This window comes from Mus musculus, chromosome 18 (genome assembly GCF_000001635.26).
Source record: "Mus musculus strain C57BL/6J chromosome 18, GRCm38.p6 C57BL/6J".
Taxonomy (NCBI): Eukaryota; Metazoa; Chordata; class Mammalia; order Rodentia; family Muridae; genus Mus; species Mus musculus.
The window spans coordinates 20,996,811-21,048,936 of NC_000084.6; the positions used below are offsets into that span (position 1 = coordinate 20,996,811).

The window sequence follows — 52,126 nt, forward strand, 5'->3', positions numbered from 1 at the left end:
GTCTTTCTCCTACCTATCCAGAGGCAGTCCTTTGTCCCTCAGGGGACAAAATATCCTGTCCTTTCTCCCTTGTTCTCTTCCCCTTCTCCCTAGTCCTCTGTTTCCTGTCTTTGTCTTTTATCCCCTGCCCTCTGTGGCAAATCTCCTTTGTGCTGAGAACTTGGTCTCGGGTCCTAAACTGATATTTTTCCTGCATGAGGGGTCACTTAGGAATGCAAGAAACCCAGTATTTTCTGGAGGGCTGGAAGTTTTAAGGTCTCTAGTTTTCCTTCCCTCATTTAGAGTTGATCAGTTTAAAGAAAGACCCGATGGCTGATTGGCCCACAAGTGTTATGTAAACATGCCCTGTCCTAGCTATGAACTTGTTGAGCCAGTCCTTCAGCATGGGCTGGCTGGTTGGAGACAGAGGCCTACAAAGCCTTTGTTCTAAGGGTTTTTGTCTAAGCCCAAAAGGGTGAGGAAGAAGCCAGGCTGCTTTGGAAGTTGGTCATCTTTATTACCTAGTCATGGCCCATCTCTCTAACCGTCTGCCTCCCTGGGAGTCTCAGGGCCTTACCCATGCCTGCAAAGTACTCTACCACCAGGCCACCTTCCCAGCGCCAGGAAGTAACAGAGGAAGAGAGGTGTCTTATCTCTGCAGCACGATGCTTGAGCTGGGAGTGTGTGTGTGTGTGTGCGTGTGCGTGTGTGCGTGTGTACTTCTACCATGATGCCCTCCTTTTACAAAGGAATCTTGGGGATTTTCTCCAGGGGCATATATATATATATATATATATATATATATATATATATATATATATATATATAGAGAGAGAGAGAGAGAGAGAGAGAGAGAGAGAGAGAGAGAGAGTCATGTCTATACCTGAGCAAGTTCAATTTAAGAAGACAGTAAGGTATTAGTAGCCTAAGGTCCTGGAACAAGCAAAAGGTGGGGCCTGAACCTCTCTCTCATTCTTGTAGTCTTCCAGTTGTTTCCTCTAAGGCATTTTAACCAACAAGATAGACTTTTGAGGTTCTGTAATGAGACAAAGCCAGGTTCCATCAAGAAAGAAAACTGTTGTCTTATTTGTTTAATTTCTGAGTCAAGGTCTCACAAGGAGCCCATTTTGTAACTGAGGCTGGCATTGAACATCCTTTCTCTACCTGCAGTGTTGAGATTACAGGTTGGTTCCACCATGCCTAGCTGTTACAACCAATTTGTTGTTGGATTTATACATGCTACCAACTATATGCTTTCAGCTACACCAAATGATTTGGACTATAGGTAGGAGTAGTATACATTTATCTGTAATAGACATGTGGAAAGTTAGGGTTGCAGACAAAATTAAAGTCATACAATCAGCTTTACTGTTCGGTATTCTTAGGAATGATTTTTAAAACCAGCCAGCCCATGCTGATAGACTGGCTCAGTAAATTCATACCCTGGACAAGCAGCTGAGATGCTTTTTTAATATATCAAAGTGGACCTGGCTCCAGGTTCTCCCAGCATCCCTCAGTTCCTACTATATAAGGCATGCCTGGCATTTCCTCTTCTCCTTTCTATCCTGAACTTTATAGCTGAGGGGCTGGGCTGCCCTTTCCCCAAGAGGCTCTGACCTATTTAATCCAGACATGCTGGTTACCTGCCTTCTCTGCCTCTGTTTTGCTCTTTTTGTACCTTTGGCCTCCTGGTTGCTGTACTTGGTTCCCCTGTTTTTCCAAACCTTCTCCCTACATGGTTTCAAGGTCATGAATACTTGGGAATTGCCCAGATGTGTCTGCCCCTCCACCATATATGTAAGAGCAGTTATGTTCTTAACTTTTATTCTTTTTCATTCATGTGTGCATGTTTCTTGTGCTTTTTTCCCCACTGTATATTTTTTTCTTTTTTAAAATAATGGTGGTAGGTCTTTAATCCCAAAACCCAGGAGACAGAGGCAGACAGATCTCTGAGATTGAGGCCAGTTTGTTCTAGAGAGCAAATTCTAGATAGACCCTAACTCAACAAAAACAAAAAACAATAACCTTGCTACTTTGTTTTTCCTACATGTATGTGTACTGTCAAGTGTGCCTGATGCTCTTGGAAGCGAAATTGAAATAGAAGCGATCTCCTGAAATTGGAGGTCCATATGGTGAGCCACCATGTGGGTGCTGGAATTGAACCTGAGTCCTCTGTAAAAGCAGCAAGTGCTCTTAGGCACTGAGCACTTCATCTCCAGACCCTTATTTACTTTTCTCTTCCTCCTTTTTTCCCCTGTTTGTTTTGTAAATAGAGAGGTTTATAGTTTGATAGGTGGGGAGATGGAGACTATCTGGGAGGGAGAAATGTGATCAGGATCTATTCTATGAATTTTAAATAGAACACAGTATCATATAGACAATATAGTTCCTATATAGTATACTACATAGGAATGAGTTAAAATACTACCAAAAACAGTGACATTGGGAATCTGTGAAGTTAGAGGGCTCCTCTCATGCTTCCCCTCCCAGGAAATCTAAAGCTAATATTCGCTTTCCTGCCCTGCTTCCCCTTCCATCCTACTCCCTGTTGAGGAGTAAAAACAGGAATACAGCTGCTTATACCCTGGTAGAGGGATCAAGTATTCTAGCAGCCCACCCCTGAGAGAGGTCTTGCCTGTAGTCCAGGTTGGCCTTGAACTCTCCATTCTCCTTCAGCCTCTCCCATGCTGACTTTGGGAGCACCTCCCTGCATGATCTTGCACATTGAGACTCCTCTCCTCAAGGTGTTCTCTAACTGTACAGGCTCTCATCATTTCAGTTTCTACCCTCACAGCCACTATTAAGGTGAAATTTAACACCACCACATACCATGCTTTGCTCCTCCAGCTTCTTTTTGAAGCATCATTTTGATAGCTATATGAGTGAAATTAGTTGATAATAAAACTCATGACATCTGCAAAATACCTAAGTACTACTAGAAAAATCATACATTTTAAAATCTCAATTAGCTTTTACTTGCAGTTTGTGAGATCTGCAACATCTCATTCCATAAACTGGAAGTGTTTGACCTTGTAAACAGAAGGGGTTGAGAGAGCAGAATTAGAACAAGGAGGATATAGTCTGCTGAGACATTTTCCTTGCTAAGGTTAAAGTGCAGGAAACTTCCCGATGTTGGCTAAAAATTGGGTTATATGAGAATTTGGCTATTTCTCACTTTTCCTCCTGATTTTCACCAAGAGCAGATAACTTAATTCCAAGTTTGATGGCATAGGACTTTGAAGGTGTCCATCTTAGTCTAGCCTGGTGTGCCAAGTATCAATGATTCTACTTAACAATGCCAAAGACCATGAATGTGATAAACTGAAGAAGAAACCGAACTAGTGGCTTTTTGTTTGGTTTGGTTTTTCAAGACAAGGTTTCACTGTGTATTCCTGGTTGTTCAGGAACTCTGTAGACCAGACTGGCCAGGAACTTGAGACCCTCCCAGCCTCTGGAGTGCTGGTATTAAAGATGTGTGCCACCAATGCTTGGCTAGAGTCTTCTTTTTAAATATATATATATATATTATTTGCAATTTTATTTTCCTTTTGTCAATATTTTGCCTGCATGGATGCCTGTGCATCACGTATGTTCAGTGCCCAAGGAGGCCAGAAGAGGAAGTCAGATCCTCTAGAACTGGATTTGCAAATGGCTGTAAGCTGCCACGTGGTGCTACTGAATCTGGGTCCCCTTGAAGAGCTGCTAGTGCTCATAACCACCGGGCCAACTCCTGGACTAGTTACAGTCCCCTAACTAGTGTCTTAAATACCACCCGTTTATAATTAGACTGTGTTTAAGGGTTTTAACAAATTGGAACTTTCCCCCAAAGTTAACGGAAGATACCCTAATATACTCTGGATTTTCCCTACCCGCTTTCCCACAAACTTTCATTCCTATTTCATATGGCTTTACTAGGAATTAAATGGGCCTTTATCAGGCCTATTCAAGAATGCACACTTATTGTTTCCGCAGTGAGTGCAAAAATATCAAATTCGTGGCTTAGAGGGAATGCACAAGGTACATGCTTCTACCTCATTCTTCAGTTCTAGCATTCTTTCTTTAAACAAAAAAGTATTATAGTAGAAGACTGCATCTGTCACTTTGTTTAAAATGAAAATTCAAACTCCACAGCAGCAGCGTAGGCTGACCTTTGAATATGAGATCCTCCTGCCTTGGTCTCCTTGAGTACATACATTACAGAGTCTAATGAGATCGTGGGGCAGGCCAGCCTGGTCTAATTCCAGAGCTGGTTTCAGGACAGCCAAGACTAAAGAAAAACTGTCTCAACCCCCCCCTCCCCCAACTCCAACACCAAAAAAACAAGCCAAAACACACACACACAAAAGGTGAAAAAAGAAGAAAAGAAAAAAATTGTATGGAAGAAAAATCTCTGCGGAAAGGGGGACAAGAAACGCAATCCATATGGCGGGACAGCTCTGGAGACCACCGCCCATTGCTTTCGTCACAATCCGCCGCCGCACCTGCCCGGGTTGCCAAAGGGGCCGTGCTGGCCATCACCGCCCCCGCCCTGCCGTGGGCAGTGGCCCGAGGGCGGGCTGCGAGCCGCGCAATGTCGCAGACTGCGGCTCCGGGGGTGGGGGCTTCACGGTGCTGCACGAGCCTCACTCGGGCTTAGTCCCATGAGGCCTGCGCACCCCGGCACTGAAACCACGAGACGGCGCAGGACCACCGCTCTTCCGGCCCGTGACGGAGACCGAGCGTGAGGCGCGCCGGGGCTCAGGGCATCTGAGGTGACGCCGGCGGGCCGAGTGGAGGAGACAGGGGGGCGGGCCGGGGAGGGCGTGGGAAGCCCGAGAGCGCCAGTGAGAGCCGCGGAGGAGGACAGGCTCGCCGGCGGGCGCCGGAGCGGACAGCGGTGGAGCCGGGCCGCCGGGGGCGGGGCCAGCGGCTCCATGGCGGCTCTGGGGGGCGGGGCTTCGGCGCGCGCCGTTGATAGAAGCTGCGGCGTAACCAATGACTGCGTCTTCTACCTCACCTCCCGCTAAGCTCCGCCTTCACGCTGGTGTCCCCCGCGGAGAATGGGCGGGACCTGCTCGTGCTGCTGCCTTGTCTCAGGGTTCCGCCCCGCCCCCGAGTCCCGCCCCCGTCCTGACGCAGGCCGCTTCCTGAGCGAGCCGCTTCCTGACTCGATTCCCTCCCCCCTCAGGGCCCTCTCCGGGCGTCGGGCTCAGGGCCGCCACCACCACCACTACTACCACCACCACCTCGGCTCCTGCCGGCGCCGTCGCCTCTCCCGCCCACCCCTCGCCATGTCCGAGGAACTTTCGGCGGCCACGTCCTACACGGAAGATGATTTCTACTGCCCTGTCTGTCAGGAGGTGCTCAAGACGCCGGTGCGGACCGCGGCCTGTCAGCACGTGTGAGTGGACGCCCCTTCCCTCGTGCGGCGCCCCGGCCCGGCCCGGCCCCTCCGAACCCGTGCCCCGCACCCCCTGGTCTCGTCCTGGTCGCCAGCTTCCTGCACCCGGGGGCGGTGCTCGGGCCCTGCGTCCCTCGGCGTCCTCGCCAGGCCCGAGAGGAATCACAGAGAACGTGGAGCCTTTTTTGTTTCCTAGCAATCCTTGTGGAGACCCGGGCGTTGGGTGCTCGGCCTGGGCCCTGCAGAGGTGTGCGGGCCCGCCGGGCTACCTGCCGGGGGTGCCGCGCTTTTCTTGGCTTTCCTTGGCTTTGTAGCCCCTAGCCCTGTCGGTGTCAGCAGCAGCGTCCCCGCCCCCCTTGCACGCCCGCTCAGCCCCATCCTTGAGCTAATTTAACAATTCAGTGATAAAACGGCCCAAGATGAGCTAGCTTCCTTCTCCCACCCCGAACCGGCAGGATTTCCGGGGCTCGAGATAGCTCCCTTTGTGCTCTCCTTATGTTTATTATTGCTGGGTGATGACAAGAATGGAGGCAAGATACCGTTCTGTTAGAGGAGGTGTTTCCTCCAGGGATGAGGTGGATGGAGCACAAAGGCGCTGGCTGGGCTGGGCAAGGTGACTTGAGGTAGGTCTTAGTTGGCATAGAAAGAATTTCAGTCATTTTCAGGACAACCAGTGTCAGTGGGAGTTGGAGCCAGCCCTTGAGAACGTACACTAAGCATCTGACAAGCCCGAGTGATGAGCAGAGCCCTCGAGGAACTTTTTCTTTAATGTGTGTGACAAGGTCTCATGTAGCTCTGACTGGCTTCAACTCACAGTAATCCACCTGCCTCTGGGATTGAACGAATAGGGGATAGGCTCCCCAGAGGGACTCTTTATAGCAAAGATAACCAGTTCCTAGGCTCCATCCCGAAGTTAGAAATGAATTTTTGGCAGGTGGGGCCTGAAAAAGTTCTGTGTTTTCAAATAGCTGAAAAGAATTCAAATTTCTAGATAAGGTCTTCCTTCCACTATTTTAGTTTTGTTATAGTTGTTTTTGTTTTTTCAAGACAGTGTTTCTTTGTGTGGCCTTCGGTATCCTAGAACTAGGGCCTGGACCAGGCTGGCCTGGAAGTAAAGGCCTGTTCTGCTGCCTCGAGAGCCACAGGCCATAGACACACTTTTTTTTTTTTTAAAGTCATGATATTCTTAATTTTTCAAGGCAGGTAGGAGCCAGGTGAGGTGGTACTTGGGAGCCTCAGACAGATTTTGCTTTTGAGGCTAGCCTGGTTACCTAGTAACTTCAGTCCACTGGAACTACCGGACTATACACCAAGCAAGATCTTGTTTCAAAACACAATCAACCAACAGTACCAATATTCTGACAATCTCCCTTCCAGAAACATTTAAAAAATAAAAAGAAGTGATAGATAGAATTTTGGGCCTTAATCAAAAAGTGTAATTTTTTTTGACGTTGATAATCTTAATTTAAAAAAAAAAACTTGTACAATATATTCTGATGATGGTTCCCCTCCCACCTGCCCCCCCTTTAAACATATCATTTTCATTGATTCTCTAGGAATTTCACATCATGCACCCCAAATCACACTCACTGCCCAGACCTTCCATATCCGCCCCCAACTTTTGTGGACCTACCCCACCCCCATGAAAAGTAAAAAAATACAGAAAAGAAAGTCCAATTTATGTTATTCATATACTCACTGGAACATGGTCTAACTCTTAAATGCCCACCTCTTAAATAGAATTGAGTGAGTCTTTCTCCTCCCACACTGCCACCAGACGCCTTCAGTTGTAGAGAGCTAGTTTTCAGTGTCCATATCACACTTTTTTTTTTTTTTTTTTTTTTTTGGTTTTTCGAGACAGGGTTTCTCTGTGTAGCCCTGGCTGTCCTGGAACTCACTCTGTAGACCATGCTGGCCTTGAACTCAGAAATCCACCTGCCTCTGCCTTCCAAGTGCTGGGATTAAAGACAAGAGCCACCACTGCCCAGCATATCACACTTTTAAACAGTTTTCTTTGACTACCTTTCTGTCTAGATTGCCACCTGCCACTTCTTTATCTCAGTATTTAGCAAACAATCAAAAAAACTTCGAGGGGCTGGAGAGATGGCTCAATGGTTAAGAGCACTGACTGTTCTTCTGAAGGTCCTGAGTTCTGTAATGTAACCATCTGTAATGAGATCTGATGCCCTTTTCTGGTGCATCTGAAGATAGCTACAGTGTACTTAGATATAATAATAAATAAATCTTAAAAAAGAAAAAAAAAAAAAACTTTGAGCAAACCAGAATAAAAAATAAACACAAGAAACAAACAAAACCACAAAAAAAAAAAAACCAAAACAGAAAATGTAATAAGTAAGGAAATGAATATAAAACAAGTTGCTTTGTAGTTCTTGTTGAACAGTGAATTTGAAAAAAAGAATGAGGAAAAGTTTTATATAGATGGGAAGGTAGGTAATGTTGGAGTGTAGTCTAGATTGACTAGATGAATGGGGTGTAGAAATTGATTTGTTTTTATAACTAGAATTTAGAGTACTTTATTAGTTTATTACATCGTTTTTTTTTTCTCACAGAATTGTAAACAAGTTTATATTTTTCTGTAAAATCAGGTTATGAGTTTGAGGTGGAGCTTACAATTGAGCTTAGTGCCTTAATGTATGGACGTACTCCAGTCTACCAAATTTTACCCCCTTTATTAAAAACGGATCCTTCCCACTTCCCCTCAGGTAATATATCCTAATACAGTTCTCTCTTTCTTTACTACTCAGTTCCTTCCACCTCCCAACTCATCCAGATCCATTTCCTTTCTGTCTCACTAGACGGTAGAGTACTCAAGAGTCAGAGACAAGTGGATATCTGAGTTCAAGGGCAGCCTAATCTACAGAGTGAGTTCCAAGTAGCCAGGACTATACAGGGAAAGCATGTCTTGAGAAACAAAACAAAACAAAGAAAGCAGGCTTCTAAGGGATAATAAAGATAAGCAATATGTAATAAAACAAAATTAACATCAGAATTGGACAAAGCAGACATATAGAAGGAAAAGAATACCAGTGTATGCTAGGCAGTGGTGGCCTACACCTCTAATCCCAGCACTCAGGAAGGAGGCAGAGGCAGGTGGATCTCTGAGTCTGAGGCCATCCTGGTCTACAGAGTAAGTTCCAGGTCAGCCAAGGCTACACAGAGAAACCCTGTCTTAAAAAAAAAAAAAAGAAAAGAAGAAGAGGAAAAGAGTATCAATTACTCTCTGATTCATAGAGAGGATTAAGGATTTGGGTCACTGGGGATCTTGTAGACACTAAAAATACGTTCTCGTGGCCATTTCAATGACAGGAAGGAGCAAAATCATCATCATAGTTACTTTACCAAAAATATAAATGTCCTTTTAATCTTCATTTATTTCTTCAAAAAGGAATTGTCTAAGGCTTTCTATTTGCCAAAAGGAGTACTCAGTGCACTTTCTTGGGTGACTGTTGATGTCTAGTGGAGAAAATCTATAAATGAATGCTAACTGATGTTTAAAAGATTTTGGTTAGAAAGTTTTACATTGGTACTTACCAGCAAGTGTCTAAAATCAGTTTAGGAATATGAATATAAATGCTGATTTCCTTGATGAAATTATTGGTCTGAATTTGGGCATGGTGGTATATATCTCCATAAGTGGTAAGGAGGTATGTAGAAGCCAAAAAATGTGTGTGGTGGAACGGGAGTTTACATATATTGGCAGGAACTTACTGGGCAACGCCATTGAATGTTTTCCTAGAAATTAGAGACCTATCTGTTTTGGCAGGGGAGCAGCATGGTGAGGTTTCTTTTAGAAAGTTTATATTAGTGTCAAATTTCAGGTTGTCAGTTGAGACTAGTAATGTTGACATGTCAAGGAAGAAAATGATTAGAATCTTAAACTAATAGTGATGATGCAGAGAAGAGATCACTGACATTTTAAGGGTTTTGTATAAGATATGATGACAAATATCCAGTAGTTAAGTGTATATACTGCATATAGATCTGGAATAAATGGTGGTAAAGTAGTTTTGTGTGTGTATTCATCAAGGTAAGTATGTAACTGAAAGCAAGAAGAGGTCTTAGACCCAAGCGCTGGCAAATACTTACATAACTAGAAGTAGAGAGAGCTGTACTCTGAGAAGGAGTAGACAGGGTAGGAAGAAAAACAGGCAAGAAAAAAACAAGCAAAGCAACAAAAAATACAAACCACAGCAGTGACCTTAAGAGAAGTCAGATATAATGCTTTTAAAAATAAGTAAAAACAAAGTGAGGGATGAGGTAAGTGCTAAAGTGCTTACGTAGCATGCACAGGGGTCTGGGTTCAATCCCGAGCACTGAAAAACAAAGTAGGCCTTGGGTGGTACAGGCCTGCATCTGGAAAGACAAAAAGGATAGTTGGAATTTTAAGGCTAGGCTATTGCAACTGAGATCTGCCTCAAACCACCAAAATGAACTGGGGATATATAGCCCAGCATTAACATGGTTATCTAGCTTATGTGAGTTCTGTTAAATCCTCTCCTCCAAGATTATTGAAGTTGGGTCAGGCATAGTGGCATGTCTATAAAAACAGCACTTGGAAGGTTAGGTAAGAGAACTGCCATGATTTGAAATGAGCATAGGCCACATAGCAATACTGTTTCTTAAAAGGTCACAAAGTATGTGTATATTTGAAGCAAGTATCCAAAAAACATTTTAGGAGAAAATAGAGTGGGTATTGATAAGGTTATTTCTCTCACTTTACTTTGTAATCTTAAAATTTTTAGTTTTTTTTTATTTTTGTTGTTTTGATTATATTTTGAAAAAAAGCAACAGGGAAAAAAGGGGTTTATTTGATTTACAATTACAGTCTCTTATTTTGGAGACATCAAGGCAGGAACTCAAAGCATTGCATCCACAGTCAAGAGCAGGGACATAATAAGTGAACAGAACCTTGCTTGCTCCTCAGCTAGCTGATTATATAAATTTGCTTGTCAGGTGTTTAGTTCAGGCCTGGAAACCAGGGAATGTTGCTGTCTGAAATGGTCTGGGTCTTCCTGCATCAGTAACTATCAAGACAATCCTAAAATATACCCACAGATCCAACCAACCCAATCTAGGCAATAACCTCAATTGACTTTTTCTACCCAGGTGATTCTGTGTTGTGTCATGTGATTTGTAAAATGTCAAGTAATATTTGTACACTGCTAGGATTAAGTTCTAATCCAAATGAAAATTTAGATTTAGTAACAATTCTGGGAAACATGACACTTATTTTGAGACCAGACCCAGTTTTATATAGCCAAGGCTGGCCTTAAACTCCTTATATGACTAAGGCTATGAATTCTGATTTTCCTTTCTCAAGTTCTGAGATGATAAGGATGTGTGCCAAAATACCAGGCTTTTCTTTTCTCCTTCCTTCCTTCCTTCCTTCCTTCCTTCCTTCCTTCCTTCCTTCCTTCCTTAATTTCTTTCTTTCTTTCTTTCTTTCTTTCTTTCTTTCTTTCTTTCTTTCTTTCTTTCGAAACAGGGTTTCTCTGTATAGCCCAGGCTGTTCTGGAACTCACTTTGTAGACCAGGCTGTCCTCAAACTCAAACCACCTGCCTCTGCCTCCCGAGTACTGGGATTAAAGGTGTGTGCCACCACGTCCGGCTTCTTTTCTATTTTTGAGATAAAGTTTGAGCTATATAGCTGTAGCTTATTGGGAACCCACTATGAGTTTTCAAAAATTTATTTGTTGATAGTCCAATACATATAATTTGTTCATTTTCATCTTCAATTACCCTCTCTCATTTCCCTTTCAGTACCTCCAAATCTATTACCAACAAATTCCCTTTCTATATGTACTGTTCTGATGAGGTTGTAGGTTCTTTTGATGTTGAAATAGTTCAGTAATTTTTTGGTGTGCACCTTTGTCTTTTTTTCTATCAAGGCTTTCTTTTTTTTTTTTTTTTTTGAAATAAGTTCTGCTTGGCAGACTTATCTAGTCTAGTAGAAGGGAGATAATAAATTTATATCTGAGGAGGCATGCTTGTGCTTTAGACTGAACAGTAAGATTGGAAATAAAATATATTTATCTATTTATTGGGTGTTGTTTGAATCAGGGAATGGGGAATTTTTTCTTTTTTTAAATATAGTTCTGGCTCTCTGAACGCACAGAGATCCTTCTGCCTCATCCTTCTTTCTGAGTGCTGGGATTAAAGGCGTGTACTGCCCTACCAAGCCTGTCTTTGTTTCATAGTTTTCAAACACAAATGTAGCTGGGTGTGGTGACACATACCTGTGGTTCCCAGTACTCAGGAAGTTAAAGTAGGATTGTTTTGCTTGAGCCTAAACTTGAGTCTCAGAGTAAGATCCTTTCTTTAAAAAAAAATTGTAAAATGGACATGTGTAGTTTCATTTTGTTACTGTCTAATCCAGTCTTATTGCCAGAGAAAACATACATAACTTTTAAAACTGAGGTGTACATCTTGACTAGGTATCCATAATCACTTGTTTGTGGTTCACTGTTTTTTGTTTTTTGTTTTTTGTTTTTTTTTTTCTTCCTGTAATTAACCTGTCACAAATGTTTGGCTTAGTTTCTGTAGAAAATGTTTCCTGACTGCAATGAGAGAAAGTGGAATACATTGTCCCCTATGTCGTGGAAGTGTGACTAGAAGAGAAAGAGCATGTCCGGAACGGGCCTTAGATCTTGAAAATATCATGAGGAGGTTTTCTGGTAGCTGCAGATGCTGTTCAAAAAAGGTAGGGTTATATTATGTAATTGTTTTAATTTTCCTGGTGAACATGGCTTTGAGAAGAAAGACATTTCCCGGGTGTTATGTTAAACACCTATAATCTCTGCTCAGAAGGGTTGCAAGTTCACAGCTTGCTTGGGCTACAAATTGAGAGCCTCAAAAACAAAATAAACAAGATATGTTATTTCAGTTGAGAATTATATAGAAAAGACCAGAAAGTTTCATATATCAAAAACCTTGTTGAATTTAGAGTTTTATCTTTAAGATAAAAATTTTATTTTTTTCAATAAGCTGACAGCCTTTTAAGATCTATATACAAAACTTTTTTTTTTTAAAAAAGTTCTACCTAAGTTTCAAATGTTAATAATTTAGTCAAATAGATTTATGTACTGAAATCCCTGGCTGCCCACTTAAGTATTTAAGAAATCATGAAATACTTCTCAGAAGACTGGTTTAAATTTTTTAAGCACATGGGATAATCAGGTGTTGATAACATTGTCTAATTTGGAATTTATTCTACTTGAAGAAAGCTAAATGGGTGAGGAGTGGTTAGACCTTGAATATATTTTTTTGTCTATTGAGCATTTACCCAAGTCAGATCTGCTTTCTATCTCTTTGAAGAAGGTGTTGAATTGAAAAGGAAGTGAAATGAAGCTGAAAACACAGAGAGAGAAACCAAAAAATGTTCCCAGTGTTACCATGGGAACATCAATATTTTTTTTTCCTACTTCTAATAGTTAAAGACATGCCCAGCACCATGAGGCAGCCAAATTTTTTTTATGTGAGTGAGACACACCAGAGGAGGGCATCAGACCCTATTACAGATCATTATAAGCCACCATGTGGTTGCTGGGAATTGAACTCAGGACCTGTGGAACCTCTTAACCACTGAGCCATCTCTCCAGCCTGAGGCAGCCTCTTAATACGTATTCTTTTGCATTTGATTTTCTGAGATAGGGTGTTTGGTAGCCCATATGGGCATTGACCTCATGTTGTAGCTGAGGATGACCTTGAACAACTATTTTGGTTTTTTTTTTAAAGATTTATTCATTTACTTATTTTATTTATGCGAGTACACTGTAGCTGTACAGATGGTTGTGAGCCTTCATTTGGTTATTGGGAATTGAATTTTTTAGGACCTCTGTACTTGCTCAGGCCCAAAGATTTATTTATTTATTTATTATATCTAAGTACACTGTAGCTGACTTCAGATGCACCAGAAGAGGGTCTCAGGTCTCATGGTTGTGAGCCACCATGTAGTTGCTGGGATTTGAACGCAGGACCTTTGGAAGAGCTTTCAGTGCTGTTACCCACTGAGCCATCTTGCCAGCCCGAACAACTGTTTTTTGATTCCACTTCCCAAATGCTGAGCCTATATACATGCACTCCTATTGCCTGACTTTTTCTCTTTAGTATTATCATTTCAAAACTTGTTAACTCCCCCACCCTCCAAAAGAGTTAATGGAATCTGTATTCTGTGGATCTGATGAAAAATAATATATTACCTGTAGTTACTTTGTTTTGTTTTGTTTTGTTTTGTTTTGTTTTGTTTTTGGAGACAAGGTCTCCCTATGTAGCCCTGGCTGATCTGATTGTGTAGACTAGATTGGCTTTGACCTCTAAGAGAGCCGCTTTCAAGTGTTGTGGGTAAAGGTGTGTGCCACCCTGCCTGATCTCATTTTTGAGCTTAAATATTTAGTTATCTATCTTTATCTTTTTTCCTATTATTAACAGTATCTCAAATTTTTTTGTATTCTGTTTTTAAAGATTATATTTTAACCAATAATTTACAGATTAAATTCTATCGCATGAGACATCATTACAAATCTTGTAAGAAGTATCAGGATGAATATGGTGTTTCTTCTGTCATTCCAAACTTTAAGATTTCTCAAGATTCAGTAAGGAGCAGGTAAGCAGCATTTATTCTAAAAGCAAAATTTTAATTACTGAAATGAGAATTGCTTGGGGAATTATGGTATGTATATGTTTAACAAATTATACTTAGTATCCTAACTAGAATTTGTCTTCAAAATTTATTAGGTAGATACAGTATTGTATCTTGGAGACCAACTTCATGATATACCTAAGCTTATCTTCCCCAGAGCTTTTCTTGGAACAACAACATCAACAAAAAAATTGGGAGGGAACAAAAATTATAACTAGGAGTTGAAGATTTAATTGATTTTTTTCTGATGAAAGAATTTGGAAATTAGGCAAAATAGTTTTTTTTTTAAGATTTATTTATTGATTATATGTAAGTACACTGTAGCTGTCTTCAGACACTCCAGAAAAGGGAGTCAGATCTCGTTACGGATGGTTGTGAGCCACCATGTGGTTGCTGGGATTTGAACTCTGGAACTTTGGACGAGCAGTCGGGTGCTCTTACCCACTGAGCCATCTCGCCAGCCCTAGGCAAAATAGTTTAAATAATGTATTTAAACATTGGATTTTTTTTATTGCTCTCTAAGGAATAGGCTTAGTATTTGAAGGTAATTCTGATAACATTTTAGTTCTTTTTTTTAGCTACAATTTTTTTAAAGCTTTTATGTCTTTTCTCAGATCTATTCTACTACTGCCACTGCTACCTTTTCTTCTTACTATTATTTTGAGACTGGGTATAACCTGGCACCTAGTGTATTGCTCTTTTTTTTTTAATTGTTACATCATTTAAAAATATTTATTACATTTATTTGTGTGTGTGTATTTGTGCACTGTTGCATATATTTAAAGGTCAGAGGATAACTTGGAGGAGTTAGTTTTCTTTTTCCATATGGGTCCTAGTGATTAAATTCAGGTTATCAGGCCTTTTTTTTAAAAAAAAAAATAAAATAAAACAGGGTCTTGGACTACATATTGTCCTGGCTGTGCAGGAACTCAGACCCTGGCCTTAGAGAACTGGCATCAGAGACTCAGAGAGATCAGCCTGTCTCTGCTGGGGTTATAGGCATGTACCATCAGTCCTGGTGAGCGTCCGGCTTAGTATCAGTGCTGATACCTGCTGAGCAAACGCCGGGCTCTTCTGTGAGTGAGCATCCTTTAAAATTCAATTTAGGTACCTAATATCATCAGATCAGTGAAATGTTAGCTAATATGGAGTAAAAGTACTTTAGTAATTTGTTCTTGTTATTCTCCACACCCAGGTACAATACTGAATAGTAACAGAAGCTTAGTAAACACTGTTCAAGTAAATTAAAGTGATAAGATGTATAGCCATTAATCTAGCTCAGGAAATAGATCAGCTTCCTCTGAACTGTGTCCTATATGAACTCCATATTCCTGTAACCACTGTTGTTTCACCTGGATAGTTAATCTCTTGTTTTTCTTTATATTTTGTCATCCCCACATGTACTACTAAATGTTTGCTTAATTTAGAAAATTAACAAGCTTGTGTACAATAGTCTGAACCAGCACAGTTTCTTCAATTTTATAGTAGTTTGTGGAAATCAGTGTGCTAAGATGAACAAATAAAATTTTAATTTCAGTACTTGATCCATGTTGCTAATATTCGTACTTTAACTGCCCGTTTACTGAAATCTCCAGTAAATTGTCTAGGAATGGTTTCACTGCGCAGCAGAACTCATCAGGTTCTCATTTTACTTGATTTACTGTCAGTAGATGAAATTGTCATTTCCATTTAGTGATTTTTTTTTCAAACAAATCCCCGTGGGTTCTTTTATCCCTATGCTTTTATGCTTGGTGTATTTCTGCTGTATTATAAGTATATACTTATTTAAGGTTTTTTTGCCCAATTTTTCTTAATATGGGATAGTGTTTTAGGTTTTTTTGCCCAATTTTTCTTAATATGGGATAGTGTTTTGTTAGCTTTATTCAACTCTGTATCTCAAGCTCTCAGCAAAGTTCCTAGAGTGTATTCCATATACAGTCACTGCTTATTGGGCATCTTTATATTGTTTTGACTTTTTGATATTCAGTTTCACTCTGTAGCCCTGGCTGATGTGGCCTTGATATGTAGACTATCCTGACCTCAAACTTTGTGATGCCTCTGTTGCTGGACTACTGGAATTGCAGATATACACTGTCATACCCTGTACTGCGTGTTAAATGACAACTCCCTATCCCATCCCTAGGAGGCAGACCTTGCTCATTTGGTTCCTTAGATTCATTTGGTCAGACAGTGTTTAGTCCTAATAACAATATTCCTTATCTTTTTTTTTTTCTTTTCTGATATTACTTCCCTCAGTCCCTCATATTTCTCTGAATTGTATAGAGTTTAGTTGGTAGCTCATGAATCTGCCTGATGGCACTGTAATCTGTATCTCTTTGTGTATCTGTCCATGGATTGCAGACGCCAGAAGGTGCCAGATCCCCTGGGTTGGGGTTGCAGGTAGTTATGAGCTCATTGCTGTGCTTGCTGCAGCCAAACTCAGGTCCTCTATTGTCTTCCAGCCTTGCTAGTATATTTTCTTTAGTGTTTAGGAAGAAGGATGTTATATGTAAGTACACTGTAGCTCTCCAGACATCCCAGAAGAGGGCATCAGATTTTATTATGGATGGTTGTCAGCCACCATGTAGTTGCTGGGATTTGAACTCCGGACCTTTGGAAGAGCAGTCTTAACTGCTGAGCCATCTCTCTAGCCTCCCAGACACCTTTCTTTCTTTCTTTCTTTTTTTTTTATTATGTATTTTCCTCAGTTACATTTCCAATGCTAGCCCAAAAGTACCCCATGCCCTCCCCCAACTCCCCTCCCCACCCATTCCCACTTTTTGGCCCTGGCATTCCCTTGTACTGGGGCATATAAAGTTTGTGTGTCCAATGGGCCTCTCTTTCCAGTGATGGCTGACTAAGCCATCTTTTGATACATATGCAGCTTGAGTCAAGAGCTCCGGGGTACTGGTTAGTTCATAATGTTGTTGCACTTGCAGGGTTGCAGATCCCTTTAGCTCCTTGGATACTTTCTCTAGCTCCTCCATTGGGGGCCCTGTGATCCATCCAATAGCTGACTGTGAGCATCCACTTCTGTGTTTGCTAGGCCCCGGCCTAGTCTCACAAGAGACAGCTATATCAGGGTCCTTTCAGCCAACGCTTGCTAGTGTATGCAATGGTGCCAGACACCTTTCTTATTTGACCCTTTTTTGTATGTGTGTGTGTGTTTGTGTGTTCGTGTTCTGGTGGTGATGGTGGCAGTGGTGGCAGCAGTGGGGGTGACAGGAGCAAAGGCCTGTGTTGGATTCCATATTCAGTAACTTTTTTACCTTAGTTTTGAGATACAGTCATTCACTGGACCGGAGATTACTGATACGATGAGGGGCCAGGGATCTGTTTGTCTATGTCTCCCCTGAGCAGTAGCTTTCATGAGTGCTTTACTTAAAAGTAAGTGAATGAATACAAGAAAATAAAAACTATAGGGCTATAATCCCAACTACTCCAGAGATTGAAGGAGAATCACAAATTCAAGACCTGCCTGAGCTTTCATGGCCAGACAAGTCAACTTTAGCAAGATGTTGACCCAAGTGCTGTGGGATAGGGCGGGGCTATAGTGTGATGCTCTAGATTCGATCTCCAGTACCTTAAAGATGAATGAATGAACAAATGAACATACACTGCTTGCTTGCACACTAGATTTGAGAATGCCTTGGCTCAGATTGAAGCAGTTATTTCATAGTTGTTTGACTTTGTCAAGAAACTGTGCCTTGGTTTTCTGACCGGTAAAAGTGGGGTTGATAGTGTAGGTAAGGTTAAGTTGAATGACTTGCATGGTGTTCACACCTTCACCTCCATCCTTTGTAAGTGGTACTTTGTTTTTCCTTAGCACCCAAACCATACCTTGCAAGCTCAGTTGGTAGACTTTTTTTTTCCCTCTCAAGACAAGATGTTTTTGTTTAGCCCTGGCTGACCTGAATTTGCTTTGTATACTAGGCTGGCCTTGAACTCAGAGTTCCACTTGCCTCTGCCTCCCTAATAAAGGTGTGCATCACTGCCATGACCAACATAAAAAACTTTCAGTTTTATTTTTTTACAGTTCAGTCGTTGTTCCCCCTCCCGGTCCTCCCTTCCACAGTTCCTCATCCCATTTCTCATCCCCACCCCCTACCCCCAGGCCTCTCCACTCCCAGCCAGCAAAATTTTGATGTATCTTTGTTTTATGTGGATTGGTGTTTGCCTGCATATGTGTCTGTGTAAGGGTGTCAGATCTCCCTGGAACTAGAATTATAGGTGTGAGCTGCTGTATGTGTGTGCTGGGAATTGAACCTACATCTTCTAGAAGAGCAGTCAGTACTCTTAACCTCATCAGCTGGTAGACCTTTTATTTATCAGAGAACCAGCTTCTGAGAGCTCTCCTCTATCCATCTGACTGTCCATTTTTCTTTCTTTCTTTTCTCTCCCATCTGTCTATCCGTCCACCCATCCATCCACCCATCCACCCATCCATCCATCCATCCATCCATCCATCCATCCATCCATCCATCCATCCATCCATCCCACCGTGTGAAATCTGAAGATCAAACTCAGGTTTCTGGCCTGTGTGGAAAGCTTCTAACCCCTTTGCTATTTTTCTGGCTTTTTCTTTTTTTAGACTTCTTAGCTACCCTGTGAAATATTTCCTTACTTAGAATTTCTTCCTATTGATAGAACTGTACTTTATGTTCCAATTAGAGCCTTTCAACCTTACTGTATTTATTTGGAATCTAGTTTTTTTTTTTTTTTTAAATATATATCCTATGCATTTTGGAATTACCATAGAAGGCTTAATGAATTTTCAGTATGGACATGGCCAAGTTTTAAAACCTTTGTTTTGTTTTTTTGAGACAGGGTTTCTCTGTGTAACAGAGCCCTGGCTGTCCTGGACTTGCTTTGTAGACCAGACTAGCCTCAAACTCAAAGGTGTGTGCCACCATTTCCATAAAAAAGGTTTTGTTTGTTTGTTTGGTTGGTTGGTTTTATTGTGTTTAGGGATCAGACTGGGACCCGTGGCTTTACCTAGCTACATCCTGAAAGCGTAGGGCTTTTTTCGAGACAGGATTTTGCTGTGTGAAAAAATTTTTTTAAAAAGATTTATTTATTTATTATATGAAAGTACACTGTAGCTGTCTTAATGAGGGAGTCAGATCTCATTACAGATGGTTGTGAGCCACCATGTGGTTGCTGGGATTTGAACTCAGGACCTCTGGAAGAGCAGTCAGTGCTCTTAACCACTGAGCCATCTCTCCAGCCCAAAAATTTTTTTTAAAGGTAGTTTTGAGCAAGCCTCGAACTGGTGATCTGGTTTCTGAATACTGAGATTATAGGAATCATGATGCCTGGCAAGAGAAATGTTTTTTGTTTTTGTTTTTATTGGTGTTGCTTCAGAGGTTGGGAAGGCATGTTTTTGCCCTCTGGAGGACCTGTATTGGTTCTTAGCACCCACACTAGGTGGGGCTCATAACCATCCATAACTCCAGCTTGGATCCGTGGGGAGGTGGGAGGATGTCTCTGGCCTCTGAGATCACCACCTGCACTCTGACACACATCGTATAATGATATTGGAAGAAAGGAAGGAAGGAAGGAAGGAAGGAGAGAGAAAGAGAGAGAGAGAGGAGATGGAGAGAGGGGAAGGGGGAGGGAGAGAGGGAGAGGGGGAGAGAGAGAGAGAGAGAGAGGCGAGGGAGAGGGGGGGAGGGGGAGGGAGAGAGGGGGGAAGAGAGAGAGAAAGAGAGAGAGAGAGAGGTGTTCTCCCATGGTAAAAGAAGGGTAGTGAACTGGAAAAGAAATCCCAAAGCCTGCAAGTACTTGTTTTTATAATATTGACAATATTTATCAAATTCTGTGGCATGTTAGTTGCAGTTTCTGTATGCAGTGCCCCTTCTAATATCCCATATGCCACTGACTTTCTGTCATAGGGTACAAGTAAATGTGCCAGGATAGTTTGTAGTAGAGAAGTGTGCTAATGAAGCCTAGTTTCTTTTCTTTTTAAGGAATAATGAACATTTAAAAAGTTCATATGTTTTGTGAAACCTCAACTTTGGAAGTCTTCTACCATATCCTAGCTACATGATAGAAGTTCTTACTTCAATCCCAGGGTTTAAGAACTTAACAAGGAGAGCTGGAGAGATGGCTTAGTAGTTAAGAGTACTGCCTCTGCTTTCCCAGGACCTAGGTTTGAATCTCAGTACCTACAAGAGGAATCACAACCATTTGTAACTTCAGAATCAGTGGATGCCACACCCTTTCTTGGCCTCTGCACTACATGCATGTACTGCATAGACTTATATGCAGGCAAAACACTCGCACACATTTTAAAAAAAAAATTACCAAGGGTCAAGTATGATAGTGTATGTCAGGAGCACTATTTCTAGACCCTATCCTAGTCCTCATTTCCCCTCATCACCCCCAAAATAACATCGCTGAGGAAAAAGATCTTATGTAATTAAAATTCTGTGTTTTCTAATTTACACTTTTGTACCTAAATATTGTAGAAATTTGTGTTTTTTGTGAGAGTTTTTGTTTTTGAGATAAGGTCTCACTACGAGGTAGTGGCTGGCCTGGAATTCTCTGTAGTTCAGGCTGTCCTCAAATCTATGACCTTTTTGCCTCAGCCTCCTGCCCTTTTATAATTTATTTAAAAAAAAAAAATGAATGAATAGAAATTCCAACAGTCTTACTTGATTTGGAAAGCAGTGCCATGAATATTTAGTATTTTATGACTACTTGAAGTTTAGACTTTTTTTAAAATAGGGCTGTATGTTTTTCCTGCATGTGTACCCAGATGTATGCCTGATATCTATAGAGACCAAAAGGTATCAGATCTTCAAACTGGAGGTAAATATGGTTGTGTGCTGGTAACTGAACCTGGGTCCTCTGCAAGAGCAACACATGTTCTTAATTAAGTGCTGAGCTATTTCCAGCCCTTGAAGTTCAGGCTGGTCATTTTTATTAAGCAGCTTACACTAATGACCCTGACGTGTTATTTATTATTTCCCCCTTGTGCTTCTTAAGTAATAGGAGTGAAACATCTGCATCTGATAACACAGAAACTTATCAAGAGGATACAAGGTAAAATTTTAAAAATTCTACTTCAAAAAGTAATACTGTTGAATAATATAGAAGATTTTTATTTGTGGTGGTTAAGAATTTAATTTAGGGGGCTGGTGAGATGGCTCAGCAGGTAAGAGCACCCGACTGCTCTTCCAAAGGTCCTGACTTCAAATCCCAGCAACCACATGGTGGCTCACAACCATCCGTAATGAGATCTGACTCCCTCTTCTGGTGTGTCTGAAGACAGCTACAAGTGTACTTACATATAATAAATAAATAAATCTTTAAAAAAAAAGAATTTAATTCAGGATTGAGCATGTATAATACATTGAGCATTCACTATGCTGTTTAGCTGTAACCTTGAATCCTTATAATAAATTTCTCTGAGACAGGTTTTTGCACACTCTTAGGCTGGCCTTAAACTCATGATACTCTGCCTAAGCCTTCAGAGTGCTTAGAGTTTCAGGCCTATAGGTTATAACAATAGATTAGTTATTAGATTTTTATTTAAACATTTAAAATTTTATTGTGTGATTTGTGCTTGTGTGTGTGTGTGTGTGTGTGTGTGTGTGTGTAATAAACACGTATAGAGATGTAGAGGCTAGCTTACGGGGATTGGCTCTCTTTCCACCATGTTGGTCCTGGTGATTGAACTCAGGTGACAAATGTCTTTAGCTGCTGAGCTCCCTCTCTATCTAGCCCAGGAACTATATTTTTAAAACAAACATTTATTCAGTTAAATCATTAACTATAGTGCTAGAAGTTAATGCTTCAGAAATAAACAGAGCTTAAATAGTTATTGCTTTTAAGAACATATAAGAACTTATCTATTTTCTTGGTCAGATATTTTCCTTGCATGAATCAGGCAAAGGTGTCAATATTGAACTGTTCCCTTGCTTGACATTTAGAGGTATTAGATCCAGTGGTGCTTAATTCTTAGGTTGTTTCAAAGTACAAAGTCTTAGGGTTGCTATTGTTACGATAAAACACCAAGACAAATGCAACTTAAAGAAGATAGAGTTTGGGCTGGAGAGATGGCTCAGTGATGAAGAGCACTGGCTGCTCTTTCAGAGGTTCCTGAGTTCAATTCCCAGCAATCACAGGGTGGCTCATATCCATCTGTAATGGGATCTGATGCCCTCTTCTGGTGTGTCTAAAGACAGCAACAGTGTTCTCACATACATAAATCTTAAAAAAGAAGAGGACAGAGTTTATTTGGGGCTTATATTTCTAGAGGATTAGAGCCTGAAGTGGTGTAATGAGTCCTGGCTATTGGCAGCTGGAGCAGCTCTCTTGATACATAAGGAGGAAGCAGAAAGAAAGCACACTGTCAATTTTTTGAAGCTCAGACTTTGCCCAGTGACACACTTTCAACAAGGCAACACTTAACACATCCTTTCCAAATAGTACTAACAAATAGGGACCAAGTATTTAAACATGTGAGCTTTTGGGAGCAGTTGTTATTTAAACCACTGCATTCTTTTTTTTTTTTTTTTTGTTGTTGTTGTTGTTGTTGTTGTTTTGAGACAGGGTTTCTCTGTGTAGCCTGTCCTGGAACTCACTCTGTAGACCAGGCTGGCCTTGAACTCAGAAATAGGACTGCCTCTGCCTCCCAAGTGCTGGGATTAAAGGCGTGCGCCACCACTGCCTGGCCAGACCACTGCATTCTTGCTATCAATATCTTTGTTTTGTGGGTTTTTTTTTTTTTTTTTTTTTTGGTGAATTTTGTTTTAAGTTGTTAATCTGAAGTAGATCAAAGTTAGAATTTGATGGAAATCCTTTTTAAACTACATTATTTTGTGTGCTTTGGGAAGGGGAGTAAAGCACGCTCCACTGTGCATTGTTCAGGTCAGATAACTACTTGTCCCTTTACTTATTTTATTTAGCCTTCTAAGTGGTCCATGGAGTCTGGAAACATTTTTAAGAATTATTATTTTTTTAAAGATCTATCTATCTGTCTGTCTAGATATCTATCTAGATGTCTATCTGTGTGTGCAGTTAATGCCTGCACACAGAAGAGGGCATCAGATCTCATTACAGATGGCTGTGAAACCACCATGTGGGTATGAGGAATTGAACTCAGAGTACCTCTGGAAGAGCAGCCAGTGCTCTTAATCATCATCTCTCTAGCCTCTTTACATAGGAACTTTCTAAAATGAAACTTGAATGGGCCCCAGTGACTTGACATCACATGAATGATTACAATTAAAATTGGATTTAACTTCTTAAACTTGGTCCTGTATTTTGTTTGTAATTGTTTGTTTGGAGATAGGTTTCATTAGGTAGGTAAGGCTGATCATGAACTCATGATCATGCTGATTCATATTGCAGGGGCTTTTGGGGAACCTTAATAAAGAGATCAAGACATCTATATAGTATATATAAGGCTGTTGACCTTTGCTGGGGTAGTTCTTCAGCTAGCCTATCTAAACTTAATCTGGCTTCTGCCACTGTGTCTCTGCCACGTAGCTTGCTCTCTTTGCTCTACCTTCCTGCTTGCTCCCGGTCTGTCTCTTAGTGAGGTCCTTCTGCCCCAGCACCAGCCACCAGTTCTTGCTCTCCAGTTGGCATTGGAGGTGATCTTTCCTTGGGCAGCTTATCTTTCTTTTTGATCAGGTGAAGAAGCAGCAAATATTTGCATTTCCTGCACCACCCACCTAGCAATTAACAATTGAGAACACAAAAATACACTGTCATAGCCTGTTGATGCAATGTCTGGGTTATCCCAACAGCTTCAGCCTCTGAATACTGAGGATTATACACATGGACTATCATACCCAGCTGTTTTCCTCCCTTGGTGCTAGGGGGGGGAAAACGGACTGAAATGATAAATACTAGTAGTGTATAAAGTGAGACTGTATGAGAAATTCTACTCTGAATCATGTGTTCAATAATTTCATAACCATGACTGTTTTAAAACACAGCAGCACAACAGTGAGTTTTAAACAACAATGGGTTAAAAAACAGGAACAATTCTTTTGTGTGTGATGGTTTTGAGTTTCAATATATCTCATTTGAATTGCTTTTTAGTTCTTCTGGGCATCCTACCTTTAAGTGTCCCTTATGTCAAGAGTCAAATTTCACCAGACAACGTTTATTGGATCACTGTAATAGTAACCACCTATTTCAGATAGTTCCTGTGGTGAGTACATATATTCAAAAGAATCTTTTGTTTAAAGCATGTGGTTCCATGTATTTCTCTTTATGTATACAAAGGGGAGGGTTCTTTATATAAATTTGTATTTAAATGATGAACATGGTAGATTTTCGCTAATAATTGATTGTAATACAAGAATAAGATTTAAAATTTGAACCAAAAAAAAAAAAAAAAAAAAAGCAAAAATGCCAGGCATGGTAACACATGCCTTTAATCCCAGCACTTGGGAGGCAGAGGCAGGTGAATTTCTGACTTCGAGACCAGCCTGGTCTACAGAGTGAGTTCCAGGACAGCTAGGGCTACACAGAGAAACCCTGTCTTGAAAAAGAAAAAAAAAATTAAAATTTGATTACCTCATGTAATCTAGATAATCATTGTGAGGTAATGTAGACTAGTCTAGGAAAGAATGAAAAGTGACAGTCATTGCTATGTTGCGGCAGAACCAATGCTGTTGGGTACTTTATTCTGCTGGATGCAGAGGACTGGATCCATTCATGCAAATCTGCTGCAATGTATGTGTGTATAAGTATAAACAAGCTGGGCTGGGCATGGTGGCACATGTATTTAATACCAGCACTGGGGAAACAGGTAGTTGACACCAGCCTGATCTCCAGATAGTTCCAGGCCAGCCAGAGGTACACATTGAGACTCGTCTCAAAAACCAGAGTATATTAAAACCAACAGTTTTAATTGTATCTTTGAAGAATCTTTTATATGAATGTATAAAGCAAGAAGTCAGAGTTTTTATTTTGATGCATACTTGTCTTATGTCATTTTTAGGGTAGGTTTATATAGTTCCAACATTGTGGTCCCTGAAGAAGTCATTTGAAGTATATTTTTTATAGATAAGTAAATTTTAACTCTAGACAATAAAAGAGGAGATATTAAGCTGGAAATTTTTTTTTTTAATTTCCTTTCCCTTGCACTTTTCCCAGAAGCATTCTGTTACTAAAATACATCTTCAGACCCGTCCCCTTTAAAGATTTATTATGTATACAGTATGCATAGATGCCTGTAGGCCAGAAGAGGGCACTAGAGATACATGGTTGTGAGCCACCATGTGGTTGCTGGGAATTGTACTCAGGACCTCTGGAAGAGCAGCCAGCATTCTTTTTTTTATTTTTTAATGGTTAATAATCTTATTTTATCTATTCACTTTACATCCCGCTCACTGCCACCCCCTCTCTCCGTGTCACCTGTTCCTAGTCCTTTCCCCATCCTCCCTTCCTCTCCTCTGAGAGGGTATCTCCCCATCCTGCCGTCAGTGCTCTGACCAACCTCTGACCAACTAATTCTTCAGGCCCCCATGTCCAGCCCTTTAAGGTTTTTTCTGATAAATATGTGTGATGAAGTCTCACTTAGTTGCCCAAGCAGACTGTGCAGTTGTATTATTCTTCCTGCCTCAGCCTCAGGAAGAAGTGGTTCTATATATTTCTCCACATGTATACAGAGAAAGGTTGTTGATTAAAATTTGGATTTAAGTTATTAATATAATATATTTTTACTAATGATTGATGACAAAATGAGACATTTAATTTTTATTACCTCATATAAGGGGAAATAATATTGTGAGGCAAAGGTAATGTAGGCCAGTCTACAATAGGGCTAGGAACTACAGGTTTGTGCAACAACAACCAGCTTCTTCAAAATAAGGAATAAAATGTATTAATAACATTATTAGCCTTTCCTCTTTTTGGCAAATATACTAGAAAAAAAATGCCCAGAATTTTGGATTTGAAAAACTATTGGATTTTCAATTACTGCAACCATTCATTAAAATGGAAGGAGTTAAATAAACAAATATGCTACCAGAAAAGTATGCGGGAAGTCTTCATATTTAAGATATCATGCTTAGGGGGCTGGAGAGGTGACTTGGCAGTTAAGAGCACTTCCTAAGGTCCTGAGTTCAAATCCAAGCAACCACATGGTGGCTCACAATCATCCATTTTTAAAGACAGCTACAGTGTACTCACATATAATAAATAAATAAATGTTAAAAAAAGACATCATGCTTAGTTTTATATTTACATAATTGGCAATTTTTTTCTGCATAACATTCTGTGTATTAGCCAGGCATGGTGGCTCACGCCTTTAATCCCAGCACTCGGGAGGCAGAGACAGGTGGATTTCTGAGTTCGAGGTCAGCCTGGTCTACAAAGTGAGTTCCAGGACAGCCAGGGCTATACAGAGAAACCCTGTCTCAGGGGGAAAAAAAAAAAAACCAAACCAGTGTGTGTATTGTCAGCTTTGGTTAGAATCCAGTTATTAAAGTTTCTTTTTATGTCATTTTAAGTCTGTCATCTAGTCACTTTTAAAAATGTACTTCATTAAAACTTTGAGGTTAATTTAAACTTTATAATTCGCTCCATTTTTATTTTACATATAAATGAAATCAAGCTAGTAATAATTCTGTAATGGTTACTAATTAGATCAAATAATATATGTCATACATATGGTATGTAGTTAATAAAAACTCATTACATTGATGTTAGTATAGGCTATATATGATGTTTTTTAGTCGTATAATAGAATGTCCATGGTTTCTGTTATTCGTGTCATTTTCTATGGTAATTTGCTTGGGAAATGATGTTGTCATGGGATTTGACTTGTAGAAATGATTTTAAAAGGCACATGGTGACATGTGTCTGAACTCCCAGGACTTGGGGATCCTGGGATACACACACACACACACACACACACACACACACACACACACACACAGAGTGAGATCCTGTTCCAATCTCTGTATACCATCCAGTGCTTTTTGATTTCAGTCATACCTTAGAGACATCTTAGATTTGAGTACAGATCGCAGTATTAAATTAATTATTGATGAAGGCCAGGTGTGGTGATGAATGCCTTTATTTCAGCACGTTGAGGGCAGAGGCAGAAGGATCTCAGTGAGTTTGAGCCAGCTTGGTCTAGATAGCAAGCTCCAGGATAGCTGGAACTACATGAAAGACCCTGTCTCAAAAGTCAAAAAATAAAGTAAAAAATTGATGTGAATTTAGCTATACATTTTGAGTTTTTTAGTGAATGTAAATGTTACAGTTAGTCTGTATATACTGTGTCTGTTAAGTATGCAGTAGTATTATGTCTAAAGTATATATATATATTATCTGAGTCAAATGCTTCATTGCTAAATAGTATTAATGGTTATTTGAGCTATTGGAACAGTGGTGTCAAATAGGCACACTGGGAAGATACAAATTTTCAATTTTTAAAGAAATGTAATATCTGCAAAATGCAACAAACTGAAGCACAATAAGGTATACCCATGTTTTTTACCCATGATGTTTTCAGTAACATGAGCTTGTACTTAATGCTCTCAATAATTATATAATGTTTCATTATTTTTGCTATTTTTTTATTTAAAACAATCTGTTTCTCATAGACATGTCCTATTTGTGTGTCTCTTCCTTGGGGAGATCCTAGCCAGATTACTAGAAATTTCGTTAGTCATCTAAATCAAAGACATCAGTTTGATTATGGAGAATTTGTGGTAAGTGAGTTCTTCAAGATTAAGAAAGTTAATTTAACTCTTTCAATCTGGATTTGAGTTTTCAAGCAAGTTGTGGAATCAGACTGCTTGGATAAAGAGCAAGTTGATGTATTTTAGTAGTAACATTGTTAAGCTTTGTGGAAGTTCTGAGAATTGAATTTATTGTTTATACTAGAGAGATAATTACTGGAAAAATAAACCCCTTAATGCAAAATGAAGGTTTAAGTAAAAATTATTTAGAGTTAAGAGAAATTATACCTCCTTGAAAGTAAAATTGGCATAACCTGTGTGGGAAGATATGTTTCAAATATAGAGTAAGCACATGAGGCACAATTACAAACCAAACCAAAGAAACTGATCATCACCAGGTTGTCCATTTAGGAAGGGCAGCTAGGGCCCTTGGACCAAATGGGCCAGTTTCTTCTTCTCATATTTATGAAAAATTTTCTGTTATTAGTTGTAAAATTGTACTTTATTTGGCTTATGTGTAGTTAAGGTCTTATTTAATAAACGGTTAATTCCAGTAAAGAGTAATAGATGCTTGTTTTCCTGTTTGGGTAAACACAGGCATGCATAATTTTTATTTTTATGGAATTTGCAGTTTTAGTCTACTATTTTGGAATAATTTAAATGTTCGTAAAATTTACATGTGCCACTTCAGTGATTTTAGGAGGTAATTGTATTTTACTATTACGTTTCCATTTTAGGAGCAATTATTGCGTCTGGAGAGCTATATTTAGAAGAGCATAGTAGTTTTTTTCAGCCATAATTTAATCTAGTTTTTTGTTTTACCTTGCTGTAGAAAACTGTATTTCAGTTGTCAAGTCAAAGTCCTGATATCTTTTAAAGCTAACCCATGTGACATAAAATTAACAGCAAATAATGTTTTTTAAAGATAAAGGTTTTGTTGTTGCTGTTGTTTTGCCTGGTGTGTTTGTTTTGCTGCGAAGGATTGGACTCAGGGACTCAGTACATTCTAAACAGCCATTCCACACTGAGGTACTAAGCCCCAAGTCCTAAAGAGTCACTTTATAGTTGAAAGCTGTGTTCCATGCTTAGCTCCATGCTGTGGTTAAGAAGCTGTTACTCAACTGTTAATTCATTAAATGCTTATTTTTCTTAAAATTACTTTCCCTTCAACATAGAAATGTTTTGTAGAAGTGATACATATTTACCATATTATTAGTTTTAATTAAGTATAATTTTGATTAGTATAAAGTATCCTCTGCTGAGCAGAACAGTTATTAGTTATTACTAAATAATTATAGCTGAACTTAAACTTTTTAAAGTTCATGTATTGAAACCTTATATTTCGTTACATTAATTTTTGAGATGGGGTCCCATTATGTCCATGCTGGTTTCAAATTACTAGGCTCAAGGTATCCTCCTGCCTCAGGTTCCTGAGTGGCTGAGAGTATGACACATACCATGGTGTTCAATCTTGCATTTTAAGGCATACTGTCCATAAACTCCTTGTATGCAAATGTATATGAAGATTTGTAATGCATTAGATAAAACTGAATAGTTGATAACTTTCTTGTTGACACATTACTTTTTTTTTTTTTTAAGAATCTTCAGCTAGATGAGGAAACCCAATATCAAACTGCTGTGGAAGAGTCTTTTCAAGTAAACATGTGACATGTATAGACATCTCTGCCTCCTTGCAACCTACAAGTGCCATCTTTAAGGAGAAGACATGAAGTCACCATTTTCAGTAATTTGCTGTGCATATTAATAAAAATAATAATTCAGTCTACTGTATTAGGTTTTTAATTGAAAATAAAGGTGGGCCACCCTAATACCATTCTCTAGACAGTTACTTTAACAGCATGGAAAGGGTTGTATTTCACTTGTGTGGTGAAAAGAGAATCTCTGTTGTCTTTTTCTTCCTTGTATTACATATTCTCAATGTTTCATTAAGTTGTTTTTGGTATTTGATATAGTTCCTTCTGTTTAGTACAGAGATAACAGCAAATTCTGAACGATGTGATTCTTAAAAAGCTAATAAACCTGAGCCATTTGTCAGAGCTGTAGAATGGAAACTTGAAGTGTGAAGTGGGATAATCCAAAGGGATTTTTTTTTAAAGTATAGATTCTAGCTGAGGAATTCAACAATAAGAAAGTTGTATTTATGTAATGTTTAGTATTTTTGAAGACTAGTGAGATTTCTTTAATAATTTTTACTTTGAAAGCATATTGTACAAATGTTTCTTCTTTTGCTATTAGAAGAACATCAAGAGAAGTTTCCTTTGGTGGTTAGTTTGTTATTTCAATCTAGGTTGAATAATTTGTAAGCCTAAATGTTATATACCACAGTTCTTTGTAGTCAGTATTTCTCACTGGGTGATGAAACTTTTCAGCCAGTGAATGATACATTCAATTAGTTTTTTAAAAATCCAAAGTTGCAGATGTATGTGGATATGTACATAGACTTTTGCATGTATATATACACATATATATCTTTGCCTAGAGTTTGTCAGGTTATGTATAGAATTTCTATTAAAAAGTTTTAATAATGGACAAGCAATATAGGATTGAAGTATTTATCTCCTTTGTTTAAAATTTTGTATGTTACCAAGTTTTTAAAACAGTAAGCCAAATACTATGTGGTACAGTTGGCTGTTATTACACCTGAAAAATGTTAAATGGTGCTCACTTGTTACGTTTGAAAATGATGCATAACTGACGTGTGGTGAGAGATTTTACCAGCTACTGTTTCACTACATTTTAGTCAAAACAAAGTTTGTTCTTAATCTTTGGTATAAAGTGTTGTAGAGAAGGCCAAGTCACAAAGTAAAGGGTGAAGGGGGAATTCTGACATTCCACACTAACATAACACTGTTATGCTTTCTTTAAAATAACTAACCGCAAAAGAAAATCTCTGAAGTAGTTTGCTGCTAATATATACATATATTGTAAAAAAAAAAGGTATATTTTGATTTTCTTAATACCCTTGTTGACTTTTCTACAATGAACATTTTTAAACTTGATTTAATAAAAATGTTAATTTTGGATGTGCAGTTTTGTAAAAAACCTTTTTCAGTTAAACGGTAATGACTTTATTTATGTTCAGTAATATAGACTCACAAGAAGCCATACATCTTAATGCCTTTTTTTCTGTTGTTTCTTGAGCGTGATGTTTACTGTGTTCTCTAGCACTTTGAGTTGACATACAAGAGTAATTCTAGGAACATCTATATGATGAACCCTTTAAAAGGAGACTTCTGTCCACAGTCCTCTAGTTTAAAGCAATAACTTGGATACTTTTAAAGTTTTATTTAGCCAGTGTGCTCCTAAATCATCCTGGGATGTACAAACTTAAAGGGAAACTTGTACTAGAGAGGGTTCCTGTTTTGAAGTCTTGTGGATGAGTTATATTAATAGATTAATAGCTTTTTCATGAGAATTATCTTTTTTTTTGCATTAGTAACTTCTTAAATATAGAAAAAACTTTTTAATTCTTCTTTTGTCAGTGGATTAAGAATAAGGATTGACTTTAGAATTTAATTTATGGGGGCGCACCTCAGTAGTCATGTTTAATAGCTATCAGGATAAAGGAGAGAAACTATAGCAATATGCTGATACATCAGTTTCACAGTACCAGTTAGAAAAGCCACTTCTCCTTCAACTTAGTTTAGTTTATGTCCATAAACACAGTGTTGATTGAGATGTATTGCTTTACTTTTCAATTAAAATGGTTTTCTCCTACTTGTGTGTCTTAATTAAAATTTGTCCTCAGACAGACATTTTTAGGTCTCATAAGACCCTGCAAAACATGTAGGAGATTTTCCATTATTTTCACTTGAAAAAGTTGTCAGGCTGCTAAGTGCTGATATTACCACTATACATTGGGTTAAAATTTAATACACAGTGGGTATAAAATTTTGTTTTTATGTATTTCCAGTGTTAAACATCTGCATTAAGCCATTTCATAAAGTGTCCATTCAGCAAGATATTTCAAGTCCTGTAACCGCTGCGGCCACACTAACTGGGTGGGTACCTGAGTGGGAGGCAGGAGCTGTATGGAAGGAAACGGTGAGAGAAATAATGGAGGCCAAGACATGTTTCTGTTCAAGGCCCCCCAAAGTTTACTAAGAGTCTGTGCTTATAAAGGGAGGAGGCCCACCCCCCCCCCCCCCCCCCCCCCCCGCCAATCCATTCTAGATGCCTGTTACCAGCCTGTAGGCGGATGTGTTGAGTGCTGTCTCCTGAATATCTCAGGGGCCTCTCAGCAGGTCTTGGAGAAGGGCAGTGGCAGGTGACAGAACAATAGAGCCATCTAAGTCCACCCCAGATCGTCTCATTCTCATTGGCAACAAGGTCAAAGTCAGCCTACTCCAGGCTGGGGGAGGCTACAAAGTCCTGTTAGCATTCAAGCAAAAGGTCAGCTAGTTGACACGTTTAATGTGAAGAAATCAGCTATAGTCAAGATAGGGCTCTAAGAATATTTTGCATCTCTGTGTTGGGTTGCTTTTGGTAAGTATTGCTATCTTCAGTGAATTGTAGATCTTATATTCAAATAGACTCATCAAAGTAATGCTATTGTAGCTTATGTAGAAAAGGTGTGTCCTGGCAAACACCCAAAGATCCATGTACAGTTTGTAGTAGAGGTGGGTATATTGCACGATTATACCTGTTTTGTAGTTTCAGTTCTACAGTACTGGGGAAAGGAGAATGGAAACAAAGCATAATAGGTTGTATATTGAGAGCTGGAGAGATGGCTCAGTAGTTAGGAGCACTTGTTCTTGTAGGGGACTTGGGTTTTGTTCCCAGGACTCAAGGTGGTTCATATCCAGACATAACTCCATTTTCAGGGCATCTGTACATGTAGGTAAAACACACTTACAAATCTATTTTAAAAGGTATTTAGAGAGTAAAGGGGGGATAGAGAGAGGGTCAGGGATGTGACTCACAAGGTAGTTACAAAGTACTTGCTGACAAAGCTTTGCAACTAGAGTTTGATTCCTAGAACTATATACTAAAAGGAAAGAATTAACTTCCACAAAGTTGTTCCCTGACCTCTATGGCAGTGTGGCAAGAAAATACCCCATTATTTAATTTTTTTTTAATGACAGATACAAGGGCCTTGTGAAAAGAGAATGACCAGCCCTCCACATCTAACAGCACTTGCCTGCTGTGGGCTTGAGAGAGGCCATCCACACTTATCCTCGCTAGTAAAAGATAACTGTGTATTCCAATCCTGCTAAGGTACAAACCAGTATGTTTCTGGTCTTTTTTGTTCTAGACACTGAAGCGCATGCTCTACAGCTAGGGTACACTTTCAACTCCTGTATAAGGGATCCTTAAGAGTGTGGCAATGAGTTCTGGGGAAGCGCAGACAAGGGATTGCTGCAATGTCAAGAACAGCCTGAGCTAGAGCCTATCAACCTCTTCCTGAGTGTATTAGACTGTATTTTCTGCCGTTGCTGGGGTAGTGGAGACCATGCTGTTCTCAAGATCCTGTCTTTAAAAAGGTATGAGCACTTGCAAAGCAGAGGCAGGAGGATTAGGAGATTTTAGCCAGTCTAGTTTTTAAAAACTGCATGCTTGTGTGTAGACAGATGGCTGCTTTTCCAGAGGATCAGGGTTCAAGTCCCAATACCCACAGGTCAGCTGACAGTCACCTGTAACTCTAGTTTCAGGACATCTGATGTTCCTGTTTGTCTCAGCAGGTATCAGACATGAATACGGTGCACAATCTCCAAACACAAGTACAAAAACTTCAAAAAAAAAAATGGTCATGGTAGCAATTGAGGGAGACAGGAGGATCAAGGCCTTCCTCATCTATATGAGACAGAGAAAAGATACTGTGTAGTTGATGAGTAGAGTATGTAAGGGAAGGGAATGAGAGTGGATACAAGACATGATTAGTTGAATTACTATTAAATGGAAGGGGATGGAGCAGGAGACACTGAAAGAACCTAGTGGGGAAACCTCCACTCGTGTCCGAGTTGGCACGCACCCAAGGAATCACGAGAGATAGTTTAATGACGGAGCTCCAGATCGACACGTATCTCACACAGGAGACAAAGCTCGAAAGCTAGGGGTTTTTATAGATAAGGGTCTGGGGCTGGGGGAGGAATTGGCGCGGTTTCACACGATTGGTTCATTTAAACATCAGCAGAATGATTACACATCAGAAAAAGAGTATGTGCAGGTCAGGGTGTCAGGAATTCTGAGGGCCCGGTGCTTATCTAAGTCAGCAGAGCATCTGGTTAACATTTAACCCAGGTCAGACCGGCGGGAGATAGGGAGGCGCTGGGCCAGTCCGGACATTCTTGTATGTCTTCTCTATCTTTATGGCTAGCCAGTTCCTGGGATGACTTTACAGCCTTTGTTCTTTGCTCTAGGCCCAAAAAGCCTTCCTAACTAGCAAGCTACATGAGTCAGGGACCTTGAATTTTAATTTTTTTTCAACACTGGATGTGAGCAGCAAGGAAATTACAGGTCCATCCATGGGCATTGATGGGACATGACCAGTATCCACAAAGTGAACAAAAGCATAAGTGACGTATTCACAGCAAGTTTTTTGGCTTTTTGTTTTGTTTTATTTTGCAGTGTGTGTGCATGTATCTCCCTGTAATTGTCATTTGCTCAGATTAGAAATGTGGAGTTTCACTTTCTTCACAAGATCTTCCTCTGTAGCTCAGGCTACCTAGAACTTGAATCCTGTCTCAATCTCTTGAATACTGGGATTGTAGGCATATTCCATAACACCTAAATAAAGTGTTGGTTTTGTGGACATTTTATTGCACAGGCAATGTCTTAGCTTTGGAGATGCTGTATATAATGAAAACCCAAAACCAGCTGTTTGAAGAAAGGTGCAGATGGCTTGACAATGTTCTAGTGTTTCTACCTGACTTTATAGCTTTGTTTACATATCTTTTAAACAAAAATGTGTGTGTGTGTGTGTGTGTGTGAGAGAGAGAGAGAGAGAGAGAGAGAGAGAGAGAGAGAGAGAGAGAGAGAGAGAGAGAGAGAAAGAGAGAGAGAAATTGGGAGGGAGGAGGAGAGAATGGAAATATGAGTGCTTGGATCTTGAGGGTAGAGGACAACTTTTAGGAGTCTCTCCTTCCACTATGAGTTCCAGGGATCAAATTCAGGTCATCAGGCTTGCAGGACAAGCGCTTTCTACCAGCTGAGACATCTTGGTAACAAGGTTCAAGCCTTCATTTGGTAGGTATGACTTGAACCTCTTGTTTCCTGGGTTTGTTTTACATATTTAATAAAGTTGTATAAATATTAAGACTAAAAATAAGTTGTAGAACAAGTTATTAATGTCACTCAACCTCCATGGGAACAAAATGTCTTTCAGCTATTTGGCATTTTCACATATACTTTTTAGAGGAACCTCTCCCCTCCTCCATCCCAACCCATACTTAAACTCTTCCACCACCAGTATTCCTCTTTTCATGTGTGTTTTGCTTAAAGCCTCTTTACCTCTCTCTCCCTTTACACCCCTTTCTGGTTCCTTGATATTTACATTCACTTCCACACAAACACATAAACCAGAAGCTAAGTTCCATGTATGGAAATGGGACATGCTGTGTTTGTCTTTCTGAGCTGGAACCTCATATTTTTTATTGGACCTGTGTTCTGAGTAACTGGGGGTGAGGTCCTGTCTTACAGTGAAACGAAAGAGTTTTAAGTATGGGACTGCATTGTGGCTTTTATAATTTTATGTGAGAACTCTGACACACCAGAAGAGGGTATCAGACCCCATTACAGATGTTTGTGAGCCACCATATTGTTGGGAATTAAACTCAGGACTTCTAGATGAGCAGTCAGTGCTCTTAACCACTGAGCCTCCTCTCTAGCCCTGCACTGTAGCTTTTTAGCTCCATGAGCGGTCAGGGAACCTTGGGAATAAATTTTCAATTTCCCAGGAAGGAAGTTGGACTTCTCAGAGGGAGCCACTGACAAATGGGTCTTTAGTCAGTGATGATCCTGAACTAGGGAGGGCAGCTCTGGGGCTGAGTCAGCTTCTGAAACACCTGGCCAGAGGAGATGACAAGGCTAGAACTGAGCTGGTTTCCAAAATTCTTCAAGGTCTCACCAAATATAATAGAACTAATAGCCAATCAAAATTATACTAATGTCACTGCTTTGTCCCCTAACAATCATATTAAATGTTACCTAATCCTGTAAAATTTCCATGCATAAAAGGGGGCCTATGAGCCCCTTGAGCTGTTGCCATTTTGATGAATGGCTGACTCCACATGCGGGTAATTTCTGCAGAATAATGCTCTTTGCCTTTGCATACTATTTGACTCCGGGTTCTTCCTTAAGGGATTCTTGGACTCTAACACCCTAAGGTTGGATGCTTTTTGCCATTTGGTGTTTTGAAATGGCATTGAGTCTCAGAAGCTTATGTCATGGTGGCTGCATAGCCACTGTTGCGGGAAATAATAAAAAAATGAATCCACGCTATTGCCTGCAAGACACTGGTGGGCAATGGCTAGCCTGTTCTCACCCTCGTGGAGATCTTCTGACTCAGAGAACCGAAATCTCTCCACCTAGCTCCCTAAGTTCTCACTGGTGGGGTCGCTACCACACCAGCCTGTGCTTCAAAACTCCCACGGCCTTTTGTGGTGCATTATTGGCAAACCCATGCTTTGCAGCTGTACCCTTCTCTCTGGATCCCTGTTGAGCTGCTGCTTGAAGGTAAACACCACACAAACTTAGTTAAAATCAATGGTAATTCAATCGCTGGGCACATCAACTAGAATCCTAATATTGCAACTCATATTCAATCTGTGATGGTTTGTATATCCTTGGACCAGGGAGTGGCACCATCTGGAGGTGTGGCCTTGTTGGAATAGGTGTGTCACTGTGGGTGTGGGCAAAAGATCCTCACTCTAGTTGCCTGGAAGTCAGTCTTCCACTAGCAGCCTTTGGATGAAGACATAGAACTCTCAGCTCTGCCTGCAACATGCCTGCCTGGATACTGCCATTCTCCCACCTTGAAGATAATGGACTGAACCTCTGAACTTGTAAGCCAGCCCCAATTAAATGTTGTTTTTATAAGACTTGCCTTGGTTATGGTGTCTGTTCACAGCAGTAAAATCCTAACTAAAACACAATCTAAATCCTCTGGTGGCAAATCCTGGTGGATTCGCCATCTAAACCAGGAGACACTAGTAGCTACATCTTGTCCTCTCGATGTCCCTATCTCTCTCCTGCCTCCTCTCTTCCTCTGTACAACCCTGAAGTCCCACCTACTCGCCCAGTGATTGGTTCCTTTATTTACTAGAAGTCACCGGAGTACTTGACTCCTTCCTTGTTCCAGACAACCTGTCTCCTGGGAAAGCAGAATTATCATCAAAATACAAACAGCACCAGGGCCATTCACAACACTTCCCCTTTCTGTCCACTTAAAAGGCTCTTTTATCTCAGATATAAATTGAGCACAACTATTACCATTTTGTAATTTATAAAGTACAAGATAGACCTAACATCCCGTCCATCATTTTGGTCAATTAAGTAGAACACTCTGTTATCTACCCTAACTAAAACGACTTATAATTCTACACCTGACTTATGTCCTGGCTTTACATTGTATGCCACCTGAAAACCATTCTCTCAAATCTATATCATCTTTTTCAATGTTAAACAACTTGTTTAGGCTATAAGACTAATACAGACTTCAACCTCCAACTAATATAAGTCTTCAACCCTGTCAGAAATCCAAGAATGACAAATATTATCTGAAAATATGAGAAGCACAAAACATAGCTCCAAAATTTAGCCAATTTATAGAGACTGCTCATCACCTGGACAATTAATCCCTTATACTTAAAAACATTGGAGCATCATCAGTCTTCAGCCTTCTGGCCCAGGGTCATCTGACAGACCTTTGTAATGCAGAATTTTGAAGGGCTGATTACCCTGTCTTGGCAGAGATTATCAGTCAACTACTCCACATAGTGTGTCCTTTTTCTGGACATAATTTTGTCTATAGTTGAATTGAAGCAATTATTGCTTAGTCTTTTCACAACTGGAGAAACTCCACTGATGCTCAGTTTCTTCTTTGAATCCAAGAAAGGGGTGCTGTCAGGAGCAGATAGGTCTCTAGTCAAATGATCTTTAATACAGAAATGTCCATAAATGTCATATTCTGTGGACTTCTGATGCATTTGAAGACATTTATTAATACCTGTTCATAGAAGGCAATTATCACTGCCTTTTCTACTTGGAGACAGTGACTAATTTTCCCTATCCCAGTTCCAAATGGTGGGCAAAATTTCCCATGTGATTTGGACAAAATCTATGTAAATCTATCCTAAAAGCAAATAATCCCAATTTTATATATTCACAGTTAAATCAATATCTGCCCCAAGATGTAGGCAGCTTCCATTCTCTGGCTCTCTGACTCAATGCAGCTTTCCTGTCTCTTTCCACAGCAGAGGACCTCAGAGCCCTTTCTTTGTTTCAAGGTTTCTTTCTTTTTTGGGGGGGGGGGTGTTTTTGTTTGTTTGTTTTGTTTTTTGTTTTTTCTTTCGAGACAGGGTTTCTCTGTATAGCCCTGGCTGTCCTGGAACTCACTCTGTAGACCAGGCTGGCCTCGAACTAAGAAATCCGCCTGCCTCTGCCTCCCAAGTGCTGGGATTAAAGGCATGTGCCACCGTGCCCGGCTTTGTTTCAAGGTTTCTAAGCTTGAGTCCACATGACTCATCCCAACGCCACCTTTCTCTCACTTAGAAAATAAAACTCTAACTCTCAGGCTAATAATCTTAAATTTCTAGCGGATTCTTCCTCAAGACGTTGGCTCGCCACCTGTTGTGGGAAATAATAAAAAATGAATCCACGCTATTGCTGGCGATACAGCCACATGAAGTCTCTATAACTGAGAGGTTTGTGAGAGTAACAGAAATCTGTGCAGACTGTATTACAATTAATTGGGTCTTCAGCTTTTTTTCCATCAGAAGTCTGGACCCAGTCAGGCTGATGAGAAATGGAGAGGCATATTTCCTTACCTTCCTGTCTTGGTTTCCTGCTCGTCACAAGAATCTCATTATGTGTTTCTAGTCTCCAGTGCACTGCCTCAGGCACACCGGTTAAAATGTATTAGTTCTTTGCTGTGTCTCTGAAGTATGTGTGAGATAAGTGATTTTCTGATGTCACATTGAGTAGCCGACTTTTTTTTTTTTTTTTAAAGATTTATTTATTTTTATTTGTCAGTCCACTGTAGCTGTCCTCAGACACACCAGAAGAAGGCATCAGATCTCATTACGGGTGGTTGTGAGCCACCATGTGGTTGCTGGGATTTGAACTTCGGACCTTCGGAAGAGCAGTCGGGTGCTCTTACCCACTGAGCCTTCTCACCAGCCCGAGTAGCTGACTTTTAATTTTATGTTTACTTTTGGGGTTCATGGGGATTATATTCAGGTTCTTGTAAATGCCAGGCAAGCACTCTACTATGGAGCCATACCTTCAGCTGTAAGCTAGTTTTCATCTTTATCATTTTGTGTGTGAGCGTGCCTGTGAGTCCCATGGTATGCATATAGAGGTCAGAGAACAACTTCAGGTATTGCTTCTCATCTCTCTCTTTATTGTTCATCTCTTGTGTGATAAAATTTTCCCCGAGTAGACAACACATGTCTGCTCACCCCAGATAGGGAACCCACAATAGACCAAAGTATGGCTACTACAAAAACCCAGCTTGGTGAACCAATGAGTTTTATTGGGGCTACTTACAGGAGCACAAATGGCTCAAGGACAGCTGCATTATGAAGGTCCACCCCATCGTGGGCGACAGCTCACAAAGCTGGGAACCTAGAGCCTACAGCTCAACAGGTTGGAGAGTGTCCTTTTCAGGACACTCCTCTAACCGCTTCCAGGCAGCTCAGCTGGTTTTACTTCTTCTAGACAGCTGGTCTGGGCTCAGAGTCTCTTTGCAGCTTTTCTCCTGAGAATGTTTGTTTCTGTGGCGTACTAGTATCAGGGACTCACAGCTTTCATTACTTCCTCTGGCAGGGAGTGGCATAGTCAATTTGGTCAGTTTCAGGGACTTCCTGGAGCTATTTTTGTTGTTGTTGTTGTTGTTGTTTGCTGATCTTCTTGCCTAAGAAGCTCTCACTGAAGGATAGAATATTTCAATTTCAGAGGCAAATGTTACACAGCACCACTGTACTGCCAATGCCAGGATAGCTAACCCAAGCTTCTGGAGATTCTGCTTCCACCTCCCATCTTCCTGTAGGGTCATTGGAATTACAGATGTGCCTCCCCTGCATGTGGCTTTTCCATGAGTTCTGGAGATTCAAACTCAGGTCCTCACCCTTGCATGGCAAGTGCTTATCTACTCACTGAGCTGTATCTCCAGCCTAGAACTATTTTATCTTTAATGTTTGTCCCCTGGGATTATGCCCAGGAGCTTATGCATGCAAAGTATATGTGGTATCACTGAGCAGTGGACTTGTACACCAGGCCACTCTACCGCTCAACTATACTCCCAGGACTATGAAGACCATTTTTAAGGATTGACAAATATATGATTTATAAATCGGACAAGACTGAATTGATTTACAATAATCCAAATCTACAATTTAGATGCATGAAAAACATTGTTTGGTGGAGTATCATTTATTAATTATTACAGAGATAATGCCTGCCTTGGTATGATCAACATCATGTTCTCTTGGGCTTCTCAAGGTGTCCAGGGATGATCCCTCTCTAAGCTAGGTTGTGGGCATGTAATCAGAATGGGAGAAAATAGGACCCTTTCCTTCTCTCTCTTGCCTTCCCTGTGAGGCACTAAACATGTACTCCAAGAGTTCCTTGGAGATATCACTGTAGCTATGTTCACTCCCGCTTCAGGGACAGGTGAGCTATAAAAACATATTATTTTACTTAAGAATTAGTGATTTTGAGGGCTGGGGATATGCCTCAGTTAATAAACTCTTGGCTTAACAACTAGAGCCCCTGAGTTGATGTTCATCCCAGAATACAGCTCAGAGAGGTGAACATGTGAGTGGAAGGGAAGAATTCAAGGTTATCCTGGATATAAAGTGATCGAGACTGGCCCGAGCAAGATACACCCCCCTTTCAAAAACAACCAAAGCTTAATAATGAAAGGAATTAGTAATTTTGAAATGGAAGAACTGTATCAAAGAAAACCAATGTTGGATAATCCTGCTATCAGTCAAGTTTTATCCCAGAAATCCTTTGTGGGTTAATATAGGTTGTTGTTTTTTTTATTTTGTTTTTATTATTTTTAGTTATGGATGCCTTTGTGTATGTGCATATGGGGATGTGAACACAAGTACAGATTTGGAGGGGGCCAAATGCATTGGGTCTCTTGGAACTGGAGTTAGAGTTGATCGTGAGCTGCCCTGTGGCGACTGGGAATTGAACCTGGGACCTCTGCAGAAGTAGCAGTGCTGTTAATCACCAAGCCACTTCTCTAGCCCCAAGATTATATATATATTTCTTTAAAAGATGTTTTCAATTTGTGTGTGTTAGGGGAGGGTGGTAATATCCACATGAGTGCAGGTGCCTGGAGAAGTCAGAAAAAGTCATTAGATGTCACTAGAGCTGGAGTTACAGATGGGTGTGAGCCAGGTGATGTGGGTGCCAGGACCTAAATTTGGATCCTCTGAAAGAGCAGCAAGTTAACCACTGAACCATCTCCCCAGTTCCAGTAGAGGATTTTGCTTCGAAGAAAATAAGAGCAAAGGTGTTTCCTCTAAGAGCATTTAAATGCATTCCTGAAATACATAGATTTGTGGAGCTTGGGACAGAGTTCCAGGAGAAAGAGAGAGAGGGAGAGGGAGAGGGAGAGGGAGAGGGAGAGGGAGAGGGAGAGGGAGAGGGAGAGGGAGAGGGAGAGGGAGAGGGAGAGGGAGAGGGAGAGGGAGAGGGAGAGGGAGAGGGAGAGGGAGAGGGAGAGGGAGAGGGAGGAGAGGGAGAGAGAGAGGGGGAGAGAGAGAGGGAGAGAGAGAGGGAGAGAGAGAGAGAATCTGCTTTTTCACCAAATTTCTGATTTGAGCCTCAGCCTGGATGTTTCTAAGAAGACACTACTCTATGATCATATGGTCTCATATGATCATATGGTCTTATGATGAGGTTGGCTCACAGATGCTCAATAACTGCACATGGAATTACCTGTGGAATAATGAGCCTTTAAAATGCAAATTCAATGGTAATCGAAAAGTTGTTAGTATGTGTACCTTGGCTTTGGAAGTCTTGGGAAACTTGTTTTCTTGAAAGATATGAAGTATCATAACCCATTTTCATGATTCTTACAGGAGCTCTGGCGATGGTGCAGAAGGGAGCATCTATTTCTTCTGTTGTATGTGAGATGCATTGCTCCTAATTTCAGGGAGTGCAGAAGGAGCAGAAGAGGGCACAAAGGATGTGGCATAGACTGAAATCAAGTTTCCCTTCACAGACTGGTTAGAACAGTCATGTAGGAGCCACTAGATGGCATCTTAGAACTATGACACGACAGGGCATTTAAAGATGCAGCAGCTTTGGAATCTGGCCATTCTACAGTCGGTGGAGAAGGGAGGAAAGAGTACAGTTTGCGTACTTGCTACACTCATCTCACATTTTGTTTTCCCTGTGGAACAGGATGTTATCATACACATAATCCACTCAAAGCCCCACTCTCTGCAAGCCTATCTGATATGCTTTTACAGGCTAGTTAACCTTCCAGTCCGCACCTAAGATACTTGCTCTCAAACTTCAGAGCTGTGCAGTTTTGGAGATTTATCTGTAATTCCTTATACCTTATACATACCCTCCATTGAGAAGTCAGGGAATCAGTGCTTTCCGTCATGACTCACACACAGTAGGTGCGCAATAGATGTTGGTTGACTGGACTGAAGGGAAATGGAGAAAAGGGGTCTGAAAATGGGAGATGTGGAGCTGGTACCAGAGTGAAAATTCAGCACAATGTGTAGGGTCACAAAGAGGGGAAAGGGAAGAAAAATAACATACCTGCATCTTGCCCCCCTTTTAGAGCAAACACCTACTACACAAAACTCATGGTCCTTTTGCCAGCTTTTTATTAGCATTCACTTATCTGTATAAGACAATGGACTCATAGAGGCTGGCAACAACTTCTTTATGTATCCAAGAATGATCCAGAGCTCTCGATGGGATCCTCTTGCCTCTACTTCCCCAGTACTGGGATTACAGGTCTATACTTCCAGGTTTGTACATTAGTCAGGAGATAGACGAGTTTCCAGCTACACATGGAACTGAATGACAAAGGTAAACGCTATGGAATCTCAGGGATGAAGCCTTCATAGACTGGGTTGGCACTGGTCTGGACACTGGCAGAAGCTTATCCAGATGATAATAGAGGGGTGAAGTATACCTGGTATCTGGGGCCAGGAGACAGACTCAGGAAGAGGGTGGGCAGAGCAGATATTCATGGGGGGTTTGGAGGGAGATTTGGAGATACAGATGGCGCAATCTGAAGATTCCTAGGAGGCAAGCCCAAGAGTGTGTATCATTTAACTTAGCAGCAACGGTCTTTAATTGAGGTAGTGACCTGGGTAGTATAAACTTTGGAGATATGCAGAATATAGTGTTCCACATAAGAGTAGAAATAAGGGCTGGTGAGATGGCTCAGCGGTTAAGAGCGCTGACTGCTCTTCCAAAGGTCCCGAGTTCAAATCCCAGCAACCACATGGTGGCTCACAACCATCCGTAAGGAGATCTGACGCCCTCTTCTGGTGTGTCTGAAGACAGCTACAGTGTACTTACATATAATAAATAAATAAATCTTTAAAAAAAAGAGTAGAAATAATATTTTGTTTTAAAAAAGTTATCCAGCAGGTGGATTTCTGAGTTCGAGGCCAGCCTGGTCTACAAAGTGAGCTCCAGGACAGCCAGGGCTATATAGAGAAACCCTGTCTCAAAAAAACCAAAAAAAAAAAAAAAAAATCATCCAAATGTGGCTGGAAAAATAGCTCAGTGGTTAAAAGCACTGACTGGTCTTCCAGAGGTCCTGAGTTCAGTTTTCAGCAAACACATGGTGGCTCTTCTGGTGTGTGTGAGGACAGTTACAGTGTACTCACATACATTAAATAAAATAAATCATTAAGTAAAATAAATAAATACATAAATTTTATTTAAAAAGTCATCCAAGAGACAGTCAGTGGAAGCTCATTGTAGAGACTTCTGCTCCATGTTCCTGCTGATTGTAAAGAGCAAGAAGGCTACTTTTACAATGATATGGACGACTACAGACACACACAGATAAAGAGGGGCATGGAAGCCTTCTGTGACAACCCCTAACCCTACCCTATCCCTACACCCCAAAAGTAACAGCCTAAACAGGAAACTATGGAAGAGAACTTAAAAAAATGTGCTAAGGATGCAGAAGTTAGCTCTCTACAATTGATGGCTTCTGGCAGGGGTGCAGGAAGGGAAGGACTCAGTTCTATTTAAGGGGCAAGGCCACTGAGAGTTTGACCATAATCTAATGAGTATAGACAACACAAATTGAACCTAGATTTTTTGTTTGTTTGTTTGTTTTCGTATTTTTTAAAAACTTGTTTTTATTTTTAATTTTTTGGGTGAGGGAGGTATGAAGGGGTTGGGGGTGAACATGGAAGGACTGAGAATCAGGGTACATGGTGTGAAATTTCCAAAGAGTCAACAAAAATATGTAGAAAAAATAATCTAGGGTATTTTAGTCTCTTTCTGTTGCTGCGATAAGACACTCTGACAAAAGCAAGGATTTATTCTGGCTCACAGTTGAAGGACAGAGTCTGTTTTGGTAGGGACTTAAGTCAGCAGGAGAATGAAGTAGCTGGTTGTATCACACCCACAATCAGGAAACAGAAAGGGATAAGCATGCTATTACTCAGTTCTCTTTCTCCATTTATATAGTTCTAGATCCTAGCTAGGGAATGATGCCACCCAGAGTGGGCAGGTCTTCCCACCTCAATTAGTGTAATCTAGATAATCCCCAAAGGCATGATTGCAGGCTTCTCTTCCAATTAATTTTATATTCTGTCAAGTTGGCAATTAATATTAATAAGGGATATAGTTAGTAGTTGGCCTATTATGTGCAAAGCCCTGCGTTTGATCCCAAGTGTCACTCAAACCGGGGATAGAGGTACAAGCCTCTAGCACTCAAGAGGCAGATGCAGGAGAATCAGAAATTCAAGGTAATCCTCAGTTACAGAGTTTGAGACCAGCTTCAGGTTACATGAGATGGGAGGAGGAGGAAGAGGAGGAAGAGGAGGAGGAGAAAAAAGAAGAGGAGGAGGAGGAATAAGAAAGAAAGAAAGAAAGAAAGAAAGAAAGAAAGAAAGAAAGAAAGAAAGAAAGAAAGAAAGAAGGAAAGAAGCTGGGCAGTGGTGGCACACACCTTTAATCCCAGCACTTGAGAGGCAGAGGCAGGTGGATTTCTGAGTTCCAGGCCAGCCTGGTCTACAAAGTGAGTTCCAGGACAGCCAGGACTATATAGAGAAACCCTGTCTCGAAAAACCAAAAAAAAAAAAGAAAGAAAGAAAGAGAGAGAGAGAGAGAGAGAGAGAGAGAGAGAGAGAGGAAGGAAGGAAGGAAGGAAGGAAGGAAGGAAGGAAGGAAGGAAGGAAGGAAGGAAAGAAGGAAGGAAGAAAGGAGAGAGGAAGGGAGGGAGGGAGGGAGAGAGGAGGAAAATGTCAGCAAAATAGCCTGACAATCTGAGTTCGGTTCTCTGGGCATACTTGATAGAAGGAGAAAACTGACATTACAAGTTTTCTTCTGTTTGCCACCCCCCCCCCCCCCGAATTCATACTATGGCACAAGTGTACTTCTGCTCTTCATACATACATTCCAAATCAATCAATCAATCAATCAATCAATCAATCAATCAATCAATGTTATCTTACAAGTAATCTAAACACCATAAATACTTCTGCAGCTACTATGTGTTTATAAATATGTACAGTAAACTGATCACATACTTAAGACTGAATGGCTAAATATGTTTGAAAATTTTACTAAATCATTTTTAAGTGCATAATTTTAAAATGTGGAGATGGTGAGAGAAGTTGAAAATGCTAATGATGTCATGTAGAAGTCAGATTCCAAACCTACCTTAAGTACCCAGTGTAGAGTGCTGCTTTGCAGGGAGTAAGTTCTCTCCTTCCACAGGGATCAAAGCTGGGTGGCAAGTGCCTTTACCTGCTAAGCTATCTTGCTGGCTGGAGTGTTGCAGTTATAACCCTTTGTGTGTCAGCGGGCAATGTTTGCTGTACAACCTGACCCTTAAAAGGATCAGCCAACCCAAATATAAAGTTCTTTCATTAAATCTAACCATGACATAAAAAAAAAGACAAATGTGGAGACATTCTATAGGGTGGAGGTTGGAGGAAGGCTTCAGTAGAGTATTTATTTACTGTACTCAAGGTCCTGGGTTCAGTCTTCCACCACTGAGAAACACTTTTACCAGGGTAATGGAAATATATTCCTGCTGTAGTCAGTCCATTCATAAGGTTAACCACAAGACTATCATGTAACCCGGCATTATACTCCAAGATAGATTCTGAGAAGTGAAAACAAATATCCACATAAAAATTTGTACAATGGGGAAGGGTAAAAAAAAATTGTACAAAAAAATTCATAAACTAGGTATGGTATTGAAAAAATATAAACGCAAAATTCTAGGCCTTTAGGCCCAGGCTTGGGAATGTGACCTCTGTGACTCAATGCTCCAAGGTATGCTAATCATAAAACAGATAGCGACATTCCTCCACCCACCCGCTTCCTGGGTTCAAAGAGTGTTCATTCAAAGAAAGTCACCCTGACCCACCCTGACCATTGCTGAAACCTGCTATGCAAATGTGCTATTGTTAGGGGCTCTTAGAAACTGTCTTGAGAGATAACCCGAACAATTACCAGGTATTCCTTATGAGTCTTGTGACTTTGCACTTCCTTGTGACTCTTAACTGGTATCTTTGGTATTTTCCAACAACACCCTCCCCACTTCCTTGAGTTGTGGTTTCTTCCTTTAAATACCCCCTTACCCAGCTACTCGGGGTGCCACGGTCCTCTACCCCTGTGTGGTGTATGACCGTGGGCCCGAGAGTGCTCTTGAATTAAAAGACCTCTTGCAGTTTGCAGCAAGACCGTTTCTAGTGAGTGATTTGGGGTGTCGCCTCTCCTGAGTCAGACGTGGAGGAGTCCTCGCGTTGTTGGGTCTTTCAATGGCACATGCTTTTAACTCCAGCATACAGGAGGTTGAGGTAGACAATTGTAAGTTCAAGGCCAAGGTAGGCTACATAGACTCTGCCTCAAAAACAACAACAAAACCCACAAAAAAACAAAAACCAACCAACCAAAACAAAACAACAATAATAAAAAAACCCAACCAACCAACCAACCAACCAAAAACAAAAACAAAAAAAATCCCACCTAACCAACCAACAAATTAAACAAACCAAAACCAAACCAAACCAACAAACAACCCAAAATCCCATAGCCTATTACTCAAATGCCATTAACTGATGAAGTGTTTCAGAAAACTGTGTAACGTATGTTATTTGTCAATAAAAAGAAACAAAGTATTGGTATATCCGACAGCATGGATGGGTATTTAAAACACAATAATGGAAATAATCCAGATACAAGATAGCACATATCACATGATTCCATTTATACAAAATGCTCACAGTAGGAACTCCACAGAAAACAGACAGGAGATTTGAGGTACATAGGTCTGGGGACATGGTGATGAAATAGAATATTGATGCTAAATGCTATAGGTTTTTTTTGTGGGTGGGTGGGTGGGAGGGTAATGGAAATTCTAAAATGTATCTGGGCTGTGGCTATGAATTTGTGATTATATTGAGTTATTGTACACTACATATTTAGAGTGAATTATATAGTAAATTATATGGTTTTTGTTTGTTTGTTTGTTTGTTTTTGTGGCAGGGTTTCTCTGTGTAGCCGTGGCTGTCCTAGAACTCACTCTGTAGACCAGGCTGGCTTCAAACTCATAGAGATGCACTTGTCTCCTTTCAAGTGCTGGGATTAAAGTGTGGTACCACTGTCTAGCATAATTATATCTTAATGTCACAGTTATCAGGAAAAAACCCTCCCTCACAATACTAGAAAGGACTTCAAGATATCATCAAATATAGCTTAATCAGATATAGGTCATCTAACTAATATCAACCAAATTGTTAAACACTTTTACAGGGTGAGTATCCAGAGGTGTGTTAGCAGCCGGTGTGCCCTTCCCCTAGCCTTGAGTAGGCTAAACAACCCCCAGATGCTTTTACAACCTGGCTGGAGTGGGAGCTTAGCCTCACAGCATTTGCAATTCCCTACTGGAGCTTTGAGGAGCTGACCGCCTGCTGAGCTTGCTTTGCAACTCATTTCAGCTGAAACAAAGGATGGGTCTGTGGGTTTCTGCCTATATAAAGGCAGAGTTGAAAAAATTAAACTTTGAGCCTTGATCAGAAACTTTTGTCTTTGCTTCATCTTTCTCTTGCCTGCCTGTCCTTTTTCATTTCCAGCCTCCCTTTCAGGTAGACCTAGTTCATCCATGGCTGCTGGACAGCTACAGCCCTTGGTAAAGGTATTTGGCTCAGAATGGAAGTCAGGTATGCTCCTCGGAGGAGGTAGCTTAAGCCAAGAGATGAAGGCTGTAGAGGTGGCATGGTGGTATTAAGACAAATGAGGAAAAAAAAAAAAAAACAACAACAAAAAAAACAAAGTAGCCGGGCGTGGTGGCGCACGCCTTTAATCCCAGCACTCGGGAGGCAGAGGCAGGCGGATTTCTGAGTTCGAGGCCAGCCTGGTCTACAAAGTGAGTGCCAGGACAGCCAGGGCTACACAGAGAAACCCTGTCTCGAAAAACCAAAAAAAAAAAAAAAAAAAAAAAAAAAAAAAAAAAAAACAAAGACAACTGAGGAATAGTTTTGCAAGGAGGCCTCAGAGATGCAATTTACGCATGTAACCTCATAGCTTCTATGCTACTTTGTTAGGGACTTTTCTCATTACTGTGACAATCCTCTGGTAGGGTCCAAGTATTTGGGAATAACCCACTACAAAAACCAAGTTCTATCCAGCAAAAAGTATCTTCATTCAAAAGCTGATATATATCAGGGAGACAGATGGGTTTGGGATACAAGTTGTGTTACCTGAGGGCAGAACAGAACAATTTTCTAAGAAAAAAACCAAACCAAACCAAACCAAACCAAACCAAACCAAACCAAACCAAACCAAACCAAACCACAGATTAGTGGGGTAGGGCCATCCAACTAGGTTCATGCATGCATTGGGTATTTCACACCTGGTATTGTAAATGGCTTCCTATGTATCACGTATCTCAGGCGGCTTCCTTGAGAGCTTGGCCTGGATTGAGGCCAGCCAATCAGAGCTCTTTTTGTACCTGTGGTCTCTGTTCCAGCTGGGTACTAACCATTGAAGCATAGAGTGTGATATTGTGACTTGGAGCATCTGGGACATTTGGGTCAGAAGCCATTTCTGGGAATTTAGCATAGAAGAGAATGGAGACTATATACAAAATGGAATGTCTGTAGTTAAGGGAGTCTGCAATAACTCTGACAAAATCAACTTAATAAAGGAAAGGTTTCCTTTGTCTCATGCTTTGAGGGGACACAGCCAATTGTGGGAGAGGAAGAAGGCAGTGTATGTCCAGCTTGCTTTCTTCTTCATTCACATTTTATTTGGTCTGGGATTCTAGCCAGTGAGATTCCACCTACATTCAGGGCGAGTCTTCCCTACTCAGACCTCTGTGAAAACAATCCCACAGGCATGCCCAAAGATGTTTCTCCTAGGTGATTTCAAATTACATTTACAGTGAAGACGAACCATCACAGCATCAATATAATAATGCAACCTTACTCTGCCTAAATTGAACCCCTATTTCCTTCCATCCCACCTAAACCATGCGTTCTTCAGTTTTTTTTAAAATTTTAACCAATAATAATTCAATGATCAAAAATCAGTCTTCACCTTTGATTTCTGTTTCCCTTATATCTCATGTCCTGTCCAAGCTCAATTGACTCCACTTATAAAATATTCCCAGGGGCTGGAGAGATGGCTCCGTGGTTAAGAGCACTGGCTGCTCTTCCAGAGGTCCTGTGTTCAATTTCCAGCCCACAGCCATCTGTAATGGGATCCAATGCCCTCTTCTGGTTTGTCTGAGGACAGCTACAGTGTACTCATTTACATAAAATAAATAAATAAATCTCAAATAATATATTCCCAGGATCCTCTTTCCACCACCTTCATGGTTACTCCTTTGGTTCTAACCAGCTCTTCTGGAGACTTTTACAATAACTGAATTATTTCCATTTGTGGATCTTTCAGTGTACTTTCCAGTACAGCATCCAGAAAAGTCCTGATAAAACTTGTGTGTTGCTCCCTGTTCAAGATCGTTCAGTGGGTATTTATGTCATTGAGCTGAAGCCAAAGTCTTGGCCACGTCCTCTCCTCACCCTCACCTGTTTACTCAGCCCCTCCTGCTGCCATCTTGTTCGAACTCTACAGCAACCTACCATCTTTGCGATTCTTTGAGTATGCTCTCTGTAGAGCCATCATGCACTCTGCCCTCTAGTCGCAATCCTCTGGCTGTAAAGTCTCTAGTGTTTGCACTCCAACTTCTCTTCCAATATTCGAAAGTCATCTTCGCTGTTGATGTTTAGTAGGCAGAGTTTAATAAAAATAATTTTCTAACTATGTATCAAGTGGAAGTTACGGAAAAGGAAGCAACTAAAAGAAGCAGTACCAAAGCAAATTTTAAGGGGCGGGAGTGGGGTGTGGTGGGATGGGCTGGGGTGGGGGTGGAGTGTAGTTGATGCTAGGGTCTCTGCAGGGGCATTGGCAAGCCCCAGAGAAACTTTCAACTAGATTCAGCCACAGCTGAGGTCTGATCTGTCACCACTGAGGTAAACTGGGGCTGCTTGCGTGGCACTGGCAGGGGCAGCCACCAGGCAAGACAAGGCTCCATTTCATGCAATCCAGCTTGGCTTGGCGCTCACTGGGTAGCCAAGTATGACCTTGAACTTTTGATCATCTGGCTGCTGCCTCCCTGAGTCTGGGGTTCCAGGTGGTGGGCCACCACGCCTGGCTAAAATGTCACCTTCATAGTAAATGTTTCCTTGACCACCGCGTTGAAAATTAATTGCATTCCCCAGGCACTCCTTACCCCTCCTTAACCATGGTGGATCTGTGTTGTGTCAGCTGAGCTGCTACAGTTATATTTGCCAGATTCTCTTCCCTCCAGAGTTCCAAGGTCACACATGCACGGAATGAAGTTAGGGGTGCTAAGTATGAAGTGAGGGGTGTTCGGATGGAAGCCCTACTCACCCCTGCACAAGCTGGGAAACCCCCTTGCCCTCTTTTTCTGCCCAACCCTGCCCACACTGGGAAACGTCTGAACAAAGGAAAGGTGCCAAGAGTCCAGTTGTTGGCGTTCTTGGCAGCTGTTGCAACCTCCTCCCATCCCCCATGCTGCCAGCTACCCAAGTCCCTGCCTAAGTGCTCAGCTCTTGACCATACTTGAGCACAAACAACCTGGTTTATGGCTTACACGTCGTCATCACTCTTCGCCTATAGTATATAAAACTTCTCTACTGGTTGTGCGACTTCCTCATTCCCGTTCTTTGGGACTGATGAACCCTCGCTGGAGCAGCGCCTAATAAACCCGCCTTTATCAGCTTTTAATCTGTTCTAATCTGGTTTGTATCAGCATCACTGAGGGAGAGAAAAAGTCTATCAAGGGGGTATTACTGTTTTTCATCCAGACAATCCAAACGGGGCAGAACACAGTGGTGTGGCTGTGTGTGTAGAGACTTACCCATGGGCTTACATCTCACCTCTTGGATCACCTAGCTGGTGTTTGGCAGTGGCTGAATCCACAACTGTAGCTGATAGTATATAAAACTTCTGGGCCAGGGTGTGCTCAGCTCTGTGATGGAGTGAGTGGGCTTTTCCTTTGGGGTTATCTATGTGTCCTCCCTTCTGGGATATCCCAGTGTTTCACCCAGTCCCCTTGGTCTTCAGCTCAGCTGTGTAGTTTCTCAGATGTGAAGTTGCAGGGGCTGGGGAAGGGGGTGGGATACACACTTGTGTATAGATCTACAGAGCTGAGTGACTGTTAAGAACTTCCATGGCTGTGGAGTCAGAGCCCTGGCTAAAAAGGTCACTCGCTGTCTTCTTCTGTGCTCGCGATAACACCTTCCTGACTTTTACATAAATCGTTTTAGAATGTAAGAAGACCCCCAACTTCCACCAGTCCAAAGGCTGAGAATGCCATCAAATGACATCAAGGCAGAGAGCAGAGACCACCTGTAACCTACCTGCCTGCTTAGCTTTGACGAAGCTGCCTGGTGTTTTTACCTGAAGGGACTCTGGTCAGCTTGAATATGTTGAGCATGGCTCAGGCAGGCATTGCTCTTCTCCCCCATTCCCTCTGCCTTGCTAAAAACTGTTGGGTTACAT

At 40.9% G+C, this 52,126-nt stretch overlaps 1 protein-coding gene across 8 annotated transcripts; it reads left to right on the top strand.

Moving 5' to 3' along the window:
- Window positions 1-4,434: 4,434 nt before the first annotated feature.
- Window positions 4,435-31,414, top strand: Rnf138 (ring finger protein 138). 8 transcript variants are annotated; one of them, XM_011246975.3, is made up of 8 exons: window positions 4,437-4,730; window positions 5,147-5,359; window positions 11,915-12,080; window positions 13,867-13,982; window positions 21,009-21,065; window positions 24,078-24,189; window positions 27,599-27,706; window positions 29,276-31,414. In XM_011246975.3, the coding sequence occupies exons 2-8, from the start codon at window positions 5,250-5,252 to the stop codon at window positions 29,342-29,344; spliced, it is 738 nt and encodes a 245-aa protein (XP_011245277.1). In that variant the 5' UTR covers window positions 4,437-4,730; window positions 5,147-5,249; the 3' UTR covers window positions 29,345-31,414. The 8 variants fall into 8 exon arrangements, with proteins under 8 accessions (XP_006526182.1, XP_006526180.1, XP_011245277.1 ...); XM_006526117.4 differs by lacking the exon at window positions 21,009-21,065 and having other exon boundaries at window positions 4,436-4,730; NM_001303005.1 differs by lacking the exon at window positions 27,599-27,706 and having other exon boundaries at window positions 4,490-4,730; window positions 13,841-13,982.
- Window positions 31,415-52,126: the final 20,712 nt, after the last annotated feature.

Bases quoted from the DNA above. Each gene is read 5' to 3' on its own strand.
- Rnf138 (XM_011246975.3), top strand. From the start codon at position 5,250: ATGTCCGAGGAACTTTCGGCGGCCACGTCCTACACGGAAGATGATTTC. The intron at 13,983-21,008 runs GTAAGCAGCATT...GTGCTTCTTAAG, and splicing joins CAAGATTCAGTAAGGAGCAG to TAATAGGAGTGAAACATCTG. The intron at 24,190-27,598 runs GTGAGTACATAT...TGTTTCTCATAG, and splicing joins TATTTCAGATAGTTCCTGTG to ACATGTCCTATTTGTGTGTC.